The sequence below is a fragment of the Melospiza melodia genome, chromosome 3 (genome assembly GCF_035770615.1).
Source record: "Melospiza melodia melodia isolate bMelMel2 chromosome 3, bMelMel2.pri, whole genome shotgun sequence".
In the NCBI taxonomy this organism is placed as follows: Eukaryota; Metazoa; Chordata; class Aves; order Passeriformes; family Passerellidae; genus Melospiza; species Melospiza melodia.
The window spans coordinates 65,065,593-65,137,356 of record NC_086196.1 but is presented as its reverse complement, the minus strand read 5'-3'; the positions used below and the strand labels follow the sequence as shown (position 1 = coordinate 65,137,356).

At 44.4% G+C, this 71,764-nt stretch overlaps 1 protein-coding gene and 1 long non-coding RNA gene across 3 annotated transcripts; one reads left to right on the top strand and one right to left on the bottom strand.

Moving 5' to 3' along the window:
* Positions 1-31,590: 31,590 nt before the first annotated feature.
* LOC134415980 (uncharacterized) lies at positions 31,591-59,233 on the bottom strand. 2 transcript variants are annotated; one of them, XR_010027151.1, is made up of 7 exons: positions 59,147-59,233; positions 51,976-52,232; positions 44,350-44,434; positions 43,249-43,363; positions 36,586-36,667; positions 35,205-35,313; positions 31,591-31,866 (listed from the first exon to the last, which is right to left on the bottom strand). It is a non-coding gene; the product is annotated as an uncharacterized LOC134415980 (long non-coding RNA). The 2 variants fall into 2 exon arrangements; XR_010027150.1 differs by lacking the exon at positions 59,147-59,233 and adding an exon at positions 55,624-55,751.
* Positions 59,234-62,422: 3,189 nt separating this feature from the next.
* SIX3 (SIX homeobox 3) lies at positions 62,423-67,324 on the top strand. The gene is made up of 2 exons (XM_063152065.1): positions 62,423-63,492; positions 65,813-67,324. The coding sequence occupies exons 1-2, from the start codon at positions 62,726-62,728 to the stop codon at positions 66,003-66,005; spliced, it is 960 nt and encodes a 319-aa protein (XP_063008135.1). The 5' UTR covers positions 62,423-62,725; the 3' UTR covers positions 66,006-67,324.
* Positions 67,325-71,764: the final 4,440 nt, after the last annotated feature.

Genomic DNA, 71,764 nt, shown 5'->3' with positions numbered 1-71,764 from the left:
ATCTTCTTAGTAAATAATACTGATATTTTTCACCATAACAAAAATGGAGCTGCCAGATTCAGGCTGATAACACCTCTCATTTACACACCATTCTCTGTCAAAATCTGCCTGATTTTTCTTAATCTCTTTAACTCATCAAAAAATACTTTTTTACATTCAGCCATGGTAAGTTCCTTGCTACAAAATAATATTATTATAAATAAATCTGTTGAATACAGCTGCCTCTTTGGGTAAATATTGGAACTCCCCTCTTTCCTGGCTTGTTTCCTTGAAAGACAACAAATTATTTTTTGTTGACTGTAATTCTGCTGTAAAATTTATTATTCTAACAAAATTACCTAAAAGGATTGTTTAACTGAGATCATGCCTAAAAGTCTTTTTTTTTTTTTTTTCTCAGAGTGTTGTCTTAGTTCACTTCTTTTGAGAACGCTGTCTTTGCACTGCTGTCCTTTCCTTTGCAATGGCTTATCTTTAAAACCTGGGAAATGATTACCTAAATATTTGGATTTTTATTGCCTATTAATTATCTCTGTATGATTTCTTAAGTTGTAAAAAAACACTGCTGAGAGAATGACAGGGAAAAAAAGTGGCTATCTGGACTTCTGCTGACAGTGATGAAATGGAAAGAATATACTTAAATGTGACTAGCTTGTTTCAGCAGCAGCCTAAACTTGAAGTGACAGGGACATTGGGGACCTGTCCTAATGTGGCAAAAGATCCATGTAAGTAAACATTAACTCAGGCATTTTACACTCAACCTCCTTCCACACATTGCTGTGCAGCAGACTACAGGATATACCACACCAAGATATACCACACCAGGATATGTCACCAGGATATACCACACCAGCAATTTTGGATTTTGTGCATCAGAGAAAACAGTCTGAAAATCTATATCAGAATACGATCAGAATTTCCAGATGTTACAGCTGGCAGGAATAGGTATTTGTCTTCTGTAGAGCCTGTGACCTGAAATGCTAATTCCTCCTCCACTAGAATTTGGTGGGATGTCATTAATAGCATGGGAAAAGGGGTTTTGTTCTGCTAACTTTAAGGAGGATTTTGCAGAGTCGTTTTTGCACCAGTCTTTCTTATTATTTAAAGTTTGCAGAATTGTTTTTCACAAGCAAGGCTGCACATGTTCATTATAAAGTAATAAGATCCTGTTTCGAGGCTTGAAACGTTGCTGATGCGCTTCCAAAGTGCTAATTGGGCTGTTTTAATAGGAAAACTCCTAGAACATCACTATCCAGGTTGGATTATGGAAAAGATGAATCAGATTCTTTAGATAATCTGTCATCTTTGTATCACTCTGAGGGACGTAAGAACTTGTAATACTGGTGAGTACCTGATACCTTGTAAGGCTGGTGTGGATGAGGTGTGTAGTTAGCAAGGGATGGAGGACATCAGTCTTGGCCAATAGATGACCACTGGCAGGGCTCCAAAACAGGTCCCTGGCTGCTGTGGAGCACTGCTGCTGCTTCGGTTACTCATTTGGTCACAAAGGTGTGATGGAATGCCATGATTCCTTAGAAGGAATCACCATATGAAGCTGAGAGAAACAAAAGATCCCTGCCTGATAGGCTGACATTTGGGTCTAAATGCTATATATTTGTTCCCTGAAAGATGTAAGCAGCTCCTTCAGTCTGACCAGTTGTTAGCACTGACTCCTGATAATATCCATCACACAGGAGACACAAAGGGTCAGAGTCTCGCTACAGACTTGAAGGAGAAATCTTATATCCTGAACACGAGTTAAGGGACACGTGTTTATTTTCTAATGACAGCCTCAGAATTTATAGGTATCCCTGACTGAGTTCTTGTTGGTTTAGTCTTTATTTTCTCTCTTGTTTTGGTGAGCCCTCTCTGCACCTGGTCCTCTTTTGATTTATCTCATCTGAGACTGTTTAGGAGGACTGTGTTAATACTTACAGAGAGACCTCAGCAGTGATTTTCAGAATGGCGCTAGTCGTGCTCTGAACACCCAAAATACACCTCCTGATGCATTCCTTGTGTGCCCTTTTTTACTGCAGTATCTCACTGCTTGCCCTCAGCTGTAGTGTGACAGACAGCTAACCTGGGGTCCCCCTCCAGCTCAGTCTTTTCTAACTGATTCTTAATTTTTCTTATTAGTTTCCAAATGCATTATCTTCATCTGGGGATAAGTGACTAGCTTCATTATCTTCAAAATGCTGCTTCTCATCCCTTTCCTATTACACCTGTCCTTAGTCATCCAGCCTTTTTCTGCACGATATCCTTCTCTCCTGTGTATTGATAGTGCCAACCCATGCGGTATCACCACATTCCAAATATTTGTGTCATGATCTTAATTGAAATAAGAAGGAGATCAGACCCAAGACTGATCCATAAAGAATTCCACTGCTAACTGGTAACCCTCACACTACTTTTCCTTTCAACACTATCTTTTGCTGTCGTTCCTTGAGACAGTCTTTACCTATCTTTCAATTCCTCTACTAATCCCTATCTTCTCCAGCTTAACAAATAATTTCCCATGTGGCACCATACCATATGTATTACTGAAGTCTAGATAGATGACATTGACTCCTTTTCCTTTGTCTAGAAAATCAGCTATCTTATCAAAAGAAGCTATTAAGCTGGTCTGCCTAGATCTCCCTTCTTTTATTAAATATCCTACTGCACAATATCCAATAGTTCCTTTACCTCCAAGCCTTTATTTATCTGTTCCCTCAAAACCTGTTCTAAAATGTGGCAAACTTTAAAGGTTAGGTTAATGAACCAGTACTGGCCAAAACATTTTTTTTCCTTTTTATTTACTATGCTTTCGGTTCTCTGATCATATGGCACTATCTTTTTATGCATCTAGGGTTTGTTCCCACTTTTGGCTTGAAAGACAAACTTCTCAAGTTTTTGACTTGAAAAAATTCAAGGCCTAATTCTAATTCAAGTCTCTCAGTTGCTCATCATTCCACATGATCTAAAAACTCAATTGCATTATTTCTCATTACTAGAGAACATTTGTTCTGTAGTAATAAGTAAAATATTAGTTGCAACATTTTCCAAAGGGCTGTCATTTAATTCAGCCTGCTTAGCTCATTACCCATTTTTGTATTTCATAACCAGATTTTCATTTGGCCCGTAGAAGCTTTGATGACGGGTGTTAGTGTTTTGCATTGAGATGAAGAGGTGTTTTTTTCTTCATCTTTCATAAACAATATCAAATGGATCCAGATAACTTCAGAAGAGATATATAGGAGTACTGGGGGATCTGAATGTGAAGGAAAGGGAGCCTAGAATTCATATGGGATGTCTTTCTAAGGAAACTGAATAAAAATTGAAGTTGAATAAACTTGAAAAATATTTTCAAGTTGATGCTTACTTCAAGGAATTTTTTAGGACTATGCAAAGCAGGGCAGGAATATAATTTGCTGAACATCTATTCATGTGTACATTCATTTTTTTACAGCAGGCAAAAAGAAAGACACTATGAAATAGATGACAAAAAATCAGGACTAACCCTGAGGTCTCAAATCACCTTGTTTCTTATTCTGACTTGAAAATCCCACATAAACGATCCCCATTCAAATATAAGTTTGACTATGTGCTCTTATCTCACTGAGCATTAACAGAGTTTCCATATGAATGTCTGCAGAAGGCTGGCCAAAGGGCAGAACAGACAGCACTCCTTGGATAAGCTTACACTTGCAAATGTTTCTTCTTATTTGAAATTTTTTTTCAGCTACTCCATTTGCCTAATTTTATTGTTCTCCTACTCCCCAGTAACCTGTTAGTTAAAAACTATGAACCCAGTCCCCTCAACTATGAGTACAATTTCGCTGTATTCAGTCAGGGAGATAAACTCCAAAAGTGATTACAGCACTCTATGCTTTTTTTAATCTTCTCAGGACTTTCAGAATTAACTGGTCTGTACCTGATATATGCCTGCTTCAACTGTGTGTGTGGAACTATTCTACCACTTATGGCTAGTGAGCTGACTCATAGAATACTTTTAGCAATTTTTGTTTAGCCCTTAATGTGAAAAAAATAAAGAACACTCTCAGTACTGACAGAAATATGAGTGTTCAAAAGTTCATTTCCTGACCAATATTAAAGGAACAAATGCTGATTACACTGGCCCCATATTTTTAGACTCTTCCAGAGTATAAAGTGAGCTTGCAGCTTTTGCATATCCTTTCCAAATTTTGAAATTTCTGCTGCCTTGCCACTGAGCAGAGAACATACAAGTTCAAGTGGGATATAGGGTTGTTATTTAAATCTTACAGTCAAATTAGACCCTAGAGACATGATTGCATAGCTTTATTCCATCAGTCCCCATGAAGTTGCCTTCTCATGTCAAATATGGTGTGTTTCAGCTTACCACCTACTGTACAAGTATTCTCATTGCTAAAAGATACCAGGCAAAGTGGTGCTTTGTTTATTTTTGCATGTGTCAGTTATTTTTAGTGGCAGCATGAGTGTGACACTTCTGCCTTTTCCTGCGAGCCACAGGAACATGAAGTTCTACATAATGTTCTTAAACATCTTAACGATGCAAGAAGCTCCAGGCTTTTTGTTAAGATCAGGATGGCATTTTTCCTTGTGTCTTGCTTTTGAAGAAGGCTATTTTTGCTATGAAGTGCTGCTCTATTCTCTTTAACTGTGAAGTGCTGCTCTCTTCTTTTAGAAGTGGGTGTTCTGAGTGAGAGTTTTGGTGATGGCCCAAAGGCGCAAATGCTGATGAGAAAGCAGAGCCTCAGAATCACTGTGAGCTTGGCAGGCATGGAGCACGAGCCCTCACCTGGAAGGCTGCTGTCATACAGAGTGGTCTGGGACAGAGGGACATCAATGAGCCAAGAGAGAAGCCAAAAATTGGTGAGAAGGGTTTGTAAGGAACTAGCTCCTTGAGAAGTCATGGTTCTGCTGAAACCAAATTACACAGCAAACAGTCAACTTGATTTCACCTGAATTTTCTTTTGAAAGAAAGAAAGGAAAAATGTCGAGATAATCCATTTAAACGTTGTTGGGGGTTCATTTTTCTCTTGAAAATATTTTTTGCTTTTGTATTATATTTTCTCGAATAAAACTGATTATTTATTACAGCACAGATGCAAACATTGACTTCAAAATGGGGTTTTATGAATGACCTTGAGTGTTTTTCAAATAGTTCTTTTCAAGAAATTTTAAAATGTCTGTATTTTAGTCCCGACACAGGATGAAACCCTTGTCAGCAAAGCTCCTTCTTCATAGCCTCAGGGTAAGTGTGCAGCTGGTTTGAGAAGTAAGGATTGAATTTGGACTTGTCTCTCTGGCTAGCTCAGAAACACTCATGTTTCTGAACATGGTTTCTTACATATTCTCTGATTTGTAAGTCTTGATCTACGGTCCTTTAAAGTCACTAGAAACTTTTTCCCTGGCTGGAGCTTGGACCATGGACACAAAACTTTTAGACAGTTCAGCATCACATAGTAGCATCACTATCAGTGTTTGTTTCTTTAGTAGGGTGATAGGTGACACACAAGGAACTCTAGAAGACATTTGTAAGTAGGCATTACTGGAAGATGAGTTGAGATGATGACCCTTCAAGGGGTCTTAACATTTTGTACAAATAAAATTCAGACTTCCCAGTCTCCCTGAGCCGTTAAACAAATACTGTTATATGCAGCTGTGGCTGAAGTACTCCTTCTCCTTAATTTCTTTTTGCAGTGATTTAGCAAAGATGCATTTTGCATTAAGGCTTTCTTTTACACCTGTATAATTTATGCTGTTGGGAAGCCAATGTTTTTAAAACAGCATAGCTGTCAATTGCTTATGTAATGGCACATTTTGTAATACTATCAGATGACATATAACTTGTTAAATTACATTGAAAAAATATTGGAGAGAATTGCACTATAATTAAATGACAATAATAATGAGACAAATATTAGCTGCTGCTATCAGTTATGTAAGAGTTACACATTTTTCAAAAAAACCTTGCCTAGTGGTTGAAAACACATTTCATTCAAAACTCTGTTGATGCTTTTAATATTTATAAAGATGTTAGCCTTTGAATTCGCATTCAGATGTTTATACCATGCCCAGAGAACATCTACATGTAAGAAGTTTGCTAAAGCTCTCGGAGGTTCTTTTAAAGACATTTTATCAATTACTTCGATATTGTGCGTTTTTGACCACTCTATTTCTTGGTGATTAACAAGTTGATAAGAATTTAAGCCTGATAATTCAATAAAATTGTATTTCCATGTAAATTTTTTGTTGACTATCAAGTGCTGTTCAGTGCTATTGTCTCTCAGTGAGGGCACATCTCTTCAACATGGTCCAATTAATGAAGTTTTCAAACAGCAGCACTAGCACTAACACATATTTTCCCCTCTGAAATATCAGCACATTCTTACTTCAACTCTGCAACAAATATCTTCTGTTGTGTTTTCCACAGTCTGGTTCTGCTTTTGCCTGCACCACTTCAGCCTCCCCTGGCCCGGGGTCAGAATTGGATGTGGTCAGGAAGCCATCCTTTGCAAATCTGCTGGAGTCCTTTGGAGAAGCCATGGAAAATGTGCACAGAGGAGGTCAACTGATAAGTTTGTGGTTTTCATTTTCAACAGCATCACTCCACAGAGGCTCATAAGGAATTAAAATGAAAGAAGTGGTAGGAAAAAAGTTTTACCCTCTTATGATTAAAGGTTAGGAAACAGTCTGTGAATGATTCGTGAATTTTTTTCAACAGAATAATGTTTCCAATGAAATCTCACAGAAACTTATTTGTAAGGTATTGCATGTTTGTAAATTATTTAGAAAAGCAGTGGGTGCCAAGGTATCAAAGTGTATTGTTATTCTGAGTTTCTCGGGAATGTAAAGAAAAGTGCATATGAGGACTTCAGGAGGAGTTCTTGGGAAGGAAGGGAAGGGAAGGGAAGGGAAGGGAAGGGAAGGGAAGGGAAGGGAAGGGAAGGGAAGGGAAGGGAAGGGAAGGGAAGGGAAGGGAAGGGAAGGGAAGGGAAGGGAAGGGAAGGGAAGGGAAGGGAAGGGAAGGGAAGGGAAGGGAAGGGAAGGGAAGGGAAGGGAAGGGAAGGGAAGGGAAGGGAAGGGAAGGGAAGGGAAGGGAAGGGAAGGGAAGGGAAGGGAAGGGAAGGGAAGGGTGATTTAACACTGGTGCTGGAGGAACCAGGAATTTCTCATTCTAGGAGATAACTAAGTGGGATGTGATGGAAATGTTTAAAATCACAAATGGTGTGGAGCATTTTCAAGGATTTTAACAGTGCAACAGCTAAGGGGAATACATGAAATAGACAAATGGGAGTACAAGAAGGTGAAAGAATACTCTTTCTCTTCTCAATTCATAAACTGCTCTTACTCATTTGTACAGCATATTGTGGATGCTCACATTGATTCAAAGCAGTCCATAAAAGCTGTTAAAACACAGAGGTGTCACCTCTGGCTCAGAAGTCACTGACTTGGCAGCTGTTCTAAGGTGAGAAAGCACATCTGAAAAGCAATGCCCTCTGTTTGTACTGATTACCCCTTGCTGTACTAATCGACTTCAGCTGATACCAAGCAACAACTTGCACCAAAACACCTTCAGGAAAAGTGCCAAGGGAACATTGGCCCATTCAAACTCCATTAAACCTTTAGCTGAGCTTTGTATACATCCTTGATAATGTCCTTTTTCTGTAGCAGGTGGTAGACAATATTTAATTTCTGAACCAGGCCTCAGAAAATTAGCAGAAATAGTGTCAGATATTAAATGTTCTCTGGTTTGAAGAATTTGAAATAATAACCACAACCAAGAATGGATGTACAAGTTGCAGAGCTTCTCTTTTGTCCTTGTTTTACACTGTCCCCGTTACACAACTTAGCAAGGCTGGATACTATGTCAGAAAAGGCAGCAGGACAGGAGGGTTCAAGTTCTTTGAAATGTAAGCCTTAAAATTTCAAAGTGAGAATAAAAAGAGGAAAACATAATTCTAAAGCTTAAAAAATTAAAGTCCAATAGGCTAATTGGAAAAACAGGATAAAATATTGCAAGTAAATGTCTTCCATGGTGGTGCTCTGCTTGAGCTTGTAGTATGATGCTAGTGTGAGGGGAAAGAGTTAACTGGTAGACTTGCAGAATACATTTTCAGAGGAATAAATGATAAGGTAAAGGTTAGGTGCTCATTTTTTAGAGCTGTGGAAGTGGCAATAAAATGGCAGATGAAACTCAGTGCTGATCAGTGATACACATGAGAAGAAACAGCCCTAACTTTATATATGCAATAAGGTAACTAGCACTGGACAGGCAGCTATTAAAAGGGGGAAAATGCTCTTTCGAACGGTAATGCTTTTCTCCGATAAGAAATGTCCTTAGGTAACAATGTAAATGGAAATAAATTAAAACCTGGCTACTCAAATGTTTTGCACTAGTAAGGAGAGAAAAAACAAATAATTGCATGTCAGGATGTTCACTCACCAGGTTACACAAGGAGCACGAGCCTATTTTGGAACCAGCCTGCTCTCTGCTTATTATCTCCGTCAGACATTACAAATATGCAAAATACTCTGGTCGGTGTTGTTTTTGAAGGATGGTTAAAGCAGATGGATTGGTTTAGGTGAAAATAGAAACTGCCTTCTAATCCGGTCCTCTATTTTTTAAAGTGCTCTCTCTCTGAACCTATTTTTCTGAAGTTTACTAAAATCTTAGATTCACATGCTTCTGCATTTCCTGTTTTTAACCAATAGAGGAAACAGAAACACTGAAATTCTGTAAGATGTTATTTTTAAAATATTTACACTCAGCCAACCAGGAAGTTCTGGAAATCTTGCAAGAAGTCTAATCCTGTAGGCTATGTAATCCAAAAATGGTCACACAAGTTTGTCCAGTATTTCAGGTATTTATAGTCCTATCTGATGAGGATCAAACATACAGAGAGAGCACTCTGTTAGTGAGAAAAAAATTTGGCATGTGTTGCCTCTGAAGAGATTAATTCCCTGATGGGAAATATGCAGAAACCCGAGCTGCAGCTGAGTGCCAAACACCAAGGGGAGCTGGGGGCTGGGTGGCACACAGGGGAGGAAGGCTCTGTGGAGGAAACTGCAGCTGCAAATAAGGACACCCATGGCATTCTGCAGGGTGGCAGGGAGAGCAGGACACCGGTATGGGAGGGATGGAGGTGTGGAGGGATGGAGGGATGGATGGATGGATGGTGGGGTGATCGTGGAGCCCCAGGAAGAGGACTGAGAAACAAGCAGGCAGGAACTAGAGAAACCAAGAGCAGCTGTCCAAAGGCTGGGATGGTGTGGGGAGCAGAGTGCAGTGCAGGATGTGTGCGGGGCAGCAAGTCCACACATGCTGTGTAGCAGAAGGCAGAAGACACAGGGGGCTGAGGAAAGTGAGGTATGGAGAAAAAGGGATTAGAGCAGGAGTTTTGGAAGCCAATGACAATGGTGCAATGTATCCAAGGAGTGTCGGGCTACCAAGGTGTGCCACGAGGTGGGCGGCAGTCAGGCAGTGAGCCTACAGAGAGTGAATGTCAAAAGTAAACGGGATTTGCTTTGAAGAATGATAGACACAAACAGTTCAGAATGGAGATACCCATCTTACAGAAAGAAAGCAATTGGCAAAAAAAACCAGCCCCAAGACCTAAGTTTATGTTGCAATATTCAACATTCATCTGCGCTTCTGTTTTCTCAAGAATCTTCTGCTCCTTATCCTGCTGGAAGTGGCTGTGAAGAGTTGTCCAGGCAGGAGTAAGCAGCACATCAGTGAGTGGCAGGGCACCTGTTATGTGAAAGCTGAAACAATAATTTGGGGATGGTACTTAACTGGCTGTGTATTTTGTGATTTACTCTTTAAACTTTTTCATACTTTAATTACTGACAATATGAATGTTGAGCTAAAGCAAGCCAAGGAATTGTTCAGATATGTTTAACATATTGGAGGTGGATTTGGTTCATGCAACTGATGAAGCCAGTGTTTTCCGTATTGTGAAATACCATAAGTTTTAAGCAACTTTTTATGGGACCCTCTGTGGAAATCTCTTTTGGAACAGCATGAAGGTCTCTTTTTTCTATATCATTAGTAAAACACAAGAGACTGAAAACATAATAAACTCCAGAATATCTTGCATCATTCACCAGAAGAAATTTTTAAGCTGTTCCATCGTGTTCTAGAGCAAAACATTTTTGTGTATTTTACAAAATATCTCTCTTAGGATGAATGTGTATGAGCACATTGTACTGTCCTTCAGTCAGATATGTAGTGAATGGGAAGGGGAAAAAGGAGGAAATGTTTCTGTTAGTTGTGTCTAAATAACAATAAGAGAACTTGAAAGTCCAATGGGCTCCCTAAAACCTGGGTAGTAAGACAGCTAGCAGCAGGAAGCCACCAAATTCCATACAGAAAGTCCCCTGCCCCCAGCATTGCTCTGGGAAGCACATTTTTGGCTTCCTACACAGCCATGCCTGTGAGGCAGAGACCCTCCCCTCTTGAATCACAGGCTATCTCAGATCTCTGTACAGCCACCACATCCACACTGCATTTCACTTCCAGGAAGCTGCCGCAGATATCTCGAGTCTGTCAGATTATCACAGAGCTCATCATTACCAGTGCCTCAGCAGATGATATCTTCCCCTATTCATAGATATCAGTCCTTAATCATCTGAGTGTGCATTTCACCATCGACACAGCAATACTCTCTTATGGATGGTGCTGTAAAAGCAAGTCTCTTCCTAGCTGGATTGTGACAGACTGTTTGAATCCTGAAAAATTATCTAGCAGTGATAAACTGTTAGACCCAGAGATTGTCTTTCCCACTACCTACTTCATTGCTCATACTGACTCCTTCCAAATGACTTAAATTGGTGGGGCAACCACCAAACATGTTCCATGTCAAAGCTGTGGGTTCAACACATCGAGCAAACGTTGCCTTCAGAGATGCCCCAGTCAAACAGTAAGGCCAGGCTCAATCAATATCTCTAAACAGCATTAAATGAGAGTTAAACACCATGCAGTTGCTTTGAACTAGAGTGAACTAGAGTTTCTCTCTAGTGTTTGTTAAATTTTATGTCAGTGAAAAGGTTTTCTATAAGCTTTTTAATGAACTGCACTCTCTGCATGGAAAAACTTTGACCAAATACATATTTATGCTATTAATAATTACTACAAAAAACTCAGAGTAGTAATTCCTGTAATAATTAGGCTATAGTATATACCTTTAATAAATACACTTACAAACATTTTTAGTCTGTTCACAATGGGTTTTTTAATAATTATTTCCAACAGAGAAGTAGTTATTTAAGGCAAAATACTATTGAAGAATTTTGGGAAAGGGTGAAAAATGTAGGAAGATACTAAGTGCATTTAAAATTATGACTCAAACTTGTGGTTTTATTACCTAATAATACGGTATTTCAAAGTTGCTTAAAATTTACAGAATGGTCTCTGAAGTCACAGGTCTCCAGAGACCCTGTCACAAATCAGAGATGCTTTGATCAGGTGAAATGGAGAAAGAGATGTGAAAAGGCAAAGCAGAACTATTACCAGTAAGTATGAAACAAATTAGCCATCTATCAGTATGTAAATAGACTGTTCCTATGTATCAAATAACCATGCCATGAATCATTATTTGCTTTTGTGCTCAAAGCAGAAGTCGGTAATGACTCTCAACAGCATTTCAGGCACCCACTGCCTGCTCAGAGGCAATATTAAATAGAGAGAAGACAGTGGCAGTGAGCAGTCAATAGGGTACAGTGTGAGCAATGCAAAAACATTAGGATGGAGAATTAAGACGGCTTTGGTTGGGCTCTGGAACAACTGGAATTTGATATGGGGGAGGAGGACTTTGGTGAAGAGATTTAAGACAAAGACTCCAAAGTATGAGAATTGGCTTTGTGTGCAGACGCCAGGATTTGAATATCAGGGGAGCCAAAGAGGAGGAGAGTGGGTGCAGTGGGTGTCAAAGCAGGTGATGGTTCAGAGTTTTTGATCACAGAATCACCAGATGATTGAGGCTGCAAGGAACCACCAGTGGGGTCATCCAGTCCAGCCTCCCTGCTCAAGCAGGGTCATCCTAGAGCCCATTGCACAGGACTGTGTCCAGACAGCTCTTGAATACCTCCAGTGAGACAGACTCCACAGCCTCTCTGCACTATCTGCTCCAGCGTCCAGTAACCCACACAGTAAAGAAATTTTTCCTCATATTCAGATGGAACTTCCTGTGCATCAGTTTCTGCCCATTGCCTTTTTTCCTATTGCTTGGCACCACTGAGAAGAGCCTGGCTCCTCTTGACACCCCTGCTTCAGATACTGATAGTCTTTGATGAGATCCCCTCTGAGCCATCTCTGCTTGAGGGTGAACAGGCCCAGCTCCCTCAGATGTGAGATTTTGTCAGAAATAAAGAGATTTTGCACATATTCTGGAGACAGATATGGCAGAAGTGTAATGCAGGCTGTATGTGTGTTTGGAAAGTCAAGGACTGTCCTCAGTTGCAAGTCTCAGTGTCAGAGAAAATTGTGGCACAGATAGTGTGGAAGAGATCAGAAATGTTTAAGGAAATACAAAGGGGTTTTTGTTGGAGGCAGGCTAAGCTACAGGGTTACGTGGATGAACATAAGGTAGGATGGTACCTAGCAGAGATAAATTTCTGAGCTGTTGCCTCTTAATTGTTACACATATGGTTTAAGGAAAAAGATTGTGTGAAAAAGAGACACAAGGAGAGAACTAGAAAAACAAAGAGAAACATGACTTTGTGGTGGGGAAGATGTCTCAATCTCTCCAAGGATACATGAAGGTCATGATGAGAAAAGCTCAGCAAAGAGTTTATTGAGAACAGTTCTGTGAGATTAAGGAAGTCATAAACATCTCAAGATTGGATCAGCAGGGATGAGTTAAAGCAGAAATTGATGGCGTAGTTTAATAGACAAAATTTTGTCATGCAGTAATAACACAAACTTAGAGTTGGAAACTGTCTTTGAGAGATGGGTCTATGGATAGGAAGCATGCAATGGAAAGTCAGCAGAAAACTGGGAAAATGAAGGAGACAGCAAATAAAGCTGAGAAGCGGTGGGAGACAAGATGAGCAGACGATATCCAAGGGTAGAAAGGAAGAAAGAATAAAGAAAAGTGCAAAACCAGAATTGCACTCTTCATTGCAAATTAACCACAGTTGTAGCCATCAGTTTCACTCTGTAACAGAATAAAAAATTCCATCTGGGAAATTTCCATCTGTGGAAGTCCCTGGGATGGGGAAAGGCTGACATCCTTTCCAAACCAACAGAACTTTCCTGACTGAGAAGATAGCAAGTGTTTTACAGAAGTGGATATATTTCACTGTTGCCTTCACTGCTATCTTGAGTGAAGATTCCTGACATTTTTTCAATAAATCAATTTGTTTCCATAAGAAGTTTCACAAAACAGAGTTTTTTCTTCCTAAAGGAAAGAAAAAAACAAAGCCAGCGTTAGAAGGAACCTTCTCATTGATAATGGACACACGTATTGAAAACTAAAGCTGAGATGCCTCTAAAACCTCACAACTTCTAAAAATAGATTGAAGACAATGTGTAAAAAGCACAAAATCAGGAACCCTGAGATTTTTAGTCGTTGGTTCACATATTCAGAAATGGAACACTGTTTCACTGGCTGTCAGATGCAGCTGAGAAGCACCACCTTTGTAATACTGTGCCCTGCTGCCCACGGTGTTAAGAGTGAAGAATAGCATATCCAGCTGAAATTACAGGAAGGACTACAGGCAAAATGTAATGAGATGATCAGTGAATGCAAATGAACCCTCTCACTTAAGACTGTGATAGAATGACTTCTCTGAATAGTACAAAAATTTCAATAAGTTTTTAGGCCAACAGATAAGAGCATATTGCTAATTTTAAAAAACAAATTACTTTAATAATTATCCTCCTATTTAAATATTTTCTTAATTACCCTCAGCCATATCTTCAGTTTTAAAGCAGAATGTTAAGTGTAAGACTGACAAGCTAGAACATGTTAAAACTTTGCAGGTATCCAAATCAGAGCTGCTGATAACTGGGCTTAATCTGTAGGGCTGGTATGTAGGAAAACTCCCATTTACTTCTTAGACAGAAAAAATAAAGACCAAAGAATCAGGCCTCACATATTAATTATTCAAAGTTTATATTTTTTTACCAAAGAATCAACTAGCTGAGGATGTGCATGTACGTGTAAATATACAGATAGTCAGGGAGACAGATAGAATTCAATTTTTTTTTTTTTTAGTGGCCTAAATAGGGAGTTGTCTCTCACTGATGAGCAGTAGGTTTGCTGCTGCTCCTAGAGCACCAAGAGCAGTTGTAATCTGTCCCTGACAAGGCTGAAATGCCCCAGCATGGCAGGGACAGGGGACAGGTGGCACTGAGCAGAGCAGCCTCACCACGCAGTGATCCACCCGAGCTCTGACAGAAGGCTGGCCTGCTGTCAGTCATCCTGTCCTTGCCCATCAAAGGCACATCCTTCCAGAGGCGCCTCCAGTTGACACTGGCACCCCAAACACAGCAAAAGGATAATGCAGTGACATTTGGGACATGACACGTTGTCAAAGGCCCAGCAAAAACAGCAGAACCAGACTGTGTTAAGGAAGAACCAGTGTGTTTTACAGGGCACACACACGAGGATGACATTCCCAGAGGGGATGGGTTGGGTGTAAACATCCTTGAAAGACCTTGTGCAAGGAAATCAGGAGCTGGGAATGGATAACAGCGTAATAAGGTCTGGCCATGACCCTGAGGTTCTTTCTTTTCCCATCTGTGGAAAAACAAATGTCCTTTTGCCAGAGCTCTGGCTAGCCTTTGCCAGAGAAAAGTGCCGGAGCCAGAAAGACAAAGCTTTTGGAGTCTACAAAGCAAGCTCTCCATTTAATTACAGGGATTTCCAGGGCAGCTTCTGACCATATAATGTATAATAACTTATTTCTCTTCTTAGGCAAAGAAGTGTGGCACTCCCATCCATTTTCAAAAGGGATAATTGACAATCAAAATAATTCTGGTAAGGCAAAGCTGCATATTTAGAAGGTCATATTCCAATATGTATCCCTGCCTGAATAGATGCTATGTACATATTTTAGCAATAAATTTCAATTTCTCCCTCTCTATCCCCATAAATTTTCCATTTGTTACCATTTTTCCTCTGGCTTGGTTGTTTTTTCATATGTCTCATGTAGAAGGGCCCCTCTTCTGGCATCTTCTAATCTCACCTCAGTGAAATGCAATGTCAATGTTCATATTTGACTCATTACTGTGAAGAGCAAGTGTGTTGGAAAGAAAGTAAAAGTATTTTCTTTGTCCCTGACCATCAGCAAAAAATTGCAGTTGGAGCAGGGACTCTTTTCTATCATGACACTTCCCACTGACTGCAACTGAGCTCATTGGACCTATTGCAGTTACACATAAAGTCAGCATGTCTTATTCATTTATTTGTTGTTTCTGTGGTTCGTTGGTTGGTTGGTTGGTTGGTTTCTTTGTTTGTTGGAATTTCAATGTTATCTGAAGACACAGAGAAGTGCATAAGCAATTGCTGAGGCTAATGGTAGAGGAAGAAGCTATTTCAGAAAAATTTGGGGGTAAAATAGAAATAAAAATGTACCGTAAATAGGACATTCCTTTCCTTCCCAGATAAAGGAAAATAAATTTTATAAAAAGAGCAAGGTTAGAAGGCAAGTGTCTCTTCCATGCAGACACTGGCAAGGACTTGATGGCTGCTATGATCTGGTCCTGAGCTTCTTTTCCTTGGCATCTGCAGTAAAACTTCCAGTGGCCTCAATAAGAATAAGACTGGAGTCAATATAAGCTCTTAATGTTTTCTCCTGCAGAGCTGAGTGCCACAGACTGGCCTTGCATTATGCTCTGATCATCAGCTACTTTATCCCATCAATGTACTTTTTAAAATGCAAATATTAAGAAGTATCATTTCCATTCTTAGGAGTGTTCCTACCTTAAGAGTAAGAGATAAGCCCAAGCCAGATGTCCATATACAAAAATTGCCCTTGAAATATAGGGCAATAGTTTGTTCTGGCACCTTACAACATGCTCCATGGTCAGGACTGGGAGGAAATCCCTTCCTCTGGTCTAGGAAAATTCTCACTCCAGGAGGGGTTTTGCCCTTTGGGGTTGCCTGTCTCTCTTGCTTGGCTGTGGAGGCAGTGTGAGCAATGCACAGTCCAAACACCTGATGTGTAGGCTCTAACATTGAGGAGAACTAAATCTTCATCTGGACCGAAGTTCCACTGCAATGAACTTTCTTCTCCCACATTCATCACCTTCCATGTCTTAATCACTGTCCTGTAATGTGATTTTTTGCTTGCTTCTATCACAGAAACATCTACAGGAGAAACTTCTGTCTCTCCCAAAAGTCTTTCTTTCTTCTTCTTTGGGACAATTTCAGAAAGAGGGATCATCATCATTTGCCAGCCAAGCATCTGTTGATTTAATTACTTAATTAGAATGAAGGCCAGGGAGTTATGTGCACACAGCACACATATAGCTCGGTGATGTGTGCTCATACCAGTGGGTTATTTTAGACTGGTGTCTGGTTTTGAGACCTGTGTGGAACAGTGTACCTTGACATCTACAGGTGGTGTAAGCATGCTTAGAGAACTACTGGTAAGAGAAGTGTGAAAACTCTTTTTTTCTCAGTCTTGCTTTGGGGCTGGGACTGGAAAGCATTGACAGTGGCCTTGTGCTTACCCATTTTTCTGGTGAAAATTTTCATGTTGTAGTTGACAAAGAGGTAGGTTACAGTTGAGTATCCCTGTTAAGGATAATATTAACACAAAAATACCTAGCGTCTTAAAAAGTTGATGTTTATCTCCAGAAAAATCAGAATGTTTCAATCAAAATCAACTCACCTGTCAGATGCAAGCAGGAGAGATCCAGGGGTATTCTTGGATGCATTTAGATTGAAGAATTTAGAAATTATATTCTATTCTAAAGAATACATTAATTGTTCTCTTCTCATGCTTGCTTATGGACTGAGAGATCTACACAATTAAATTATTGTTCCACAGGAGACTTTCAGAAGATGATTCCTAAACTCTGTAGTCAATAAAGTTTTACAGAGTTTCAGGTTGAAGGCTGTACATCAGCAGTAAATGTTTTCTCTCTGAATTAGCAAATGTTTCCATAACTCAGCTCAAGATAATTGAGGTGTTAAAGCTCCCATTGTTTTATGTTTATCCCTGTCTACTCTGAAATAGCCATGAAAGTTTGGTAAAGGGCAGGTTGCTTATCCTTGTGCACAAAAAGATTCATGACTTAGCATTTGTTTACTGAAGAGAAGCTGTTCTGGCTGTTGGGCAAGTCATCAAGGCAAGCAGAGGACATTTCTGGGCTCCATGGGCTTGGCTGGCTGAACCTGCAGGTCACCGATGCTCCTGTTTCACCATTTCATTGTCATGACAAAAGAGACAGAGTTAAAGGTCTAAGTCATTTGCTCTGTTCAAAGTGTTTCCACTGGTTCTTCCTGCCTGTGTTTTATGATGTTGTGCATTTAAATTTGGAAGCAGGATTTCAGGTCACACATTCTCAAATGCTGCAAACTGGTTTTGGAAAAGCAAAAAGGCCCTTGTAGGACTATCCAGCCAAATAGTTACATTTTTGGTGAAAGATGGAATCAACCAAAAAATAAGGCAAGGTGCAAAAAGTTTATTGCTGCTCTCCTCATTAACAGAAAAAACAGAAGTTATGGTGTAATTATAGCTTTATGTTCCTCTTAACAGGGCTCTTGCAGCCAGTTACAGTCTTCTGTATCTGTTCTCAGCTGTGCTACTCTCTCTACACCATTCTGGGCCTGCATTGCAGCTCCAGGGTCATCTCTGAATGAAGGAGACATCACTGTGTGTGCCATGTAGAGTCAGTGTTCCCTGGATTGCTTACTCAGTACAGATATGTTTATAATGATTAATCAGAAATGTTGTTACTGAATGAATGTGTGACTTGTGTCAGGATTTGGGACTGTAAGCTTCTCTTCAAGGGTTGTGAAGCAGTTGTGTGCTGCCTGAGAAGACTCCTGGGACCTTACCAGGCCCTGAAATTCTTGGAAGAATTCCTTGGCAGTGGCTGAAAACCTGGGTACTTTTGCATGTTCAGTCTTCCAGATGGTGGTCTATAGACAGACCCTTTACTGTGCCTTGTTTATGCATTTTTTTGGTCTGCAGAATATCAGGAATCTTTTTGACTTAGCAATGAATTTTAACTTTGAGCCCCACTGCAAGGAAGTGAATGCAGCTGCCTTTATTAACACAAATTGTGCAGTTGGACAAATGTAATGGCATGAAAATAGCATGCTGCTAACTTGCTTTTGAAAAGGAACTTGAAAGAGTCTGTATACAGTACGACCATTACATTGTACAAAATTTTCCTTTGAAGAGATGAAAAAAATATTGTTATGCTTAGTATTTTCATCTGTCTATTAACCATTCCAAATATAGTCCTTGTTAAATATATGGGATGGCGAGCTTTTTACAGAAGGAGCATCTTTTAAAATTGCTCAGGTACATAAAAGGTTGCCTTATTCTACAGACTAGAAGTCAGGTAACTCAGAGCATGCTTGTGCATTAGTATTAATTGATATTATTTTTCCACAGCCTGTACAGCAATTATTTTCTCTGTGTACAAAGAAAATATATGCATAATAAAGACACTAACTTAGAGAGATGTAGCATGAAAAGTGCACTACAAGGTCAAATCCATCCCAAACTTCCTTTTTCCTTTTCATTAATATTTTTAGAAGGAGTCTTCAAACTTGTAGGTGGTGACTCAATGGGATTTGATATGAAGATGTGACACCTCATCTTAAATTCCTTAACCACGTTTCTTAAGTTGACAGGAATGTCAGGAAGTGTGCCTGATAAGGCTTGCTGTCCTCTCCGAGCTGACTAATCATACATGAAGTCTTGGCAAGAGATAACCAGGTTACAGTAGAGCCAAAATGACATCACATCAACTCAATTTCATATCCTGTAGACACCAGTGCCTATCACCACTCCAGGTTGCTAACATCCTTGACACACAAATGGTATTTTCAGTCTCCGATCTCCCCCTTTTACCCTGTGTCTGTCACTCTGGGGTAAATCAGGAACAAATTTGTCACTAAATGTAAAGAACCATTAACTCACGGGCACTTTGTCATCTGAAGCATAATTTTCTGTGCACAGCTCGCCAATCCCTGGACTCGAGCTATTTGCATAACAGTTTGCTGTACGAATTTGTGACGGAGGATAGTGCTGAACTTGTTAAAATTCCATGTGAATCTCTGCACAGAAAATGGACTGGTGCTTTAAATCTTGGAGAGTTGTTCACATCAATAATGAATTTCAAATAATTTATTCACTTCAAGTGTAAGTGGTTGGCATACAGTCCTTACAGCTGGTTTGTTGAGATAATTGATTTCCATATAGTTTAAAGATGGGGAAAAGAAACATATGACAACTACAGCAGGTTTCGAGGCAATTGTGAATGCCATATCAGTTTAATTATAGCTCCATCTTTAGCTAACATGGGTTCTGTCCTATTGGAATGAAAATATCCCAGCAACTTGAAATGTAACAGTGATGAATTTTTTATGTTCTTCTACCTACCTTGTATGCTCGCTTAGGGCACTGTTACAAGTACACTTCTAGCTTTTTTCAGGGGATAGTTAACATGACATGCAAGACTGGTCTGCATGACACAGATAACTCAAGGGAATAACAACAAAGTAAATGAGATGCATTAGTATCTGGATGTGAACTGGGGGATATAAGTTCTCAGAACTTCTTGTTTAATTTATAGAATTGGTTTTTTTCCCCTGTGCATAAGATTTCAGAATGGTAATCATATTCAGGAAATGAGCTGTTCCCACTTCAGGTACTAATATCAACATGTAAAAGATAATCATTAACCAGATGTACCACTCAGCAGTACCTATTATATGTAAGCAAGCTAGCTGAGGTGATAAAAGAAGCTTTTACTTAAAATGTGGATATATTGACCATGCAGAGAGTGGGAAAACCATGAGGATTTTGTTTTGGTTGGATTTTTTAATTGACCACTCTATGCATGAAACCAGGGCTTAGAGAAACAAAGAGAGTAATAAAAATTTGCTTTGCAGCTGACAGCTCATATATGAAACACCCCTTGGCTGAGGTCCAACCTGGCTGCCCCTACGTGGGGCCATTTTAAAGGAGGTGAGCTGCACCTACAAATTCTCACAGGCAGGACAGGCAGAGGAGCAGAGAACCAAGACTGCTAGAAACCCCAAACTCCACTCCATTTTTTCTTTTCCACTAAAAATTGATTCACATGAATTGCAAATAAAAGACCTTTGTTTTGTTCTTACTCCATTAATTCCTAAGTTCCACAGTGTAGTAAAAAAGTAACAGGCAGGTGTCCAGTAAACTTTCCAGCAATCAGGAGTTCCTTACTGTCTTGTTTCTGCTTCACCTGATGTAACTTCCCTGGTTACAATCAGGCTCCTATGCTTAAGTTCCAGTGTTAAATTGAAGCAATTCCTGTGGGCTGAGGCCATAGGGTTTTTTGGTTTAAAAGAAAAGTTATGAGTATATCTCAAATATTTTTCTGGCATCTGTGTATGCTGGAATAAATGAGAAAGGACTTTCCTCTGAAATAAATTATAAACTGTAGTGGTGAAATAAGGGCTTCAATGGTCTAGCTTGACATAGATGGCACAACATTCCCTGCTATTAACTTCCTTTTTTACAAATATATACAAACTTTTCTTTTGACATTGCTAAAGAGCAGAAAGTTCCCCTCCAGCTTCCAAGACTTTTTTAGGAGCAACTACTGAGGATCTGCAATTTAAGGCAAAATACTTGGTTAAAAAAAAAAAAGCCTAAGTCTTCGGGTATTTACTTTCAGCACCAATTCCAAAATACTAGACTTCTTTTTAAATGAAACACAACAGTAAGATGCTGGAAAAGATCCTGCTAGTCCCTGACAGTCACCACATAAGTATTTTGGGATGCATAATCACATTACAACTTTGGTCCCTGTTCTTGGCTCAAATGTGTAACTTTGATTCTGTAAGGGTGCACTGTGAACACATGTTCATAATTTGGGGTTGAAGCTTGGACTATGTCTTGTATCAAGAAGTCCCTGTGGGGAGTCACACCAAAATTGTCTCAGCTGTTCTAATTTAAAGACAGTAAAGACAGTCCTGGAATAATGACCAAGGGCTCTGGGGACTTAAGAAGCCTTATTGGCACACAGATGCATTAGCACTAGAAACAGTTGAGATAAGTAAAGAAATTAAAATGGGGGCTCTATGCAGAAGAAACTCTCTCTAGCATCTGTTTTTACAATACAACAGAAAATTTTGATTGCATGAGAAATTTTGGTGGTTGATTTTGTTAGCAAGATATTCCTGAAATGTATCAAGAGGTGGAAGTGAACTGGAAACTGTAACAGAGAAATCACCGAAGTACCACCAAGACTTCCTATGGGAGAGCAAAGTTTCAAAAATACCCTTTCACTTTTAAATATGGGCTCAGGTCTTGCTGATATGCCTGGAGTGGCTTGTTATGGGCAAGCAGGAATTCTGCCAATGGAGATAAGGTAGCCAAGTGTGAAATCTGCTATAAATAAAGGAAATGTTCTGCAAAAGCACTGTGCCATGGGATTTAACCTTCTGCAACTCTGAATGTAGTCAGGTGAGTGGCACACACTAATAAATAAATGCCAACAATTTTGTGTGTGTGTGTTTCACACTTTCATTATGTATTTCATGTTGCATTTTTGCCTCCCAAACTGGTGAGCTAACTTGAATACTAAATAGATAGAGGAGACTGACACTTTTCCTTTTAGTCATTGACAGTAACTCATAACACCCTGCTGGCTTCCCTCAGCCTCCACAGGGAGAGAAGGAGAATGGAACCCCTCAATCTCCAGTGGAGAATGGAACCTCTCAATCTCCAGTGGAGAATGGAATCTCTCAGTCTCCAGTGGAGAATGGAACCCCTCAGTCTCCAGTGGAGAATGGAATCTCTCAGTCTCCAGTGGAGAATGGAATCTCTCAATCTCCAGTGGATGCTTGCCTAACTCTGTGACTTCAGAGGGGACATGGCCTGTCCAAGCATCTAGTTACTTTAGTAGCTTTTAGGACAAATGTTTGTTAGGCCTCAGAGTACCTGAGTTACTTGCTATCCTCAGCCAATGAACAGCCACATTCAGTTTCAAGGGAAAAGGCTTAGAATCCCAGAGCTATATAATGCTTTCAAATATCATAAACCAACATTTCTTGTGTGCCATTTTTGTGTAAAAGTTGTTCCTATATCTAAGATAAAACAGACTATTAATTCTGTATCCTAAAGTCTGCGTAGAATACAAGGATTTGGCCATAAATTTTCCAGAACTTCTAAGACATAAAGTGCATCATCAACAGGACTTTGTCCCTCTCAGAGTAAGTGAAAAAATGCCTTGAATAGTTTGAATCAGACTCCAGACTTCCAACTCTTATTTGTGGAGACAAAAAGTATTTCCTGATCTCCCAGACCCACAACTCCATGGTGGTAGAAGGTGTCTTTTCAGCTTATGGAATGCGCTGTGTCCTGTGGCAAGTTGTTTGTCATGCATCAGGGTTAATCTTTTGGGAATCCATCAGATAACTGCATCCACAATTATGGAACTGCATTAAGTAAAAAAAACCACTTGGGCACACTTGCTGCTTCCCTTGCTGAAGGATGCCCTGGTGGTGCATGCCTTGAGAAGTTCTGCAATAGCTGCAGAGCTGCTGGCAGAAGGAGAGGCAAAGTTTGTAGGGCTAGGTTGAAAAGCATGGGTGTTGGTGGGAGCATGACCTTTTGGGCACTCAAACCACACCCTGACTGCCCCCAGCTTTGGCTGAGACATTTTTACTTCCATGTCCAACCTGAGCACTTGCTTCAGACCCATTGTCCCAGCCAGGTGACATCTTGCTGCCTACTGTCTTTCATTCAAGTGTTTCTATATAGAAATGGATGTCATCTGCTGGCTCAAAATCTTAATATTTCCTTTCAGTTTCTGCCCAAGAAGTGGTGTTTGATTTTTCTAAGTTGCTGAGAGAGTAGGCATGATTGAATCTGTGTGTTGCAGAAAGGATGTCAAGACAAACTGATATGAATGAGAATTTATTAGCAGGCTCCACAGTTGATGGCACATATCAAAAATGACAAAGGAAAAAAAGAAGTGGGAGGAAGGAAGGGTGCAGAGAGAAAACTCTCTCCAGTGGCAAGCTGGAAGGAGAAGCTGTGCTTGGCATCCTGAGGCAAACAATTTCCTCAGGCATCCTATCCAAGGCAATAGGCAGTTCCAATACAGTGCTTTCCCTACAGCAACTACATTGTTTTGTTCAGGACTCACTCAGGCTCCCTACTGATTGCTCCCATTTCCAGGGCAAGCTTTGAGCAGGGGGGCGTGTTGTGTGTGGGTGATTAGTTGGTGAGCTCTGTATTTTTGTATTTTCCTTGGCTAAAACCAAAGCTACAACCAAAGGAAAGACAGAGGGAAAGAAGTGGGTGACTCTTGCCCTGGTACAGTCACTGCCACTGGAAGGTGCCATGCCAACACCATTGGAGTTCAAGGCAATGTCCCACCCACCTCCAGGGGGGCCCTGTGGTCTCAGGAAACCCTGGTGCCTCTGCACAATTCCCATGGTGCCAAAAGCACCACCCATCCCTTCCAGTGCCATGCAGCAGGAGACAAGGAATGCTGTTTGTCCCTTCATTATAACAGCCATCCAACTTTCCAGCCTGAGCAGGACACTCCAGCCACTGCCCACGGGGAGGACAGGCTGCTCTAGGGAGCTTTGTTCACCTAAAAGGCACTCGGAGGTAGGCAGAGAACTGCTGCTGGTGACCATTTGCACACCTGTAAGTACTGTTAAAAAGTAACAGTAAATATATCAGCAAATGAATTGGTACTCCTGAAGTGCTTGATTAGCTGCTGTGAAAAATATATTAATAAATCCTATGCATTATTCAGTTGGCTGTTGCCTAATGTCTTATATTACAGGAAAAAAAAATGGAAAGCCATGTCTCACATTAAATATTTACCTCCCTTTGCCCAGACCATGTGCAAGGATTCTCTACAACTCCTCTGCATCAGAGTATAAAATCTTGTTTGTAGAGTAAGGGACCCAATGCCACTGCTTCTATGCTAAAATATTTGTGCTTGGATCATAGTGTAAACCTACTGATATTTATGTTTGATGTAAAGAGCCTCAAGATGTAAAAGAGCAGTATCATATTTAAATAGAAGTTGGATAGCCAATTATAGTGGTTCACATTACAGAAGTTCCTGGAAATCAAATAAAGAACTATTAAATAAGTGCATTTCACTTATCCATATACTGAAATAACCATTTCGCAATTAGTCTGTTAATTTATCTAGAATATTTATTGTTCATAGACCTGTGTAAACACTGGCCACTCACACCAGCAATATTTTTGCAATTCTGCATCTTCAGTGGTGGATCCTGACCAGCCTTTCAGAAACATTTCATAGTGACTTCATTCTAAAAACAGCATCTTGTTGTTTAAGGAATAAATTTGAGATCTTCAGTCATTCCTTTGTATTAACTGATTTTAGATCAATCATTAGAAATTGTCATCTCCACATAAATTAACAGCTTGTAACAATTAATACAATTAATTAATGTTCAGAATTAACATTTCACAACTGAACCTGTGACATTCATATAAAGTATACAAAACCTAAACACATATAAGGTAATAAACTAAATGTTTAGTTGCCTTCTTTTTACTCGTTCTGATGATAAAATATCAATATCTTGCAGTAGTTCTAAATTAGTATGAAAAACATTTTGCTTATGAATATGCTATTTTGCTGCTTTGTTTATAATGAAAAAAGCAGCAGCTAAATAGAGAAAGATTTATTTTCACTTTTGCCATTCACTTGCAAGTTATTCTCCAATTACTTATTAGCTGTAGAATAGCACAGAATTTAATACTGAATAATACTGAAATGAGAACCCCAGTCAATATTGCATGCATCAAAAATGATGAAAATCTTCACTTACTGAGAACTGTGAAATGTTTATTTGTTTTTAGACACAGAGTCCTCCAGGGAGTGCTACAAATCCACACAAGCTCACTGCACCTTCAGTGTTGCATTTGGAGTGTTGATTTAGATGGAATGTGTGTAAAAACTCCTGTCAGCAGACAGCTCTCTAGTGACTGTACCTCTGCAAAGGCTCAAGAACATAAACTACTGCTACATGAGTCTGGAATAAATTATGCTCACCTCACAAATTCTGGATCTGCTTGGTCCACAGTCAAGAAGGAAAAACTGTTGTGTTTTAGAATTAGGGAACCAGAGTTTATTTCATCATCCTGTATGTGTGTGTGTGTAATTTTAGACCACATTTTTTTCCCAAGTAGCAGAATGTTAATGAAATCAGGAAAGGAAAGAAGATTGGTGAAAGTAGGACATGGAGTGATGTGAGACTGGTACAGCAAGTTCCCTGAGCTACCTCAGAGCCAAAGGTAAAGAAGCTGTCTTCTCTTCAGGAAAAAATGAATCAAGCTTTTTACCCCACAGCATCCTACTCAGTTCAGATTCCTTAAAGCTGTTCTGTATTCCCTGCAAAGATAAAAGCCCTTCTAGTTTTTTCTCAGAGATTATCTAAAAGTCATTCATATTGGAACGAAAAAACAGAACAACAAAACAGCTTTTGCCAATATTCTGTCTCCAGAAAACCAAATAAACTACGCAGTGGTTCATCACTTGCTACTGTTATAGACCCAGATTTTGCATTCAGTAAATGTTTCAGGATTTGCCTTGCATGAATTTACGGTCTTTACTGAATTTACTTATCTTTAAGGATTTGCAACAACTTGTGGACATGAATGAGCCTCACACTTCAGCTACCTAATCTGTGAAAAATAAAGCTCTCTTTCATTTGGTTTGTTCCCTAGTAATATCTTGTGTACCACTTGTTTCTGCATTGTGATAAATTGCCAATAATATTTCATATTTACCTTCTCTGTGTCTCCTGAAGAAATTACATTCTATGTTAACCCTCGGTCATTTCTTGTCCTCGGTCATTTCTTGTCCACACAGACACCTTACACTCTGTAAGACATCCTCATTCAGAATCTGATCAATGCAGCTGACCATCCTCTCTGTCTTTCAGTGTATTTTTCTAGGTTTAACCATATTGTTTTTTGAGATTATGTGACTGTACACCACAGGCAGAATAGTTTCTGATCTTTTCTCCAATATTTTCCTAATATTCTTAATTGTGTTAGTTGCTGTTGAACACAGGGCTGACATATTTACCAGGCTCTCCAAGATGTCTTTCCTGAGATGAAATTGTTAATTTAGTGATCACGGCCATGTAGACGTGTTTGTTTTTCCTACATGCATTGTCATTATTGATATAGAATATATTGACTATTATTTTATTGCCCAGACACAGAATAATAGAATCACAGAATCTTTTATGTTGGAAAAGACCTATAGGATCATCAAGTCTGACCATTGACCCAGCACTGCCAATCCACTGTTAAACCATGTCCCGAAGTGCCACATCTAAAGTCACCTAAATACTTCCAGGAATGATGAATCAGCCACATCCTTAAGACAGCCTATTCTGCTGCTTGACAACCCTTTCCACAAGGAAATTTTTCCTCATATCCAGTCTAAACCTCCCCTGGTGCAACATTTCCTCTTGACCTATCACTTATTATTTGGGAAAAGGGACTGCCCCCCACCTGTCTACAGCCCCCTTTCAGGCAGCTGTAGAGAGTGATAAAATCCTCCCTTGTGCCTCCTTTTCTCCAGGCTAAATACTAAATACAGCTCCCTCAGCCCCTTCTCATCACACTTGTGCTCCATTCCCTTCCCCAGCTCCCTTGCCCTTGCTGGACACACTCCAGCACCTCAATGTCTATCAAAGGGTGTGTATCAGGAGGGCTTTTTTCTTTAGTTCTTCACATAAGTTTTCATTTTTCTATCTTGAGCAGTACAGTGTTAGTACAGGCCTCAGCCCAATTCCTGTGGGTCTCCAGCAGTATCCTGTTTTCACTGAGAAAACTGACCATTTGTTCTTTCCTCCTTATTTGGTCCCCTCACAATTTTCCCCCATGGTGAACATGCTGTGTTTGCCTAAGAAACAGGTCTGATTTGCACTGTCATATTGCAGCTACAGACACTATTTCAGGCAATGAAATTGACAATTAGTGTTTCTTGTCACTTGCCTTTGTAGTTTCTTTACACATTATTTCTTGATGTAGTTCTTACATCCTTTCTGCTTCAGTTCTCATCTCTACCACTTTTCCTCCCTGTGTCTTTGTCTTCACTTCCCCATCCACCCAAGTTCCCATAAAACATCTCCTGTTACCCTTTCCTGGATGACCTCAACCCTCTCCTCACTACTCACATCTCTTTATGCAGGTTTACTAGAGATACAGTGTCTGCATCATTTCTCTCATTCCAGTGCTGCTCTCTCACAAAAAATAGCAACCAGATGTAACCTGTGCATGAGCTAAAGTCACTGAGTCTAGAGGAGTCTTTTCACTGGGGTCAGTAGAGTTTGGAGCCAAGCTTTCTGTGAAATCAGACTGAATTATGTATGAGGCTGGTTTGCAGACACTCACTGCTACTCCCAGCAGATTTAGGGAACAGGAAACATGCCACTTCCCCTCTTGGGCTGTTTGACCATGGATGCCATGATAAGAGGGAGAGATCTGCTCTGGTGGGCTGAGGTGCACCAGGCTAAACACACTCTGCTCAGATTCATCTGTCTCTCCAGTGAATCACTTGCAAGGGGTGAGTAACTCTAGGAGGAACATTGCAAAAGTTCAGGAATCTATGCCTTTCCTGGTATTTGGCACCTAAGGGATAATGGAGCAGCCAGCAGATGTGGGGAAGAATGAACAAAGCCATGCACCAGGCAGGAAGTTGATACATTCACCTGGGCTTGCTGTAGTTTACTGTAGATGCAGCAATGAAACACAGGACGCCAAGCTTTGTAGCCACCAGCCTGGAGAACTGTGCTGAATTTTGGTCCTTAGTCCCATGGCTCCTTCAAAGAGGTAGTAATCACAGTAATTAGGTACCACCTCCCTGGGAAGAGCATTCCAGTACTTTATTATTCTTTCAGTGAAAAATTTCTCCCTAATATGCAGCCTGTACCTTCCCTGCCGCAGCTTGAGACTGTGTCCTCTGGCTCTGTCAGTTGCTGCCTGGTGAAAGAGACTGATCCCCACCTGACTACAACCTCCCTTCATGAAGTTGTAGAGAGTGATAAGGTCACCTCTAAGCCTCCTTTTCTTCAGGCTAAACAGCCCCAACTCCTTCAAACATTCCTCATAGAGCTTGTGTTCCAAGCCCCTCACCAGCCTTGTTGCCCCCTCAGGACACGCTCAAGCATCTCAATGTCCTACCATCTCTGGATGTGTTTAAAAAAGACTGGACATGGCACTTAGGGCTGTAGCCTAGTTGAGGTCTTAGGGCATAGGTTGGACTTGATGATCTTAGAGATTTCTTCCAACCTCATTATTCTGTGGTTCTGTGATCTCAGCATGAGCATTGCAGAGACAGAGCAACCATCCTGTCACCTGTCTGCCACCCATGACGTGGAGCTACAGAACTGGGACAACATAGTGGAGATTCTTTACAACAGGATGAAGCCTTCCCACATGGTAGGACTTCTTTCCCCATACCCCAAGCTCTGATCCTCTCAAATGTCCTTTTTGATGCCTGCACTTCCTTTTCTTCCTCATATATCCAACATCCTTGTTTGATCCAGTCATCACCAGGGAGCTCTGTTGGATTCAAGATTCTAAATATGAAGAAAATTTTGTGAGATGGAAATATCTGGCTATGGGTAAGAAAGTGGAAAAGACCATTTCATGTAGCTTGTTACCTTGCATGTTCTCAAAGCCGTTTGTCAAGCACTAAGTGAAATAATAGTCCATCCCCACAGGGCTCTGCTCTTACACTCACAAATACCTTCGTCCTCCAGTGGTACTGAAACCAGCAGAGACATTCATCCCACCAAATAAATGCCCTTCATGAGAGAGAGTGATGGACTGAACCTCTTTGGCACAGAGAGGCATTCTGAGGGCAGCACGGGGGAGTGAAGGTGCCACAGTAAAGCATTTCAGTGAAATAACTGAGTCAGCTCCTCTGAGCTCTAGTGTCTGTAATGACCGCACCTCGTGGCCACTGCTCTGCTTTTGCCAAGGCATGATTTCTACTGGGTGACCTCCTCTTCAGGGTAGGCAGAACACTTCTGCTTTTGCACACAGGTTCTTTGTGCCAAATAACATCACATTTTTGTTGAAGGTTCATGGTTACTGTTTCTTCAATGCATCTCTAACTATTTTGCCAAAGCCACCTATCCTCTGCCATCTCTCAGGTGGCAAGAAGAAAGAATGTGGCTTCCACTGTGCTGAAGGACAGGGGAGCGTGTGATGAGACAAATTCACATCATCACCTCACAACAGCTCCTTCATGTGATAGGTTACGAACCATCAGAGACTATTTTATGTATAGTGTAGAAACCAGAAAGTTAAAACCCCACAGACTAAAAAACTGCAGGGGTGTGATGAAGCAAAAGATGCCAAAGCCCTTTCTGGTCCTATATACCAGTGACCACAGTAACAGAGTTTTTGTAGTGGTTCTTTTCAGCCAGTAAGCTAAGTCCTTATGGACAATGCCCACAGTTTATACTTCTCATAGGGCAAACATGTTTTATCTTTTATCTAAGCTGTTTCCACACTTCCATATGCTTCCAGTTATTTATCTTAATTGTGGAAACAAAACAAATACACTACATGTAAAGAAACGACTTGACCTTCCTTCCATAGGCCACATCCTATATTCTTTGTGTGCTCCAAAGCTACCTTGCACTCTGATTAACTTGACTAGGAGCTGTGTTTGTGTATATTCTCACACAAAATGTATATATAACCTGCCCTCACACGGCTCCACAGGCTCAACTGAAATCCCAGAACTTCAGCTGCGGTATTACTCATGTATTTGTGATGGAATGTGGGTTGCAAGAAAATATTTAAGAGCCCATAGAAAGAGCCACACTTTTCTTTAAAGTGTGCAATCCCTAAATATTTGGGTTCACGTTATAGTCACATTTAGCTAGGATTTATTAGACTATTTCATATTTGCCTTTCTGTTTATTTTGTAAAAGTATACTTGTCTAGCACACATTTTTTATGCCAGCCTTGCTTTGCATTTTTACAGTCTGCTAATTAGACCATTTTAACTAATTTGTTTGCATTTTGTATGAGCAAGTTGGGCTTTTGGATTGACTAATGTAATTGCAGCCAGTTTCTGCCAAATACAAATTACTCTTTCTAGTGTGAGCTAGAGAGAAAAGTAAATATTTAATAGCCATCAATACCCTTGCAGCATTCTAAAGTGTGCTTTTTTCCTATGGAAAGTTTAAATAATTTCTTCAGTGCTTGATTGCACTTTAATGTTAAGAAATTATTTTTTAATCTTTTTTGAAATAATAATGAATTAGACATTTTAGCATGTCCGCAAGGGTTTTATTTCTGTGCACTTTGCAGTTTTAAATTCCAAGCTTTAAGATCTGGTACTCTGATGTTTGAAGTTTATTTGCTTAGCTTTTTATGTACTGAGTACCATCTCTTGAAAACGTTTTACTGGCATGTACTTGGATTTTAATGTTTCTAAGGGGAGGAAGACAAATCTTGTAGCAAAGTTAAATTGTGGGGGTTTTGCTTGCTTTCTCTCTTTTACTGTTTTTTTTTTTTTTCTCTCCAAAGGAGCATAGCAGAAGACAGGAACTGTTTACCAAACGTCAGCATTATTTGTATCTGTATTTTGAGCTGCAAGACTTACTTGCTTCTTGTCTGCACGAGTGTACATAAAGGCATAAGAGCCCCAGAGCCTTAAGCAGGTTAAAGCTCCTCAATTTCCAGCCTTAATATTCCTGGGGTACTTGCTATGATATCGATGAAGAAGAGCACCTGCTCACCAGAGCAGGGCAACCTTCCTCCTTTTCCTCTTCCTCATGTCTCACTCCCTCTGTGACCCGTGCAGAGAACAGGGCTGTGTCTGCCTCACTGAGGGGCTGCCCCTGAAATGTTACACACAGAACACATCCCTCAGGTCAGGGACATCACTAAAGCCCAAGAGGAGTTGATCTCTGACAAAATTTGGTGATGGTGCTCCACATGCTGCTGTGTCCTCAGAGGTGTTATCTGTGCATTTCCCTAGGGTGTGAGTGCTTCAGTCTCTACTTCCTTTTCCCACATAAAGCTTTCAAATGCATGAGTCCCACAGGTCTCAGCCAACAGCCTAAGGAGTGGGGTAGCTGTCATTTTCTGCCACCCACTGAATGTGGGAATAATCCATGTTTTCTGCCACCCACTGAATGTGGGAAGCAGGAGGGTTTGAGCAGGAGTGGTGGGTAGCGGTTAGCTGGAACCTGGGCTGCCTCAGTGCACTTCTAACCTTGCCTTACCTCTTGTGCAGCTGGTACCAGCCCCAGGATGCTGGGGGAAACAGAACCTGCCCTTGCCCATCTTTCTGCTTCATCTGATGAAGCTAAAACTGTTGACAAATCAACAGTGAGATCCAGCACTAATCAGAGAGAAATCAAAACACCTTTTAGCCAAGTCCTTGACATGTCAGTACTCATTTTATTTTCAGATAGGGTGTTAACACCATGTCATGCAACATCCATAACTATTAATTAAGACAGTGAATATGTAACCACATCCAAATGACAACAGAAGTCCATATCATCAGCAGGTTTCATAATTCCAGCAGTCAAATTCCTTCTCTCTGTTTCATTCCTGGTACTGCAAATGTGTTACAGAGCATGAAGCAACAGGTTTTTGATGTATGTTCCATCACTGTCTTCACAATCCTCTCATCATGTGCTAAGAACAGGTGCACTGCAAAAGGTAACAATATTTTTTTGATTTTAGTATTTGCCTGGCCTAGATGGGTGGGCAGGTGATATGATAAGTGAACTAATCACGCTGTTCTGAAAATGTTACTATTAACATAACATACTAAAAGGTTACAGGCAGTGTTACCTGACCTCCTGGATATGTTTAATTGTTACATTTTGTTAGTAAACCCAAAACCACCATTCTTGGATTTCTGCAAGTCCTACAAATATGAGTGGCAAATTTAAGCATAGCTCTCCAGTAGGAATTGTATACTTGGATTATTTTTTTAAATGTAATACTATACATAATACTTAAATTCAATACTGAGAACTGTAAATAATGTAACTATATTTAATAAAAGTAGATTCAATACTAAATTTCTGGTGTATATTTTCCATTATGACATGCTTGCTCTTTGGGAACAATGGTCTGCGGTCCTTATATACTGAATTTCTAGAGTAAGTGTGTTTTCATGAAAGACACAGAGGAAAGTACCTCCCTGTTGTATATTTTCTATCTTGGTACCAATATTTTGGAAATGAAGATGACAGATTATTGAATGGATTTGCTTATCTACTTTTCTAAGTGTGCCCATCTGAACACACATAGAAGAGCTGGTGTGATTTTGGTACCCCTGAGAGGAGATAAAAAGGTGGAGTCTTTGAAGATGTTGGTACCATCACACAAGAGATCTGTCTAAAAACACTGCACAGATCATCTCTAGAAAAGAGAAGGAAGTCAGGTTATTTCTCACTTCTGACCATTTTATGCTTTTTCCATGCCTGTGTTCCCTTGCTGCTAACAGGATTATTCACACAAGGAGCACAATAGCACTTTAGCCTTGAGCAGTTGGCCTCCACACTGATACACAAGTGAGCACGTCAGCTAGAGCTTGCTGTGATGCAGGGAACAAACTAACCAAGAACTGGACTGTTAGAAGTCACAGATAACTGAAATTTATTTTACTCATTTCTGTCACAGGAAAGTATTTTCTAAATGTGTTATGTCAAAACATCCCAAGAAGTGACATGTAATCCAAGGCACATGTTTTATTCTTGGTTACATTTGCAAATTGAATCTCACTACTTTCAAGGCATTTTGAATTTAAAGTAATATTGTTAAATGCCTGTGTTCTTGATACTTAACTAAAGCAGTGACACAGGAATATTCAATAAAGGACTTCAGTACAATAATTCATTTATTCACTGAATACCTTGTCTTAACAACTGACAACTTTTACAGATCTGATCTCTCTCCAGAGATTTAGTAATTCTCCAACATGCAACAGCAAGAGATGAGGAGATGATAAAAGAGATGTATAGCACTTTTCATATTCAAATAAATATCCACCATAAAAAACAGGTGCTTTTCACCAGCTACATCACAAGACCTTTCAGTGTTTGCTCTCAGCTTATCAACTCTTCATTTCTTTAAAAGCCTATGACACTCAATGTCTTTACAATGTCAAGTCCTGGTAAAATTTTCAAGAAAACAAATCCCATGTGTTTATCCTTCTAAACCTACAATGGTGTTCCTCACACTGATTCAGCCTGACTCTCTCTACTGTGCTAAGTTGTCTCAGCAATTTCCAGCATTTCATACTTCAAGGCAAAATAACTTGTCTGTAATTTTGTCAATTTCTAAGGCCAGTATTTCTGCACTTGAAAAGTAGCTTGAATGTAAGGGGCAGTGCATCAGTTCCTCTGTATTACTGTAACAATCCCACAGGAAAATTCTTGATTCAAATGATGGACTCAGAATATGAAATAGCTGCTGTTTCTTAAACATATACATCCTCTGTAAATCTGTGCTCTGCCCATGACATTGTTCCACTAAAGACAGACGTACTTAGAAGAAAAATTTCCATGTGAATGGCAAGACATTTTGCAATCATTGTGTGAATGAAAAGGGGAAATTACAATCACCAGTTTTAGACTATTTTATTTATATCAAGAAGTAGATGTTTCTAGCGTTAATTAAAACTCTGTTTAGATTACGAGAACAGTGAGATCTCGTCCAAGATAAATTCATGGTTCATTTAAAGTCATTTGTACCTGTAGTTTGGATTTAATAGACCAAAATGAAGATATGTATGGGGAAGGTATGTGAGTAAAAAGTGCATGCAAAGCAGTGATGTGAATAGTGTGAAAGAAAGAAAGAAAAGCCAAAGAAGGAAAAATAACAGTCTGGCCAGATGCTGCAGAAGTTTCTACTCACCTGTGATAGAAAGAGGTGCCAACAAAACTGGCCCTTGTTGAGTTCTACATTAATACAGGAATTCTACAAAACTTATTGTCTTGATCAACATGTGGGTTTGCATTTTCAAGAGTACAGATCTAAGCCTGGCCATCATTTACATGATGTATTTTGACACAAAGCATTTCTCGTGTTGCTGCTTACTATGAAATTTTGTTTACAAAGATAAGCATCACTTTAAAAGGTGATAAAGACACAATGAACAGGAGACAAACTTTTCAATTGCTAGCCCATTCTATAATGTATGTAGAGTATACTTAAAAAACAGGAATGCCAGTTATGTTTGCAAGTGGCTTCAGATTAACAAGGGCAGATATAATCCAAAGTACTGCTTAAAGGTCAGTGAAAGGTTTAAAGGTTAAACCCTGCTCCTTTTTTTTTTTCACTTCAGACTCCAAGGGTTTCAAAAACAAAGGCCATTTCTACTCTCAGCTACACTAGTGTGAATTTAATATTCACAAGTGCTTGGTCTTAGTTGGATTGGTGTGGATTTACAGCAGAAGGACTTCCAGCCCTGGCCCTATACTGCTGCTTCGCTGCTTCGTTGAGAGAGCAGGCTTTGTTCAGCTGCCACTTCCACCTAAAAGAAAAATAGATATAGCTATATCTGTATCATCTATATCTAACTTTCTCTGTGAAAATTTGTCCATGGATTTTTCAGAGCAGAGAAGCTACACAAAATACTCTGAATACACTGTAGGTTTGAAAATACATATAATTGGGAAAGGTGAATTTTCATATTAAACAATCTTTTTTGATATTCTTTGTCTAGAAGCAAGAATAACACACTTCCATCAGCAGTTCTACAGCATTTTTGAATGTGGTGAAAATGTTGGATTATATTTTACTGTTTTTTAACAATAAAATCATCATTTCCTTAATTCTATAATAACTTAACAGGAGCTATACCGCTGAAAAGAAGAATGTCTTATCTCAAATGAGGTTTCCAACTAAGATAATCTGAGGAAATGTGTAACAACTGTGATCCTAGGACAGCTTGTTTTTCTACTATTAGAAGTAATAAAACCATACTATTTAGCAAAATCTTTAAAAACCGTCAGCCAATATACAAAAATATTTACATCTTTTCTTCCTGGAGAAATAGTTCAAGTCTCTCCCTTTGTGTCCACACTTCCTCACATTTCCTGAGGACAGAAAATCTTCCAGGGCTTGGAAGGTTCAGGGTCAGTCCTGAAACAAATTGCAAACATGATACACTTGAGCTCAGCGGCGCTGCCTTCACCTGCCAGCCACGCCACCCAACAAAAATCCATCCAAATATTCTCTCCTGGCTGGGCCTGTAAGCAGTCACTGCTGGAGAAAGTTACTTCAAGAAAATGTGGAGAGTTTAGTGATAAATATATAGAAAGTTTTCAAACCACATTCTACAAATTCCCTTTGGGCACCTTCCCACAATGTTGTCCTGAGAGGTAGCTGGGTCAACAGCAGCAAGGAGCCCCATAGGATCCCTTAATTCCCTCTTGGTCCTACAGGCTCTTTGCATTTCCCTGTTCTGCTCCTGTGCCCTCAAGATCATTCTTCCTCAGATCCTTCCATTTCATATCCCACTTCTGTGATGTCTCTTCAAGTGTCCTCTCACAGTCTCCACTGCTCCCAGAGCTCCTGTTCCCATTCATACCATGTTGTCCTGCCACTCAGCCATGCCTGCACAGCACCATTCCATGGGCAGCTCTCACCCCAAGGTCCCTGCTTGGTTTCTAAACCAGATAGCACTATGGATAGGCTTTTTGTCAAGTCATATTTTTAAGCCTTTTTTTCTCTTTTGAAGCTCTCTGAAGAAACCAGACGAGATTTAAGTCATCATCTCATGCAGAATGAAAGATGAAGTGTTGCATGAGAGACAAAAAAGAGAAATGGCAGCCTTTTTATAATACATCCAAAAATACAGTACAGTTTTGGGAATTGCAGCTGGTTTTATGACCCATCTGACAACTCATGGCTTGAAAATCTGTAAGATGTTTCCTTCCCTTGATCACATACCTGTAAAAGCACTTCCAGCAGAAGTATTGCCAATGTGACCTTGTAGGATTTTTTTTCCCCTTTTCAGCCATTGTAAACAGTCATACAAAAAAATTCAATTGCTTGGATATGGATAGAAAATAGACCCACAAGAATGACAATTTGGGCAATGTATACTCATTTCAAAAGTCAAGAAAATATTGACAGAAAACACTTCTGCATTTTCCACTGGAATTACTGAATATATTTGATTAAACATATAAACTTCACTTTGGTATTCAAGTTCACCAAGCATGTTTGGAATAACAATTATTCTATTAACATACTGACATGATCTAGTCAAACAAAATTAAATGTGTTTTGGGGTAATAAGATGTAAAGCCTTATTTAAGTATTGCTGCTTTTTTAAAACAATGGAGAGACAGCGATATCTGCAGAATCAAAACAATATTCCCACAAAAACTGTAAATTAAAATCATTAACCTCAGCCTTGACATAAGCTTCTTTTTTCCTCAGGGGCATGGACCAGCTGTCCTCAAAAAGAAATTTTAGTTTCAGAAAGCTCCTAGGAAAAATAAACAAAATACAACGGTATACTATTCATAATGTACAACAAGCCGTCTCTAATTCTGTTCCTAGTCAGTGTAAGGCCAGAAGAAAAAATAAAAATGCTTTAAAACGAAAAAAATTTTGTAGTCTTAGAGATCTGGGAAGCATTTGAAAAAGTTTAAGTAAGGGATCACATTCAAACCATACCATTGGCTTAACAACCTGTACAAGCTCAAGTGCACCATTTTATGCCAGATTTCCCAAACTGTGAAATTCACATGGTATTTCTTACCTTGCTCAGAGCAGCTGACAGACTTTAGCTTGTCTTATACTTGATTTTCTTTGTTCTCTTGCCTATTCTGTTGCAATAGGGTCTGGCTTTTAAGCATTTTACTGTGACATCTTTGTTATCTGTTACCTCAAATTTTTTGACGGTGCCATATACACATACATGATGCTTTGTATGCAAGGTTCAAAACTGCTGAACTTGTGCACCCAAGCATTAACCTACATGCAAGAATAATCTAGTTAACGAAAAGATGACCAGGGAAAGCTGAGTCTGTCTGTAAGCTCAGGATGTGAGAGGGAGCATGGGCTGTGGCTGGCACTGAGAGGACCCAAAACCGCCACTGACCCATTGCGTGATTCCGAGGAAGCCATTTCACCTTTCTGTTGTGCTTTTCTTCTCAGCCCTCATCTCTCCAACCTGCCAGCCCTTCACAGCAAGATCTGTCTCTTATGATATATCTCACAGCAGGAGCTCAGCTGGGGCTTCCAAATTAGAGCTGATTGGGAATTTTGCAATGAAATGAATTTTCATTAGGAAGTGCAGCTCAGTTTCAGCGCAGTTCTGCAGTGCAGTTGTGGGGATGCTCACCCAATATATGAGGAAGTAAATTCAGATAATGACTCTGAAGAATGCGTTGTTAAAGGAAGTAGATCCCCTCCAGGAGGAACTGTGGAGTGCACCTTGCCCAAGGATAACTATCAGGCTGTGGGTGAATTGACACAGTCCTCTGCAGTTAGAGAGACAGCAGGTCAGGAATTTGAACCCAAATATGCATGGGGAGATCACGTGTTCTTTTGGTGAGAACTGTGTTTGTTTGTTTGTTTGTTTGTTTGTTTGTTTGTTTGTTTGTTTTACTAAAACCAAGCCTTCTAAAAGCACTTATGTTTGCTGCAAGAGAGCACTGGAGCATCAGTGGAACGCTGAGAAGTTTCATGGGTAGATTTACTTGGCCTAACTTGGTTCTGCTCCAAACCCTGCCTGCTGTTAACAGTGAGATCAGACGTATTTTAAATTGTAAAACACTTACAGTCTAAAGGAGACAACTTCAGAACAAATCATGACCAGATATCTGATGAGCCTTAATGACAAAGAGAAAGAGATTTTATTTTTAAAATAATTAAAAAGATAAATAGGAAGGCCTTCTGGTAATTAGGAAAAAACCAAGCTGTCCCCAGCATGAAGAAGGAGACCACAGCAGGTAGGTATGGTCAAAGGGAATAATCAGATCAGGAATTCAAAAGAAATAGTAAAAATATCAGTAAAGAAAACAGGACATTAAAGTACAGAATTAGGGGAAGGTGATATGGGACTCAGTTAAGTTTTGATATGCTCTAACGAGAGAAGATAAATAACCAGGAACTTGAAGTAATATCACTACAGTTTTTAGAACATTTCTTTAGTAGCTTCTGAGTATTAATTCTGATGAAATACACTAAAGAGAGAAACACTTGAGAAATACTGATTTTTACAAAAAAGGTTCTGTTGTTACAAAGCTGATCTCCACTATGCACCAGCATAAGCTGCTACCTGGACAGAACATTGCAGCATTACCAAAATGGCAGTGCTGAAGGGAAGATGTCTTTTCTCCATTTTCTAGTCCCACTTCAGCTCCTCTCAGTGTCTGCTGCCATAAAATACCCTGTGTGAGTAATCCAGAGAGCAGCTGAGTCACGTTCAATCCCCATGGTCACTTTGAGCTGAGTGTGACTGCATTCCCATGTGGCAGCTCCGAAGAATATGCAAAATGTCATTTGCTGAAATGGCAACTCTGTAAATGTGTCTCCAGGGGGCATTTTGTACAAAAGTTAACAATATTGAGAGGACCATGTCTCTTAGGCTACAGATTTGTACTGGGTCATGCGCTGCTCTGTCTGAGCTTCTGTCTACCAAACACCAACTCTGTGTGCAGGCTGTGGAGCTGGGATGAGGATCCGGGCTCCAGGGTAGCAGCAGTCAGGACACAGTCTGCTGCATGGTGCTGGCACTGCCACTGTGCTCACCTCCCAGGAGAATTAAGGCCAAAAACATAAGCTCACCTTGAGAGTTTCCATTCTCTAATTGCTCACTTCAGACTCAGCCAGAACGAATCATCTTTCCAACTTGCAGAGCAGTATTTCAGGAGAGTATAGCAAGCCCAACTCTGGAGGTAAGCTCAATGACAATATTGCATCAAACGTACAGATTACTAACAAACTTCTTGATTAGGCCCCTTCACAATGAAGACAGTAAGTAACTCCTCCAGTACAAGGTGATGGCCTGTGTTACTTCCTCAGCAACAAACAAAAAAACTGTGCTCTTTTAAATTATATCACTAAAACCACCAACGAAGTATGGAGTGTTTTGGGGGAAAAAATGTTTGGCTGTGAACCGTCTGCTACATAAATGCAGATTAAAATGAGAAAAATTTGAGACAAATAAGCACTGACCTGTGAGTGAGAGTTAAAAAAACATGTAGATGAATTCAGAGATGCAGTCCGGTGATGGGAAAATATCCAGGGTAATAAATGTTTACAGAAGAAAGTTCTGTGGATGTTCAGGCAGGGGAATAGCAGTGGTTACCTCCTGCTGAAATATCATAGCCGCAATGAAGTGGCAAAGACAACAACTGACATGTCAGAGACACATAAATCTGTCCTTACAGGACTGACAACTTGGTCTGATTGCTCTCCAAAGATAACTTTATAACTTGCTGAAGTGTGACTTAAGGATGCCCTGGAGCAGCACTAACCTGTGTACCTTTCTTGTGGGTAACTTTTTATAAGCTATAGCTTTAGTTAACAGCTTATGCAATTTTTCATTTGACCTACGGGTGTCCCATGTGGGTGGGATTTTCAAAAACACTCAGGCCCAAATCCACAAAGGGATTTACACAGAGATGATTGCACCCATAATATGTATTAGGGAGCAGAGCAGAAACTTGGCCTCAATTTAGCCTGTAATCTAGCAAGGATACAGGAGAGGGTCTGCCACACCCTAAATGTTCACCAGGAAATCTACCCATGCTTATTGGTGTGAAATTGCTCTGGACTGCGGTCATGCCTTAGCTCTGCTCCTACTAAAATTCAGTAAAACTGGGTATCAGGCAAGTGTTTTTGAAAAGGCCAGTATGAATTTTTTCTTTTCCTTGCTCTATCTTCAGTGCTTTCTGAAACACCTTTTAGAAAGAAGTACTTGAATTTTATTGTCAGGTAGACCACTTTGGTAGGAAAAATGTGTGTGGTTTTTATTTCAGTGTTTTCTTTTTCAAGTGAACTATTGAACACACACACAAGAATAAAAAGGATGATAAAAAGGACAATAATACAATATCCAGTTTGGTCCCAGTGATGTTGGCTGTGCTTAATCTGAAGCTGTTGATAGTCTCTGCATGCAGCTTGAGATCTTTGAGTACATCCTCCCTTTTGATGCTGGCAAAGAGCAGGGGTGGTATCTTCATATATGTCAAATACTAGGAGAAATTTTGTCCTCCGTGGGAAATAAGCCACAAGCAGCAGTGTGTCTTATGAATAAGCCCTTAGGGAAGCTGCTTTATTTCCTTTTTTCCACCATCTTTTCACAAAGCCAAACCATCCCCCGTGGCATTTGGACACACAGAAGACAGTTGCATTTGAAAGGCCATAAGCAGACAAACTAAATAAATAGATGTGAAAAGCTGAATCCCTTGCAATGCCAGGCTGGGAAAAAAAAAAATTAGGTGCCAAACTGGCAAGTTATGCATGAAGGCTCAATGCTGATCTGCTTCCTCTGACCCAGAGAGTTTTTGGTGAATGTCTCTGAAGAAGTGCAAAGAGCAGGTTGGTGTGGCCTCATGCCTGTGGAGCAGGCAGAGGTGTTCCTGAAGGATGGTGTAGCACCAGAACATTGCAAGCTAAACTCTCAGAGCCATGTTCAGACCCCAGTCAGTGGCAGAATTTACACTCCTCTGAGTGGGGAGAAATTGCCTTTGAAGCTGTAGAAAACCCCAAGGCTCTTTAGAGCTCCTGGGACGCTTGACCATGGTGGTAGCAGAACTTACTCATCTGGCTTTCACCAGGACAGGTAGTAAGTGCAGCAAACTGAACTCAGGGTAACCTGAGGGCTGCAGAGTGAACTGGAGAAAAGCCTTTGCTTGTCCTCTAGGAGCAGTGCTAGGGAAAAGCCTATAAATTTTAGAATTTCTAGATCCAAGCACAGAGCCTCTGCTGGCTTCCAGGAGAGTGTCAACTGCAGATAATTAGCCAAGGACTTAAAAGCATAATAGGGCTTCATTTCAAAAGCATTTAAAGATTGTTTTTCACCCCTTCAGGACAAGCAAAGCATGGTAATACTGTTGGCTGTTTTAGTAGTATGATCTAAGAATATAATAAAAACTGCTGGAAAAGGCGATATTTTCTCTTAGACCGACTGTTTTAACTAGGAGGGAAAAAGCTTTCAGACACAAATCCTCCTTTGTATACAAAAACCCTCCTCCAGATGTTGCTTTCAGCTATTCTACTAGAAGATGTTTCTTCCTCTTAAACTTTCTCTTGGAAACAAAGTGAAGTCTAAACTGTGTTCTAAAGTGGGTGATCTATGTCTGCACAGTAAATAAGCACTGAAAATGTTAATTGGGAAAGCTGATGGACTCATGACATTTCCTAAGACTGACATGATTTTGAAGTTAGTCAGATAAGAGATTTTTCCCCACTGAGCATATTTTTTAGGCATAGGGACTTAAAGTCACATCCTTGCAGGAAGTGATCATGGATTATGTGAACGCTTAAGTCCTAAGAGTGAAATATGGATACTGTGGAACAGATATAAGAGGGCACAGGACTTGTATTAGCATGTCAGTGGTAAGGTGGAAGTTGGTGTAGGGAATGGGAGAAGAGGAAGGTAGATTTTACCCTAAAGCACTTCCACCCTGGCTCCTTTTCAAAAGTCAAGTAAGTATTTTATGCTGCATGTCATATCAAGATTTACAAACTCTTGCCCTCACTGATAAAAAAATACCCGTTAAATGCAAGTAATAGAAAAATCAATTATATAAAAATAATTTCAGCTACTTCCTACTTCATGGCATGATCTAAAGAATTGCTGTTGTCCCTCGGTGCCAAAAATGCCCTCTTTGTCACATAAATTACACCATTCACCATTTGCTGCAGAACAAATGTTCTTGTTGGTTCTAGCATTTAGTTCCTTTTGTGCTTTCTAGCTCTTTGATGGGAGGAAATCTGGGCATGATGCTTTATGATCATAGAACAAGGAAGTAGGTTTCTTTTTAAAGAAAAGAACTAAGGAACTAAGATGTTTCTTTTAAGTATTCATTGCAAAGGCAGAGAAAACTAAGGAAAAGTGACACCCAAGTACTGTCTGCAGTCAGATTTAGGGTGAATGTTCTCAAAAACTGTTCTATATTCTCGACTTGAGCATTTTGTCCAAAAAGTTGATGAAGAACTGCTGGAAAAGGAATAGAAAACCTAAAGCAGAATAGTCTTCTAGATCCCTGAGTCCAGGGCAGGTACGTTGTATTTCTGAGGCTGCTTTAAAATCTAAGTCAGCCTCTCTTGACCTATTTTGGTACCTAAACTAAATGAGGATGGTAACACTAGGTGCTCTCACCTGTTTATTTCCGGTTAGTGTTCATTTTAACCACAGGTGCCACCAGAGACCCTTTCTTAGAGCATTCCATTACTTTGGCCTGCCTGGAGGGTTTCCCTCAGCACTCCCAGATGCAGGAGCAGTATAAACATGTCCAGTGCTGCAGTGATAAGCAAATTCTTTGCAATAACCTAGACCTCAGCATGTGGGCATATTCATACATGAGCAGTAAGGCACATCCAGCATCAGCCTGCACAGAGCACATCAGGTAACACAGCACAAGTGCAGAAAGCAAGTATAAATGAGCCTTGATCAAACAGTTTCTACTTCATTTACTCTTGCCCTGCTCTGACTGGTGTAACTTATAATTAGTCTCTGCCGGCAGTGCTGTGGTACCAAAGAATGGTGGATTAGGGAGAAACTCTAGAATTTCTCCATAACTTGACAAGTCATAACCTGAAAAGCTACACTTAGCCCATTAAAGATTTTTCACAGTGACATTTTAGTGCAGCTAGGGAAATATGCCACTGTGCCATTTATCATTTTCAGGCCATGGACAGTGGAAAGGAGGTTGCTATGAGGAACAAAATAAAATAGATTACACGTATAGAAGTGAGGTGAAGAATACTGATAAATATACACTACTGAATGTCAGCAAATGTCACTTGAGAAGCCATTTGCAGCTACCAGAACAGCCTGCAAACCAGCAAAAGTAGCAAAACCAGGCAAAACAAGTTGGGTGTACTCACTTCCACATGAATAAGCAATAAACCTCTCTGAAGTTACACCAGAAAGTTGTTAAACTTGATAGATGAATCTTTTCCAAATTGTTCTGTCGCATACTGTATGTGGCTACAAAGGACTCTGGATGGTTTAAGGTGAGAAAGAGAAAGCATTGCAGAGAGTGCAACAACTGAAGCATTTTTGTTCAAACATTTGTGTTCTGCTTTGTTTTAAAGGGACAGTATGAACAAAGAAGTGATTCATCAGACAACTTTTTCTTCCATAGGGCTGCTCTTTTTTTTGTCTGAACCTCACTATCAGAACTATTGCATTACCACCATTTCTCCTTTAAATACATTTGCCATTCTAGCAACAGGACTTAGAGTTAAATCAGTTTGGGTTTGATCGGCAGAAATATTGCAAATTCAAGCTTTTCTGCCAAAAAATTTCTAACAGTATCTATCTAGCATGTGTAAGTGAAAGACCTGCAAGACATCTATCTTTGTGGCAGCATCTGAGTTGTAGATCTATGGATCAGCTCCATTTTGGGTTATAGACATGCTGACCTAGAAAAAGCCCTCCTTGTGAAAGTTACAATACTTGAGAGACAATATAAAGATTCCTTCAGGCTCATTTGAATCTGTGCTGTCTGCAGCCTCTTGAACCACTGTTCTTCATTGATTATAAACTTAAAATCTATGACTCAAAAAAAATCTCCTAGGAAAATATAGTGGTTCTTAAAATTTCAGAAACTCTGTCTGCTTTTATATTAAATTTTCCATGAGATTCTTCCTCCCAAATTCTAATTTATCTTAGCAAAATCAGAGACAGCCTGCATCATTTTGATTTCATGAGACTGTTATCCCCAGACATCACACTCATGCAAATTTCAGATCAGTTTTGTTTTCATTAGTGAAAAGCAGCAACGTGGATCACATAAATGGGGTCACACAGGAACTCCTTTATTCAAAATATTTCATACATGCTAAGATATGCTGTTTGTAGAACTATTTCAGTCAAACTTCTCACCATATGTTCATGTAAAAGCTATAAACAACCAGCCCTACGATGGCATCCTAAAGCCAAGGAGTTTAAATCTTTGAAGAGAACAAATTTCTTGTACTTACAAATCCTGTAGATGGAGTATGGGCGAACCTTTCTTTCTTGGGCAGGATGTTTATACAGTGAATTTTCTTTGTACCAGTCTTCACTCTATTCTTGCAAAATCAAAATCAAAAGTGATCCCTATTAGTCAAACCAAACACTTTATTAAATTAAGTGTAAAGCCTGGTTTAGAAATTAACAATGAAAATTGGAAAACAAAGATTAAACAGATGGATTGAACTTTCCTGAACCGCTCTCCACTCCTCTCTCTCCCCATTCTTTGAAAACTGAAGTAATCTTTGAGGCAAAACAGGCATTTGACAGCATCTGTCATACAGAAGTTCTGTAGATGTTTTGCTGCTTCTTTGGTCTTGTTTTGAATCTCTCTGTCAATTTGAATACACGCAACAGAGTCTCTAGGAGTGATGCTCACCCACAAGCTGAGAAGGCAAGGACCGTGTGGGATGCAACAAAAGGGAAAAGATCTATCAGTTTGTTACTCCATCATGAATATCCCCAAAAACTTCTCTTTTTACACAAAAGTGTGCAGTTTGGTGGAAAACACAAGTAAGCTTATTTATAATTTATAGTTGAAATTTAATATGTTACATAATAACATGCCTAACTGTTTTTCAGAAATTCTGAGGGGTAATACATTTTCACACACTCGTCTTCAAAAGAGACAAAAATACAATTTCTCAAAGGGTATTTGAAAGGTAGAAACGCTTGGCCAAGAGATTTTAAATAAATTCTTGAACAAATAGGCAGCGCATGAATAAATATGCTGATTTTGCGACAAGCACTGGAAAAGAAACTTCTGGTTAGCAGCCTGCTTAACCTCATGAATGGTTTAGTCCTTCCTTCCTCCATCCTAAGCACGAAAGCTGCTATCCACACCCCAGATTGACCTAAACCACTGAATGTGATAGAGAAGTGCCTACTGATGCTGGATCAGGCCTGGCAGCCCCCAGGCTCGACCCTGTAGGCAAGAATCAGCCCAAAACCTGCCCGTGCTTCCCCTTGGCCAGAAGTCCTTCCAATGCAGGTGCTAAGGTACGTGCAAAATGTTTGAATTGCATGATCAGACAGCCCTGGTCCTTTGAAAAAAGTAGAAATGTTGCCTGAATAAAACAATAATGGTTTTGCTCTGGTACAGATGGCAATAATGAAGAATCACAGTTTCTGTTATCAGGTTTTTTGATGCATTTGTCTGAGTAAAAGGAACATACAATTCTAAAGGGCAGGAGAAGAAGATTGAAAGTTTTTGCCCTTTTTTATTTTAATGGCTAAACATTGTAATGCTAGCTAAACACAAATTCTTGTCTGTTAATAGGTTCCTCTAGTTTGTAATAAATAGGAATGCTAATGACTAAAATTTGGTATTTGGTATGCATTAGCTTTTGTAAGTCTTTTCTTTACAGGCTTCATTGACATTCAATATGGCAAGCTTCTTTTGAAACATATTTATAAAATAACTACAGTATAATTAAACCAACAAAGCCATCTTTTAAGTAAGATAAATAGCTCAGTTTTTCACTCTGTAAATTTTTTATTTTAAAGAGGAAAAATAGTTATACTCAATTCTACTCTATATTTCATTTTGCATATAATATTTTCCTTCCGTTTGCAATCTGTGCGTATCTAATTCTTGACAACTGTGATTATTAATAAATGTGCATGAAAAACATGCTTCAGAGATTCTTCCACAAGAATATATTTTGTTAATGAGAACTAAAACATATCTTGACAAAGACAATATAGGTAATACATATGTGTGTATCTACATATTTCAATAGCTAATGGTGGTGTAGTTAATACAGAAAAATGGATTAATAGATGTGGCAGGTAATACTCGAAGTGGATGCTGTTTGATAAATGTAACTAAAAATATTTTAATTATATGAAAGCAATAGGTAAATAAAAGCAATTATATTCAATTTAGCTTTCAGCTTGTGAGCATTTTCTGTAAGGTTTAATAGAGGAGATAGCCTGTGCAGAAGGCTAATGGTATAGCCACTGCTAACATTGCTCATTACGGTTTCTAAGCAGTACTAATTCTGAGGTATTTCTCTGGAAGACTACAGTGTTCTTCATAAGGGTACTTGGAGCCTGATAAGTCTAATTCATAATAACATCTACCTCATTCAGAAGATTAAAGTTTACAGAGTCCTCAGCATTTTGAAAATCTTTATACTATTCAGAACCACGATCATGTTTACTTAAGGGCAAGGTAAAAAGTGATAACTCGCACTATAATAAGTAAAGTGGAACCTCATAACTGTTTCTTAAACACTGTCCTCTACCGGCACAATAATATTGAGACCCCATTTACGGTATGATGAATAAAAACAGTTGACATCATTGTTATAACCTTTATTTAAAACTGTTACCAAGGTTACTAATTACCATCACTGTGTGCAACAGGTCCCTCTGAAGCAGTATCTTTACAGATGAACTGTAATGTGTAGGGCTGTAATAAAAGGCATAAGGGATTATGCACAGGCAAAAATGCTGAAAATCGCACAAACACATCTACATTATTCGGTGCATCACTTTGCAAACCCTCGCTTTCGATGCTGAAATACACAATGCGGCTTTTTGTTTAATTCGAGCTTTTAGAGAGACGTTAACTGTGCCCTGAAGCGGCTTCACAAATGTCGGGGAGCAGGAGAGGTAGGGACTACAGTGACCAACAAAACCTGCTGCTGCTGCTGCTGCTGGAAAATGTTCTCACCTCTCCTCCACTCTTCAGGGGCACCTGGTACACGGGGAAACCTGCCTGCGTTGTGTCGAGCAGGAGAGAGCGCGGAGCAGGCGGGGGCAGCCCCGGGCCCGCATCGGGGGGAACTCGTCCTTGGTGCCGGGGTGGCTTCAGGGCAAGCGGGGGGACAGGTGACACCCCGCTCGGCCACCACCCCGCCAAGCCACGCCACCCCGCCCTCAACTTAGTGACACAAATCCGGGCTCTTAAAGTCTTTGCGACTGATCGTACTCGCTCATTTATAAATAATGATCTCCATATAGATGCATAACAACAACATACCACGAGTGTTTGGGGAGAAATCCGATTAAAGTCTATAGCTTTTTTTCCCCTCTCTCCCGGAGCAAAAGTCCTGCCCCAGGTCAGCAGCCGCGGCCGGCCCAAACTGCGGGGTTAAAGGGAAGAAAAGGCTCCAGGCGGGAGGGGGCTGCCCGGCCCGGACGGACGGAGGGAAGGAGGGAAGGAGGGAAGGAGGGAAGGAGGGAAGGAGGGAAGCAGGGAAGGAGGGAAGGAGGGAAGAAGGGAAGGAGGGAAGTAGGGAAGGAGCCTCAGCCGGGCGTTTCGGGGGGAGGGAGCCACCGGCTTGGCTCGGGCGTGAACTCTGCTCCCGGCCCGGTTCCCCCCGGCGCCAGCATCCCGGCTCCGCCCGGCCCGGCCCGGCCCGGCTGGGGTGGCGGTGACGCAGGAGCGTGCTTTGCTTTCCTCTTTGGGGCGATTTAGGGGAACTGGAAAAACAAACATCGGGCCGCTTCATGAAACGGTGGAGAAAACTCCGAAGGGAATGAGAGCGGGGCACATCCTTTTAGAGGAAGGACAAGGGTTCTCTGAGGAGGGAAAACAAAAGATGACAGTGGTGGCTGTAACCCCACCATGAACCAGGGACCTTCTGGCCATGCTCGGAGAGCTAACCTCCCCGGACTTCCCATTACCTCTCCATGACACTTCACTAATGCTCACACAATGGCCAACTGAGCAGTTTAAGTAAAGATATTTTAACCTGAACTAAACATTGTCTCCAGACAATAGGATGCAAAGCAACATCTGGTACCACACACAAACAATGCTGTGCAACAGCATATGCTCGACGTCTGGAAGTTTATGTCAACGCTAAGCAGTCGAGGCATCGCTGCTTGGCATGAAATCTTAATAAATGGCTGTTTGCTGTGCTTCCGAGACGAGCATCTAGGATCCTTCCTCTCAGGGCGTCCTCTTCAGGCTGAGACTGCCCGGCAGGACATCTTCGGACCCCATCCGCGCCTCCTCCCTCCCGCCCTCGGAGCAGAGCAGCAGTGAGAAATGCCGCGGGGAGGGCCCGTGACCGGCCTGGGGACAGCCCCGGGTTCGCCTCTCTCCCCGCTGCGGCTCCGGCTCGGCCGCCGGCGCCGGTGGAAGCGGCGGAGGCTGAATGGCCAACTTCAGGGAAGCGCTCCTTTAAAGAGGAGGCTCTAGGCTAATGAAACAACGGGAGGTGACTATTGCAAACAGCTGTTCCTCATACATATTTCATTATACAATCAGATAATGCGTCTTACCACCTTCTCAATTATTCACAGATAAACATTTTCAAGACGTTTTGACATCTGTCTTAGGGCCTGCTATTAATTTAGTAATCACTATGGTTAAAAATGCATGGGGACCGCACCTCACAATAACTCGGATTTTTCTTACGGAAAAACTATCCTAAGAGCTCGCCCTAAGCAGCTCATGGGGTCAAAGAGAGCCCCGAGATGGAGGGAGCGCAAGATCTCTGCCCTGCAGCCCTGGGGCTGCCGCTCCGGGGGGCAGCGCCGTCCCCCCGCACGGTCCCTGTACTCCCGGGCTGCACAGCGCCGGCCCCCGGATCCCTCCGGAGCTCCCGGGAGAAGAGACGGGCCGAGGAGGCCGAGGGGGGGAAGAGACGGCGCCTTCCCTCGCAGGCGAGCCATAGAAACACCCAGAGAAGTCGCGTCTGCCCCTTCCGTCGGGCGGTGGGCACAAGCGCCGCCGCCTCTCCCGGCGGGCGGAGCGCGGCTCGGCGGCCCCGGGCCGGCCCGGGAGAGAACCCGGGACACTGCCCGGCCGGGACAGCGCTCCGCCCGCCCTCCGACCAGCCTGCCTGCCGCCCGGGGACAGCGGGCAGCCCTGGCAGCTCCCGGGGCTTCGCTCCCCGCGGAACAAAGCCCTCGGGTCCCCTGCCGGGCGGCGAGATGCGCTCCTCCTCACTGAGCGTCGGTAAACTTTGACAGCAAGTTTGTTTCACTGCTGCCGAGCTGGTTGTAAACCCGCAAGGCTCTAGGAAGTCGCAGCATCTTAAAACTGCCTCTTGTTCTCTTCCTTGGCAATTATCCCTTCTCTCAAAATAAAGCGCACACCACCCCCAAAGCGCAGCTGTACACGCGCAGTACCAGATGTTACACATGAGCATTACAGGGCAAGTTAAACCAGCAAACGCGAAAATCAAATCTCGACAACTATTTCAGACATTTTATTGATTAAATTAAGCCACTCAGAGCCTTTCCTCCCTCCCCTTCCCCAGGTTACCTCTTTTTAACCTCAAAATCCACACACAATCGGCGCCTTTCACGACCCTGCCCCCCTTCCCTCCATGCCCAGGTAAGCTGATGGAAACGCTTCCGCACTTCCCGCTCCTGCTACACAGGATCTTGATCACAACTAGTTTCTAGAGCCGCGGTCTCGACAGCGATAAGGGGAATCGTTTTGCAGAAGGAGCAGGTCCCACGCGTGAGCCAGCACAACGAGGGAGAAATGGTGTTTTTATCCTGGCCGGACTCCTCTCCCCGTCCCGCGGGGCACGGCCTCGGCCGCTGCCCGCCAGTTCCACCAGCTCCCAAAGCGCTGGCCGACCCCGACCGGCGCATCCCGGCTGCGGCGGGGCTTGCCCTGAAGCCCCAGCCACGGTCCCGGCCGTGAATTTCATTTTAATCGCACTGCCAAGTAAAGTGCCGGCACCCAGGACGGAGGACCTAGGAGTGTAAAGGCCTTTCTGCCTCGCAGGTGGCGAAAGGCAGAGAAGGATTTGGGAACAGCCAGAAGAGGGGATGCTCTGTGAAAAGGAAATGAGAACTCTTAGTGTTCCCTTCAAAGTATAGCCCACATTTGAATACCTTGCCTTCTCTTGAACACTCTGTAAACAGCGAAAGGGTTAGTGATGAGCTCTGAGCCTCTGGTCCAGATCCACCTGGAAACCATGATTTTAAAAGTCAGAAATAGGGGAAATCGGGCTGCGAATGTGCGGAGGGGAGACCTTTCCACCTCAGCAGCATTCATTATATTTTAATGTGAAGTGTCAAAAGCCCGCTGGAATCTTTGCCGCTCTTGAATGGGTCCTGCACTTGCTCAGAGCCTGCACCGACCTGGCTCCTGACTTAGGCTCTCTAAGTCCTCGTAGAGTTTCAGCACTGTACTCACAACTTTTGCCCCCGCAGAGCCGTCCTGCTCCCCGTCCCTGCCCCAGCCTCAAGACGTCCTTCGCCCTATTGATGTGTGCTACAGCCAAACAGGGCAAAAAGACGAGAATTGTATTCGACAGATGCTGCTCACTCGTGAATAACAGGTTCAGCGCATACGGTATCTCTCGCCATTATCCTGTAAGTTAATATCGAGTAGCAATAGCTGTCTAAATATCAAAATCTATTTATAGGGGATGCAGAGCTATGACCTCTCCATCTGACCTTCAGGAACCGCAGGCTGGAAAACAGGGCAAATGAAGAAAGGAAGGGGGGGAAAGGATAAGCCCAGGATTACAATGGAGATTCGTGCGTGGCGGAGCTGGGCTGGGCTGCCTTTGTTCCCAAATCCTGAGAGGACTTGAATCCTTGGGACGGCACCGGCCCTGCGGCCCAGGGGAGGAGCGGCTCTGTCCGGCTTCTCTGTGCCCTGCCGCGATCGCGGCGCTGCTTCTTCCACTTCTGCACAGCTACAGAAGTTGTTGTTGTCGGGTTCTGGGTGGGGTTGGTTAGTTTTTCTCACAATAAGAAGAAAAAAAAAAGCAGGGGGAAAGACAAAAGAGCGCCTTGACTAAGGAGCAGGTCTCTGTGAGAAGTGAGGGAGCAGAGAGCTTAGCAAAGTGCAGACTCACTGCTTAGGAAATAATTTTGCACGGGGGAAAAGAGGTGTTGGGAGTGTTTTCTGATTTTGAGCCTCATAGCCTTCGCAGCGCTAACAGCGAGCGAGGCTGAGGGAGTTTTCCCAGTCCCTCCCCGGCTAGCAGCAGGATGGGGGAAGCTGGGCGCTCCCGGGCGCTGCCGGCGGTGCCTGGGGCCCCCGGCAAGGCGAGTGTCGGGGCCTTGGGCAGGGTCCCCGTGACAGCCCGTGACAGCCCTCGGGGATGCCCCCCTTTCCAGCGGGCGGGAGGGGGAGGATGCTCCGGAGGGTCCCGGAGCAGGCATCAGTGTTACAAAGCGCATCCCCTCGAGGGGAGTTGGAAAAGGGAGGATAGCAGGGGGGGCTAAGAAGAAAAGAATAATCCCAAAGTACTCTTTTTTTTTTTTTTTTTTCCCTCTTTTTATGGAGTGCGCGTCCAGTCTGAATTAACAACTGCGTAAAACTCACTAACCGCGCACCCGCCCTCCCCCGGCCCAGCCCCGGCTCCCGGCGGTAACATGGCGCCTGCGAGCGAGAGGAGCCCTTTTCCCGGTGCTCAGCAGTGGAAATGTGCTCCCTGAAGGTCACACCGGGCGACGCGCCCTTGGCTGCCGCGCAGGGCCGGGGCTCGGGCCCGGCCGCCATCCCGCCGGGACAGCAGAGCCGCTCGGGCAGGTCCCCACGGTCAAATGTGCCCGGCCAGGCTTTCTCTTCCCCTTCAGGCTTCTGTGTCTGCCGGAGAATCCCACCCCATCTTCCCTCGCTGTCTTATTAGAAAGAAAAAAAATAAATCAAGAACTCTGACCAAAACACCCAGCAATCGACCACCTAAGCCAGCCCGGCGCTCCGAGGGAGTTATTCCTTGTGTCTGGAAATTAAAAGGCTCAAATCTCCTACGTGACCATGTTGAGACACGGGAGCGCTGTTCGCAGCTACTTCAAAGCGGCAGTCCCGGTTGGTGTGGAGGTCGGAGCTGCTGTTCTTCAGTAAGAGAAGTGTGGTTCAGGAGGCAAACTCTGTCCCCGGCGGGGTGCGGGCTCTCTTGCCGCCGTCTGAGTGCACCTACCAAGGGAAAAGAGAGGCAGGGCTGCTCACCGAGCTGCTTAAATGTTCTCTTCTTTCTGCTGCCGGGGGCTAAGCAGGGAGCAAGCTTCTCTAGCTTTCCGAATAAAATTAGAAAGGTGATTTTAAAAATTGCTATTCTTGGCATTTGCGTCCCACTTGAGAAAAGTGTGTGTGGGGAAAAAAAAAAAAAAGGATCTCCCAACTCCCAAACTCTTCTCAACACACTTGGTAATAATCTCCTTTTAAATCTTGGGACTTGCTACCACATTATTCTCCGTGATATTGCATTCCAAAGAAAATAGACTGGGTATTAGAAGAGGAATCCCTTCTTCCTAATGAATATTTACCCTGAGGTCATTACATCCGTAATGGTCCTCGCTAACTTACCTTGCTCCCCTCTTTCTCTGCTAGAGACTGGGATTTCAATCACAATGCCCTCGATTTTAAAGTGCCGTGTACCATTTAATGGCGGGGTGCAGGAGAGGTTAGAATATTATTGACTTCATGCAATATATAAGATGGATGCATTTAAGACTTTTAACTTTTTGTTGCAATGACATGCTGTATTTTTATGAGATACCTATTATGCAGACAGAACCATTGTGCTGTAGCTGCCTCACAGTTGCTGGATCGTTTCTATCAGATGAAAGATTTTGAATAGTTTTCTTTCAACAATGCATCCTTTTGGTCTTGATACAAAGAACGTAGGCATGGTATACACTTAAACAGCTCTGTCACAGAGCAAGATTAAATAGAGTATATATCGAACCCTGTCTGCAGTATAATACGTACAGGGAACAGAATGGAGCTCCCTCCTCCGCTGAAGGAGCACATTAAGGTCTGATGTCCTGGGAGCATCTCCCAGGTTTCCCTTATCTCTGATATTTCGTTAAGCTGTTAAAAATCTCTACAGACGGGCTTTAAAATCGGCTGCTTCTCGCAGAAAGACGGAATTTGATGACAGAGCCTTTTAACAAAACCCACTGCTGGCGCTCCAGGAAAGGGACAAGTCGCGCTCTATCCAGTCCCCCATCTCGGCCCCCGCGCCTGTCCCGGGCAGGCGGCTTTTCCCCGCCCTGCCGCGGAGGGAAAGAGGGGCCCGGGTTCAGCTCAGCCCCCGGCGTGGTGTGCCCGCCGTGTGCGCACCCGCGGCGGCAGCGCGGGGCCGGCTGCGGGAGGGGAGGGCGCTGCCCGCGGTGCGGGGGCACAGCCCGGTGCGGGATGCGGGGGGCAGAGCCCGGTGCGGGGGGCTCAGCCCGGTGCGGGGGGCTCAGCCCGGTGCGGGGGGCGCTGCCCGGTGCGGGGTGCAGGGGCACAGCCCGGTGCTGGGGGCACAGCCCGGTGCGGGATGCGGGGGGCACAGCCCGGTGCTGGGGGCACAGCCCGGTGCGGGATGCGGGGGGCACAGCCCGGTGCGGGGGGCACAGCCCGGTGCGGGATGCGGGGGGCACAGCCCGGTGCGGGGGGCACAGCCCGGTGCGGGATGCGGGGGGCACAGCCCGGTGCTGGGGGCGCTGCCCGGGGGGCTCCGCGGCCGCGGCCACCCCCGCCCCGCCCGGCGCTCGCTGAGCGACTGGAGCAGAGTGCACGTGCTGAGCCCAACTCCGCCGTGCCCAGCTTTGTGCTCGCCGCTGATTGAGTCCCCACATTAAGCTCGAGATCCTTTCTAAGCAACTGCTAAGAAGTCAAGAGCATCCTTGCTTGCTTTCTCTCCGTGGCCTTTCATGCCCTCAATTTGTTATTCTACTGACACTTTTCTTAAAGTTAGCGCCTAGCATTGAAACATTAGCAACAAAAGCCCTGGAAAATCTCTCCCTCCTCACCACTAAATCCTCTAATGGGTCTGTGCCTGTCGAATTTTTATTTGATTTCCAATAATCTCTAGCGCTTCAATATTAAACCTACCTCAGCCCGGTACCTCACCTATGGGATATTTTTCAGCGCTGCTTTGGAAAGTAAAGACGCTCAGATTTCCTTCCACGTGCACCCACTAATTTATAAATGAGTGTATACAGCTGTCTTCGTGTATATCTGTGTCTCTGTATCTGCAGTAACGCTTTCATTTTGTGTCAAAATAACACATCCTGTCACTCCACGCCAAAAGTATATTTATGGAATGAAATAGCACCGCAAGCTGCATCTTCTTTATCAAACCTTCATTTCTGTTTTACCCAATTGTTCAATATCTTTTCATTTCTTTTCCTATTTTAAAATATGTATTACAGTAATTGTTACTTGGAGGTCTTTTGTGTATCTATAGCTCCTTTGATTCATATCTTTTCCTTTCTTTTAATCTTGTTACACGAAATTATATACACATTTCTCAGGAAATCCAAGGAGCATAACTTGATTAAATAAAAACTCCCTAATCCTCGAGGTTTGCGGCAAATACCAATTTTTAAAGTACACGTTCCTAACCCATGGGTTTTTTGAATGAAGATCCCTAAGTCCTCTTCACTTTATTACACGGATTTGGTGAAATGATTCTTCAGGCTCTCTAATTTAAATAAGTTTTAGTGTGAACTAAGAATGAACATTATCCTCTAACCTGAGGTCAAGTGAAGGGTGATTTACATGACAAAGAATAATTCCCATTTTGTCCAATATGAAACAACTTCACCTTCGGCATCATTAAGAAGAGTTTAGCACTTTCAGGGCTTTGGGGGTTGGGTTTTTTTGGTAAATAGTTGGCTATGTATAGGGCAATTTCCCTTTTATAAATCACAATACAAAGGCTGACTTCTTGTGCTCTTGAATTTCGGCATTATTTTTATAGCCTTAAGTAGAGTGAATTTGCACCTGCTGGTATTTAAACTTTAACATATTAGCTGGGGAGGACTTATCAACCCAGAGCACTGCCTCGAAGCAAATTAACAATCTTCATTAAAGTAAAGGTGGGGGGGGGGGGGAGGGGGAGAGATGTGACCATTTAAGACGCTGTCCCGGATCTCTCCGATCTATACAGGTTCCAAGTGGATTATTTGGGGTCTTTACAGCAGCAGAATAACCGCTTTACTCCCCCTCCCCCCAACACATATTCGCTTCCAAATTTCTACTTCTCTCCCGGCACTTTAACCCTCTCGATACCTGCTTGCCCTCCGCATGGAGCGGTGCCCTGCGGTGCCCTGCGGAGGAAGGTTGCGAAGAGGCAGGGGCAGCTGGACTGAGCTCCCCGCCTCAGCCTCGGCGGCCTCCTGCTCCCAGCACACCTCCCTTCAGGAGCGCTTCCCCAAAAAAATCAACTCGTGCTCTTGGTGGTTCCTTCTCTCTCTTATGGTCACTTGGAGCTGAGCTTGCTCCCTCTCCTCCTCTTCCTCACATTCACATACCCGCACGCACACCGCAGGAGCCCGTGAGGAAGTGATCTTAATCTAAATATCAAACTTACCGTCCGGAGCATCCTGCCTTGGGAAAGTTCTGCTCTGTTGGCTCCCAAAGTTAAGGAAATCACCGCCATCCCTCATTAAGAGCTCAGGTCTCGGGCAGAGGGGCTGCTGGCCGAGGGCCACGGGCGGGGAGCTGAGCCCCCGGCTCTGCCCGCCCCGCGGGGACCCAGAGCCCCTTCCCCGCCTGCGGCCCCGCTCTCGGGACGGGGAGCCCGGGATCCCTCCCGTGGGCACGGCCGCGGCTCCGGGGGACACCCGCACGCTCCCCGCGGCCGGAGGGGGCCCGGGGCAGCCACCGGCTCTGCCCGGCTCCCTTGCGGGGCTGGAGGGGTGCTAGTGTGCTTGTTCGCAGCTACACCGGGAAAGTGGGAGCATTTCGTGTTTACAACCGGCTCCGGCTTGTATTGGTGAGATGTAGTTCAAGCAGCGCTCCTGTGTGTCGCGGGCTCTTAACTGGAGCTTTGCTCAGTCATTGAGAGCAATAGAAAGTATATGGAAATCAATATATAGACAGTGTGGAGGGCAGATAATGGATTCGAGTCAGTGAGTGTTATAATCTGCATTATGGGCTTCCTATTGTTTAGACTGAGCACAAATTTCCAAAGGGTGAAGTGTTGGGTTTGGGTCCCCCCCGCCCTCCCTTCTTCTTCTTTTTGGAGGGCTTTGTGTGTATAGGGGGAGGGGGAGTGTTAAATCCTCCAGCCACAATTATCAGAGTACACCCACTCCCCCCTTCCCGCCCGCCCCATCTGATTTTAAAGGTAGTGCTTTCACGGCGAAGCTAATGACTTTCATTTAATTGAACATGCCCTGATGTAGCGGATTGTTCTCGCAGCCCTACGCCTTTGTTGCTTTTGGGGGGAAATAAAGCTAATCAAACCTTTTGTCACGGCCAAATTCTCCCTCAGGGTCTCCCAAACATTTGTTTGAATAATTCACCTCAAGAATTGAAAATACTAATTGATTTTAAAATGCCAGCCCGGAGGGACGGGGAGCTGGGGGGTTGGGCTGGGGGGGAGCCTGGAAATGAGAGGCGAGCGGCGAGCGTGTACCTGCCGGCAGCGGAGCCTCCGCGGCCGCGGCCGGGCCGAGCTCTCTCTCCCCCCGCGGGCTGCGCTGCCCCCGCCGCCGCCGGCCGCGCTCTCCGCGCCGTCCCCCCCTCGGCCCCGTGTCCCCCTCCCCACCGCCGAGCTGCGCCTGGTCACCTCGGGGCCGGCTTTTCCGCTAAAGTGCCGGCGGTGGCAGGGGTGGGCTCCGCCGGGCGGGGAGGGGATCCCGGTCCGGGCGCCTCGGCCCCATTCAGGGAAGAATTTTGATGCGATTCATTAGAAGTAACGAGTTGACATAAGGTAAATCTACATCGAGGGGGCCTTTCTTTGAGTGCATGGGGAAGCTTCATTAACCATCGCTAACAAGGCGTGCAAATGCTCTGATTGGGCAGCTTTCTTGTAACGCCAAGGCCTTAGCAGGATGCCCACCTAATGAGGGTCACTACAAGAGACTGATAAAATATTCAAATTTTCCGTCGCACCAGGAACTTTGCACTAAAAGAGAAAGTTGAGACAACTGTGTGCTTGTTTACCTTGGGAAGGCACACTCGGGGGAGAAGGCATCTGGCTCTGACATCTCCATCTCCCACAGAAGCCCCGAGCTGGATGGTCGCTGTTTTACGGACCTTTATTTGCTGAATTCGTCAACAGATTTCCCCCCGCCTTCCCTCCTTCTCCGCCATTCTAATTGTGTTTCTCTCGGATTTAATGCGCCGATTAATAAATAACCTGTCTGCGAGGTTCCGCACTTTTCTTCGCTTTTCTTTCCTTTTTTTTTCTTGAAGATTTATTAAAATCAGCCTGATGGCTTTAATGACACGTCAATCATTTCGAAGTTGCTGCTTGTTGCTAATATGTCAGACTCTGTACACATCACCGCTACTTTCCTCTCCGCAGCGTTTAAAGCCTGTCCCCTCCTCCCCCCGCAATTTGTTTCTTCAAGTTTTCATCGCTAGGTTACGATTTCTAATTAGAGCTAAGTATTTCACTTAATATTTAATTTAGACGCCAAGCACATATATCATACCTAGATCAGTCAATCAAGTGTCCCTTGTTGATAATGCTACATCATTAAGAGTTGTGTTTAATTCAGGAGCAAGCGACTGCACGGCTGCTGCTGCTGCAGAGCAGGTAACTTTCGACTGGCGGGAGCTGCCAGCAGACCCAGAGGGATGGGGGAAAGCAGCCCAGCCCAGCCGGGAGGCGGCTGCGGCTTCCTCACCTCCTCGGGAAAGTTTTCTGCTTCCCAAGCCGTCACCTCACGGCGGAGGCGAGCTGCATTCCTTTCTCACTTTTCCTTTTTTTTTTTTTTTTTAACTGATTTTAAAATTGTTGGTATTTCACCTTTCCCTCATCCAGCCTCGGTGTTTATGCAAAATAAATCGTGAGAGGGGTCCCCGGAAGTTTAGCTTGGAAGCTGAAGCAGTATTTTGGACCACTAATTAAATACCCCCTCGACTTCTCAAGCCAATCCAAGCAACTAAAAAAAACATCACTTGCCACTTGTTTGTTATCACGGCCGGTACAGCACACACCGCATCCACAGAGCTCTGTTACGCCAGCCGGATGGGCCACATCTTACACACCCATCAAATGCGCATTCATTTATCCCGGGAAATCGTGACTAAAGAAAGAGAGGAAGAAAGAAAGAGGAAAGGAAGGAAGGAGGAAGATAGATGTGTTTTTAAAGATAGCATCCGTGCAAATTTGTCAGCCCTTGCCCTTGCAGACTGACAAAAATGCAGTTATATCGTTGTCTTAATAACATAAAAAGCCTGACGAGACCAACGCGATGGGTTCTCCTTTACCTGCCCCCGGCTCTCCCTTTCTCCCCCCCTTGGCTTCCCCCAAGCCGCGGCCGCAGTGCTGCATTTTCCTCTCGCCGGTACCTCGACCGCTACGCCCCGGCCCCGTCTGAACCGCTGCCTCCCCCGATAAAAAAAAAAAAAAATAATCAGCGCTCGCAAGCGTCGACTGAGTCACTCCCGAGTCAGGATTAAGGGGCACTAACTAGGCAGCAGAAAATCGCAGCCTCCTGGGAGCGACCATCAAAACAAGCAGTGAAATAAAAGAGCTTCTCTCCCTGCTTCCCTTCCTCTCCCCAGAAAAGTCCTTCAGGTTGGCAGCCCGACACACACACACGCACACAACTTCGCCGGGCTCCCTCCAGGACAGAGCCCTGGCTGGCCCGGGTTTGTTTAGGAGGAGGTTTTTGGGGAGAAGGGGAGGGTTGCTCCCCTGCCCTGCAGAGCCGCATGTCATTCCAGCAGCTGAAACAATAAATCATGCGGGACCGAGTAAGACTGACTGGGAGCGGACGGCAGGTTCCCCGGCCTGGAGAGGACGGCCATGGCCGGGGCACAGGGACCCCGGGCCCCAGCGCGGCGGTGGGTGGGGAAGGGCCGGGGGCGGAGGGGAGGCCGCGCACCCCCGGGCGCTGCCCCGCGGGACCTCCGCCCGCCCGTAACAAACTTACAGGATCCGGAAAGGATTTCCCCAGCCGAGAGGGCAGCCGCTGCCCGGCCCCGTCCGCCGCCGCCGCCGCCGACCGCGCCCGGCTCCGCGCCCGCCGGGGCGCCCCGCTGCGCCGCCGCTCCTGCGCTCCTGCGCTCCGCGCCCCTCCGCGCCCGCCCCGCGGCGGCGGCTGCGGCTGGGCGCCCGGCGGGTCCGGGCTCGGTATTAGCCGATCCCATTGACAGTTTGCAGCCAGCAGCTGCAGTCATTAAAAGCCATTTACACCCTGGCCTCCTCACACAAAGCTGGAGCGCCAACAATTATCTGCTTGCACATTTCAGGACATGAGAGTGTGTCCCTAACAGGCTTAGGGGAGCGCTGAATCCCCGGCCGCGCTGGGCAAGCGCAGGATCTGCTCCCCGAGGTCTGGCTGGCCACCACCGAGCCTCGGCGAGCCGCGTCTGCAGCGCGGGAGCGGCGGGGACGCCTGAGGATGCGGCTCCGTCCTCGCAAGAGCCTCTGGCCAGCAGAGCTCCCGTGCTGGACCTGGCGGCACAGAGAGGAGACTGGGCTTCAGCAAGACCTTGGTGCTAGCTGATAGGCAGGGTTGTGGGTTTGTTTGGTAGTAAATACACACGCACACAGAATACACGCATTAAAATACCCCAAGGAAGGATATTGTGGAAGAAAGACTTTCGCCAGAAATGCAGTTGTTACGTGTTTATGTATGGTGGGGAGAAAGGTAAAAAAAAGGGGGGGGGGAAGCTGAAGGAAAAGGGAGAGAGAGAAAGAAAGAATATATGTAGAAGCTTTCAGAGATTCATCAGGAATACTAATAGAGGGGTTGCAACCTAAAGCCGAACGACCAGTATATGATAGTCCTTGAGATTAAAAAAAAAAAAAAAAAAAAAAAAAAAAAAAAAAAAAACAAACCCAAAACAACAGAGAAGGTTTGCATGTTATTCTGGAAATACATTTTAAGGTAGTTTAATTTGCAGCTCGAAGAAAAATGGAATCAAATATTAAGAAACTCTCGCAGGAATTCCCCCCACTCTCCCCTCTATAATCCTTTACATAAAAGGAAAGGATTACAAAGAAAAAGATTTTGTGTGTGTGTGTGTATTAAAATCTTTGGCTAAACATATTGTTGTCCAATTAATACCTCCAAGTCGATTTGTAGAGGGGCTGAGAAGTCTCTTTCCCTCCTTAGCTGTACGACTGGAAATACGAGCCAGGGAAGGTGGGAGGGTGAAAAGAAGTTTTCCCCAAGTCTGTTAACAGAAGTGCTTAAGCAGATCACTAAAAATTAAGAGGGCGAATTATTTCCATTAGGACTATGAAGCCACGTAGCACACCGATGACAGTTTAGTGGAAATCAGATGAATGTGTCATACAGCGAGCTTCTTCCAGTCCAGCAGCTCTTCCAACTGGACCTATTCATCTGCCACTTAGAATTATTTCACGAGGAGTGCGCTGTGAAAGGATCACAACCAGTTTGGAGCGCAGCTAAAGAACTTCTACCACCCATAGCAGTATTATTATTATCCTTCGGATAGGGCAAGTCACGCTATGTTTTCACATTTTAATTGTAATATCTCACTTCCCCCCCTCCTTCCCTCCATTGATGTCTGAAAGTAGTTTGGGCTCCAAGCCTCACCCCTCGATCTCCATCGGAATGCAGAAAAGATCTTTAAAAAAGTTTTGAATTCCTGAATGATTTTTCTTCTAGAAAGGCGGCTTAGGATAATTATTTCAGCTTTATTGAGGGCAGATTAGTTGAAGTCTGGATGCTGCGTTTCAATACTCGTTGTACATGCCTTTACAATGTCGGTATTGTTTGCTACTGTGTGTGAACCTATTCAAAATATACACTTTTTAACACCAAGCAAAGTCCTGTCTAAATATACACAGTAAGTCTGGAAAGATGTCCATGACCCGTACAAATCTCTGTAAATCACACTTCCATAGCTACAGAAACCAAACAAAAGAGTTACCAGCTCAAGATGCCGATTAAATCTTCTTAAAAGCAACATACCTAATAATAAATATAGTTGCATGGTAGCAAGGTCTGACGACCCAGCTGTGTTTTACTGAGGGATGAACTCAAACCACCACTACGGATATTTTCCCTGCTCCCAATTTCATAATGAGAAAAATAAATAAATGAATATTTAAAAAAAAAATAAAGCTCAAAACCACTTTGGCTCGCATCCCTTTCCTCTTCCCAGTATGAGAGCCTTGCAAGTTGGGGGGCAGAGTTAGCGGGGAAAAGGAGAGGTACGGTGTAAAGCCCTGGTGGATTTGGGGGTGAGGAACAACCTCGCAAGGTCGCTGGGCTCCGGAGAAAGGAAGGGGCGAGGGGAGGTGAGGCGAGTGGGAGGAGGAAAGCCAGAATACAAGAAAAACAAAGTGGGGCGAAGGAAGAGAAAGGAGAGGGGAAGGGAAGACGAGAAGGAGCGGGAGGGCGGGGAGGCGAGGAGTGGGACGGGGGAGGCAGCGAGCTGGGGTCGGCGGCGGAGCCGGGCGGCCGGAGCGGAGCCGGGCTGGGCGCCCCGGGCGGCTCCCGGCGGAGCGGCCGCGGAACTCCGCGCACAGCCGATCCCTCCTTCCGCGGAGAGGCGCAGGGAGCGGGAGCGGGGAGGAGAGACTCCTGGGTGAAGCAGGGCTAAACCCAGCCTGTACTGTATGTGCCTGCTTCTGGGAGGGTCACCGGCGCGAGGATGGGTCTAATGATCTCATCTTTCTTTTCTTCCCCGGCACTATTAGTGCTCAGATAGGCAGAATGAAGTGAAACTACGTGCAAATCATGTGTAAATTGTCTCAGTTAGGAGCCCTTTATCCGAACGCGTATCCCAGCCTGGCCCATTTACTTTTCCCCCATATCTCCTTTAGCTTTAACGAGGCTCGTTAAGATCACAATAATATTCCACCCTCTAATTGCTCATCCCATTCAACAAATATGTGCACACTGCTTTTCGCATTATTTGATCCCTTATTTAGGAGGGGTGTGGAGAAGGAGGGGGGAGAGACAGGGAGAAGGGGAAGTGCTGAGATTAGGAGTTGCAAAGATTAAGGAGGAAAAAAAAAAATCCAAACAACAAACCAGGCTTTTCCACCAACCGCCCGGCTTCCCTCCCCCCCGTGCATTTGGGCGAAGTGGTAAAAACCTCCCTTACGTACTCCGTAATGATTGGCAGTGCTGACAGTGATTGGCAGCGGCTGCCATGGCAACGCCACAACGACACTCAGAAGACCAATAGAAAAGCGAAACAAAATGTTTCAGCGCTGCACTCACTGTGGATTTAGGGGAGATATTATGAGGCTGTTGTCATTAGGGCGATCGCTGTTGAATCACTGAATCCTGACTCGGCGGCGGCGCGGGGCCGGGTGTGTGTGAGTGCGTGTGCGTGTGGGGTGCGTGTGAGCGCGCGTGTGCGTGTGCCCGCGTGTGCGTGTGAGTGTGTGTGCCCCCGTGCCTCTATGTGGCTGTGTGTGCGTGTGCGGGTGTGGATGCGTGCGCGGTGCGTGTGCCCTTTCCTCCCTTCTTCCTCCCTTTCTTTCTTTTCTCCTTGATTTATCTCCCCCTCTCCCCGGTCATCCCATGGTGTTCAGGTCCCCGCTAGAGCTTTATCCCACCCATTTCTTCTTGCCAAACTTCGCCGCCGATCCGCACCACCGCTCCCTCCTTCTCGCCAGCGGCGGCGGCGGCGGCGGCAGCGGCAGCGGCTCGGGCTGCAGCCCCGGTGCCGGCGGCGGTGGAGGCGGCAGCTCCCGGGCACCCCACGAAGAGTTGTCAATGTTTCAGCTGCCCACACTCAACTTCTCCCCGGAGCAAGTGGCCAGCGTCTGCGAGACGCTGGAGGAGACTGGAGACATAGAAAGGCTGGGGAGGTTCCTCTGGTCGCTGCCGGTGGCGCCGGGGGCATGCGAGGCCATCAACAAGCACGAGTCCATCCTCCGCGCCCGGGCGGTGGTGGCCTTCCACACGGGCAACTTCCGAGACCTCTACCACATCCTGGAGAACCACAAATTCACCAAGGAGTCCCACGGCAAGTTGCAGGCCATGTGGCTCGAAGCGCACTACCAGGAGGCCGAGAAGCTAAGGGGTCGCCCGCTGGGGCCGGTTGATAAATACAGGGTGAGGAAGAAGTTTCCGCTGCCCAGGACCATTTGGGATGGCGAGCAGAAGACGCACTGCTTCAAGGAGAGGACTCGCAGCCTCCTGAGGGAGTGGTACCTGCAGGACCCTTACCCCAACCCCAGCAAGAAAAGGGAACTGGCTCAGGCCACGGGGCTCACCCCCACGCAAGTAGGCAACTGGTTCAAAAACCGAAGGCAAAGAGACAGAGCGGCGGCGGCTAAGAACAGGTCAGTGGGGCTGCGTGCCGCTCTCCGGCCGGGGGGCGAGGTGGGCGGCGGGACCGGGCGGGCGGGCGGCCGCGCTCCGCTGCTCGGCAGCCGCCGGGCCGACAGCGCGCCTCTGCCTCTCCTTCCCTCCTCCTCCTCCTCTCCACCGGGGAGAAACCGGTCCCCCCGCCGGGCGGGTAGGTCTTCTCCCGGGAGCAGCGGGGATGCGACGGGGACAGGCACGGCTCAAAGTTGCCTGACGTGCCTCCAGCCCCCTGCCCCGGCTCCCTGCGGGCTCTCGGGGTGCGGGCAGGGCTGGGGCTCCCGGCGGGCGTGGGCAGCTCCGCGGGCGCGCCTGAGTGCCGATATGCGCGGAGCAGCGCGGCTGTCGCGGCTCTCCCGGCCTCCCTCCCTCCCTGCTCCGGCGGCTGGCGCGGGGGACGGGAAACCGCCCTGCTCAGGGTCGGTGGGCTTCGCTTCGGCTTCGGGCTGGCCGGGATTTGTGCCTGGCCGCTCTCAGGCGCGGCTCCCCGGCCGAAAGGCCGAGGCAGGCTGCGCGGTTCAGAGCGGGTTGCGGCGGAGCCGGCGGCTCCGCTCCAATTGTTCGTGCTGCTCTGCATGCGCAGCGGGACCAGCACAGGCATACCCCGGAGCTCTTTAGCTCACGGAGAAAAAAAAAAAAAAAAAAAAAACAACCAGAAAACAAACCAAAACCCCACACCAAAATCAGAAACAAAACAGCATTTAAGAGACCGGGAATCTTTTTTCCCCCTGCGTCTCCATTTCTGTGTTTACACCACATGGCGACCTGGCCTCCTGGTCGTGTGTTTCCTGTGCATTTACACTTGCATTTATTTGCGTGTCTCTCGGTGTCTTTTTTCTTTTTTTTTTTTCTTTTCCGCTTTGCCGTGATAAAAGCGAGGCACCCTTCTTCCTTTCTTTTGTTTTTTTTTTTTTTTCTTTCTTTCTCATTACTGTCGTAAAAGTTATTTTGCAAATGAAAATGGACCCTTAATTTAGTTTGACACATTGGTTTTATTTTAATTTAAGTTTCGCTACCACTGTAAACGTGTAAACAAAAACTTCTTCTAATAAATGCTGTCTCTTAAATTCCTCCTAATTACAGCAGTGGTGCTACTGATTAAAGATTCTGTAGGAGAAATGCAACCTAAAAGTGCCTCGCTATTTAATTTCCATTAAATGGAAAACAGATCAGCTTAGGACTGTAAATAAACAGAAGTTGCCTACGGATGCTTTTGTTGACTCAACGCTGTTGACAGCAGATGAATGCACCAGGATTTGTAAATGGGAGAAAAATCAAAGACCCTGAAATTAGACAGCTTAAAATAATGAGAAATGTAGAATAAACCGGCTACATTTTTTCTGTTCTTTGCAGGAAGTTAAATAAAAAAATATGCCGGTGAGAAACATTTGAGCGAAGAGTGTGTTTTGATTCACACAGGCAATCCTGGGGGCTAGAGGTTGAGGCTGGTTGCTCAGTCCAGGACTTTCAGCTCTTATCCCTGAATTAGGCTTTCTTTGGGTTTCGAGTGGAATAAACGGGCCCAGAGGAATATTTGCAATATGCTAGCGTATCTAAAAAATATTTATTGACTCTTAAAAAAAATTCACATGTAATATTCCCTTAAGCGTTAACAATGAAAGAAATGAAAGAAAAAGCACTTTAAAGCTGATTATGGCTTTCAGTTGAAAAAAGGACTTATATTTCGAGGGGAGAGAAGCGCTGTGTTCCACATTCTCCTTCTTTTATTTTATTCATTGCGCTGCGTCCCTGGGACAGGACCTCCCTCCTTCCCTACCGCAGACTCCCAGTGTCCGTGCACTGGGGAATATTTAGGCAGGTGTTGGCTAGAGCACGAAGCGGGGCTCCAGTGCGATTCCCGCCCGCTGCGGACGGCTCCTCGGAGCTGTTTGCGGTGTCCGAGCGCGGCACCCCCGCACGCCGTCTCCTAGGCCCGCCGCGCTCGGGCACCAACGAGCGGCACTTTGTGCGCGGAAAGCGAAGGCGCTGCTCGTGTTTTCCAAGGCGGGCACGGGGCAGCGATGTCCCCGCGCTCCCGTCCCGGGTCAGACCGCGCTCCCCGTGCCCGGGTGTGCTCCGGCCGCGTCCCCCCGCGGCGGCCTGGCCTGCCCGGGCAGCGGGGACAGCGCGGCCCTGCCCGGCCCGGCCCGGCCCGGCCCTGCCGCCGCCCGGGGCTGCGCGGGGGCTGCGGGAGGGAGAGCCCGGGCCCAGCGCCGCTCCCGCTGCGGGCCGTGCCCTCGGCCGCGCCCGGGGTCTGAGCGGGGCTGTGCTGTTGTTTTGTCTCCCGGCGCGATGCAGGCTCCAGCACCAGGCGATAGGACAGAGCGGCATGCGGTCGCTGGCAGAGCCCGGCTGCCCGACACACAGCTCGGCCGAGTCTCCGTCCACGGCGGCCAGCCCGACCACCAGCGTCTCCAGTTTGACAGAAAGAGCCGAGACGGGCACCTCCATCCTCTCGGTAACCTCCAGCGACTCGGAATGTGATGTATGATATCGGAAAACAAACAAACAAACAAACAAAAAATCCAAATCCAAACAGCCAAGCACCCTCTCCCCGTCCCGAGCAAAACAAACCGAGGCAACCTAGAATCAGGACACACACACGCATGCACGCACACACACAGCCGGGAGGAAAGAAAAGGCCAAACCCGACCCAAACATAATAGCAAACAAACAGACAGGGATCAGAGAATCCACCACCACCACCACCACCACCGTCAGCCAACACCACCACCAAGAGATGGAGCTAAAACTTCAACAGTCACAAACGCTGGTGCTGCAGCGGGAAGGGTGGGGGGGAGGGCGGGAAATAATAATTATTATATATATAAAAAGAAAGGAAAAAAAAAAAACAAAGCAAAAGTGACAATTGTATTCTTTTTAGGACAAGCACGATTTCTCCTTTGCGCTTTTCCATGGACGCATTTCACCCACTTGCATGATGATGATGATTAAATTTGTATCTGGGAAAAAATATTCTCTATAGTAAAGGAAAACAAACAGAAACCAGACAAACAAATGCAAACTCCGATCGAATTTGTACAAAAATCAAAAGTAAAAAAAAAAAAAATTAAAAGGAACTCCTTGAAGAGGGAAATAACAAATGTTTATCGCCTTTTTGTTGGTCCTATTTCTCTTTCTCTCTTCCTCTCTCTTTCTCTGTCTTTTTTTTTTTTTTTTTTTTTTTTTTAGTCCGAGTGATGGTCCAGCCAAGATGCAATTTTCTGTTTTTTTGTTCAGCAGACAATCATTTTATTCGTAAGCACCTTTTTTTCTACACTTCTGTCACTGCCTGTGTGGGTACTGGTTATAAATGTGGAAAAAGAATAGTTATGACTGTAACAGATTTTTATTTTTATTTCAAAATTTTATATGAATTATGTATATCTTAATGATGCGGTCATTTTCCCAGTTTGTAATATATGTGTAGAAATGCTTGTATATGATATTTGCTCTCCTCTTTCTTCCTCCCCTCTCTCTATCTCCCTCCAACCCTTTCTCTCGCTCTCCTTTTTATTTTCCTTGACTCGGTGTTCCTTGCACAAACTTAGCCGTCAAAATCTGACGTGCTGGGTTTCCAAAAGGGACCTCAGCGATAGAAAAAAAAAAAAAAAGAAAAAGAAAAAAAAAAGCTTAGGGTGCAACTGTAGTTATCTTATGCAAAAGCTATTTTGAGTATTTCATAGCAGCTTTGGGGGGGTCTCTTCTTAAACTCCACGTAGGACGCTTAAACTATTGTTTCCTTAACTGCGTGTTTATCTATATGTACAAACTTTCTAAATCAAATACAGTATTCCATTTTCTTATCTACCCAGCGATGTCGGTGTTTCTGTCCGCCACGGAAAATCCCTCCCTCCCCGTGGGCTGCTGGCCCCGCTCTGTCCCGCGGCGCTGCGCGGCCCCTGCGCCGCTCCGGCCCGGCCCTGCCCTGCCCGGCTCGGCGGGACAGCCGCAGGGATCTCACAGGGACCGAGCCACCCTGTCCCCTGCTGCGGGGACACCGCGCTGCGACAGCGGCGGCGGCGCCGGGCACGGCCGTGTGCCCCTCCGTGTCCCCTCCGCCACGGCGGGCTCCATCGTCTCCCCTCGCCCCGGTCGTGGTTGTTGCGCACTGCGAGCTAAAAAGCTTTCCCCGACCGCCTGCCTGCAAGGATGGGTGTCTCCAGAGAGCGGTTAAGACATTTCGGGATTTGTTTTGTAGCTTTAAATGAAAACAAAAACAAAAACTCCTCGCCCTTAACGGGTTGCAGCTCCTCCCCTCGAATCCGGAGTATATTGTAATGTGCTGAAAGAAGCCTTTATTTGCATGACTAACAGTATTTCAGCATCTTTCTTTCTTTCCTTTTCCCTTTTTCTTTTTTTCTTTTTCCTTAAAGTTTTGCTTTGCCCTGGGCAGATTTTTCAGCCGCGAATTAGCAAGAGGTGAATTTTAAACTTGTTTTTACTTGAAAATACAATTTTGAATATTACCAGGGATTTAGAGAGAAACGTGCCTGGAATTTCTTGACCATTTCCAAACTAGTATGGTCTTCCCATCTACCTTTGTGTTGCCCGAATCCTCTCTCCCTCTTTTTTTTTTTAGTGAAGTCCGAGCTAGGTCTGCGGAGAGACCCAGAAAGCGCATGGGCTCTTGCCCCCTCCTCCCTTCCCCCCCACGCCTCACGAGGTTACCTGTGGATTTGGGAGAACCGCCATAGGGTGCGGGATTTTAGGCCGAGCCACCAAGGGGTAATTTTAAAGGACAAACTGGTGTGTGACCACGCTCGCACACCTGAGGTTCCCCTGAGGAGGAACCGCGGGTGTGAGCGCAGTGTGCCCGTGGGGAGCGTGTCCCACCGCGCCCAGGGACACGCACGGTCCCGGGGCAGCACCGGGGCCCTCCCCACGGGCAGCTCCGGCCGTGCCGCTGGCCCGCCGCCAACGCGAGTGGGGAGCTAATAGAAAATAAATTCCCGTCGTACGAAACTGGAACGGACGGGAGCTGCCTGGGGACAGGCGCACAATGGGGCTGCCGTGTTCCGCGTGGGTGGTGCGATGGACCCAGCTCTTCCCCTCCCCCACGCGGCTTTTTGAAGGAAAAATATTGCCCGGGAGGGGATAAAGGTTCCCCAGTGGCCGGCACACCCTCACCGGGTCTCTCGCTAGAGCTTGGGCTGCTTTTTCTCTCCCCGCCGGCAGAGAGGCAGCGGATGGGCCTATAGAAGGACAAACTGGCTTTCCAGTCACCCCCAATTCTGGGTGGGAAGATCTTTGGTGTCGGTACATTGTTTTTAAGGGCAGTATTTCTGTTCCTCTCTGATAGCAGCGTCGTTTTTGACGGAATTTAATACCTGAAAGGATTCAGAAGCGTGAAAGTTTGGGACATACTTTTTTCCTTTCTTTTCATTTTCGCGTCTCGAAGCTGCAGCTAGAAGCGGTCAAGCCGGCAGCAATAATCTACCTCAGCTCAGCCTTACACTGATAGGTTTGGATTCTTCCTCCCTCCCATTAAGCCTCCCGAATATCGCCCCGTCGTGCCGTGGCTGCTCGGGGAGGCCAGAGATCGCCCTTAGCCTCGCCCTACCTGGCCTTAGGCTCCAGCGCAGCTTAAGCTGAAGGGCAAGGCCTTTACTCTCCCGCGCCATTTGTCACCACCATCCCCAAAAAGTTGCTCCTTAGGCTGGATCCCCGGCCCAAACCCGAAGGAGGAGCCGCCCCAGCCCCGCTGGGGGTGTCCGCCTGTCCCCGGAGCCGGCGGGGTTTGTGGGGGGACAGGACACGTCTCATCCAGGGGGCGTCGGTGCCTGCACGGTTTGGGGGTGCCAAGGGCGCAGCTAATGATATGCCGTTCCAAAGCCGGGCTTCATAATGGATAAATGATGTTGTTTTAGGATTTGCATAAAAAACCTGAATGGCTGATTGAGGTGTAAATCTATGAAAAGCTGTGTTTAAGCCTTCTCACCCACTAAGTCCATCTGCCCCGGGAAGATAGGGCCTATCGAGCCCCACCAAACCCGAGGGCTGCCTCCTCCCTGCCCCTGGCCCGGCATTATCCACAGGCCCTCTGCAGCATTAGTTTGTTATCCGCGCCGAGCCCGGCCGCTGATTAAGATGAAATTACTCGGAGGCTGAAGTGCGTCTGATCAATATTGAAGAGAAAGCCGGAGGACAGGAGGCAGATGGCCGCAGCCCAGCGAGCCGCCTGCCCGGCCCGCTCCGTCCCGCTCCGCCGCCCTCGCCCCGCCGCGGGGGCACTGCCCCGCCCCGCCCGTCGGAAGTCGGGCCGAGACCAGCCGGTTCCGGAGCAGTTCGGAGACGATGGTTAACCCCCTCAGCACCCACCCCTCGCCTATAACGCTGCTGTAACACTGCTGTGTTCATTCCCAGCTAGCCCCGATTTGCGGGTCCAGCGGCGTGCGCGCCACCCGGCGCGGAGGTCTGGGGACACCGACGCCACCTGCCTCCCTCCCTCCCTCGCTCCCTCCCTCTCTCTCTCCGTGGTGGCTGCCCGAGCCCTTTAGCATGGCTGGGGGTCCTTTGTGTGTCTGCTGGGCCGCGGCTGCTGCTGGCCCTCCACGGTCGGGCGTGGGCTTCGGTCACCCCATCTCTCTCTGTCTGATCAATTACAGCAGCCTTTTCGAGGGACTTGAATCTGCTTGCCCGTTGCCCTTAATTTTTAGCATACCCAGATGAGGTTACTGCCCCGGCCCGAAGTGAAAAGAAATGTGGACGTTGGTGCCCTGGTATTGCTCTGATTTCCTCGGTTAGCTGAGCACAACTTTCTATTCGTGTTTATTCATGCAGTTTCTTATTGAGCTCCACATCGCACTGGCCTGGATTCCGCGTGTAGGGAGAGGACAGACAAACATCGCCTTTTTCTGGAGCGCACGCACGCACACGGGTGTGCAGACTGACACACACCAACACACACACACGAGGGAGTACAAAATGCAGAGGGTCTGTAGCCGCATCACCACCCCGCAGAGAGCCAGAGACACAGAAGTTTGCAAATGGTGTGCAAAAAAAGGAGGAAATGAACCAAACCACCCAGTTGCAAACTGACCAAGGGATGGAGAAGGCAGGGAGGCGGGTGTCTGTGTGCCTCTGGATGCGCAAGAAGGAGTTGGGAAGGGAAAGCTCTAAGGATATTACCGACAATCGTGGTAAATATTATCTTCTGGCACGGTAATGACAAAAGGCAAGGGCTGTCGCGTTATAGCTGTGATTAAATGATATGAAAGGGATTTGTGTTGCTGTGTCTGGGGAAAGGACGGCTGTGAGGTTTTGTTTTCGACGCTGTTCTTTTTTATTTTGAAAGTAAGGCGGTTTCAGACAGGAGGCTTCGAAGTGGCTCGGCACCTGGCGATCTGCAAGAGAAGGAAGATGTTAAAGAGTATTGAATAAAGTGTAGATGTAAATACCTCCAAGCGCATGGTTAGAATCACCTCGCTTAGGTGAAGTGGCAGAATCGTTTCTCCCTGCGGCAGACAGGTCCTTTGCCGAACAAGTTGAAAAAGTAAGACGAGAACTACACTAGAAGTCAAGATTTACAACAGCTAAATCCGGACTGCGACTGACTTTAATTCCAGTCCTAGTTATTAGAGTGGAATTTAGTTATACTGCAAATATTTGGTTTGGTTCGTTGTTTTTGGAGTTTGTTGTTTGGTTTTTATGATTTTTTTTATTGGGGGGGGGTGTTTTTTTTTTTTTTTTTGGCGCCATAGAAACATCATCAGGGGAAGTTAATTTTAAAATAAGGTCACTTAAAGAGTATTTTTCAGAATTGCTTCCCTACTGGATTAACCTCTCTAGCAATATCTGGCAACAATAAAGTTATGCTGCAGTTTACCAAAACTCACGAATTTCGACAGGACCTGGAGGAGCGTGTGTTATTGCGTGGGCGTGTGTCCCTGTGGACAAGGGTGACCCACACCCACAGAGCGTGGCTGGATGTGGGTGCTCGCCGATGGGGTGGGGCTGGTGTGTGCAATGTCCACACACACAGAGGCATATATATATATATGTGTACACACATACGCGTGTTTTCAGATTAAAGGAGCTCTTGTAATATCTTGTAGAACACTGAATATTCCCTTTTAATATCTAAATAGGTCAGTAATGCAGTTCAATAACATTGGAGGTGTCTGTATATTCTCTCTCTTCAGTCTGTGATAAAACATTCTTTAAGACTATTGGGATTTTACACTGTAATTCTATTAAATAGTAATTGAAGGGGCGCGAGAGGCTATGATACAGGATCAGCAGTGTGTA

What these genes read in the sequence shown, in the direction of transcription:
- SIX3 (XM_063152065.1), top strand. Translation starts at nt 62,726, where the DNA reads ATGGTGTTCAGGTCCCCGCTAGAGCTTTATCCCACCCATTTCTTCTTG. An exon ending in GCGGCGGCGGCTAAGAACAG is followed by an intron (nt 63,493 to 65,812) that starts GTCAGTGGGGCT and finishes GGCGCGATGCAG; the next exon opens with GCTCCAGCACCAGGCGATAG.